Source organism: Phoenix dactylifera, unplaced genomic scaffold (genome assembly GCF_009389715.1).
Source record: "Phoenix dactylifera cultivar Barhee BC4 unplaced genomic scaffold, palm_55x_up_171113_PBpolish2nd_filt_p 000176F, whole genome shotgun sequence".
In the NCBI taxonomy this organism is placed as follows: Eukaryota; Viridiplantae; Streptophyta; class Magnoliopsida; order Arecales; family Arecaceae; genus Phoenix; species Phoenix dactylifera.
The window spans coordinates 607069-679157 of NW_024067710.1; positions in this window are offsets into that span (position 1 = coordinate 607069).

A 72089-nucleotide genomic window follows, 5' to 3' on the forward strand; every position below is an offset into this window, starting at 1 on the left:
CCTGCCACAAGTGCTTCAAACTCTAAGGTTGCCATCTCAATTCTGCCTCTAAGTTGGGCAACTAAGGTGCCCACATTGCCATCTGGCTTTGTCAATTCTTTGAGGCTCTTGGAAATGGCCTTCAAGCTGTCCTTGAGCTCTAATGATCTGCAGGTTTCGGTGGCACCCACCCCAATTATTTGTTGCTCTTGGGCTTCAATTTGAGCTTTAATATCTTTCAGCTCTTGTCTGATGGGGGCCAGCTCCGCAGTCATCATGGATCTCATCTCCTCCCTCATCTGCTGACAAATGACAGATGCTAAGGTGTGCATCTGTTCCTCTGATAGGAAGGAGGTCCCACTGACTGGAGGAGGTGGTGGCATGGATGTGGAAGGTCCAGCTGAGCTGGAGGGAATATCAGGGATGTCCATGTGGCTAGGTGGAGGAGAGTGATGGTCAGACTCATGATGTGGGATTTCAGGCTCTATGGTTTGTGCTTTTCTTTTTGGAACCTTGACCCACGACCCATCTATCTTGTGAAATTCCATTCTTCTCATTGAGCCCTCATTGTAATAGTCGGTGTTTCTTAGGGCCTTTGCAGGTTCATTTGGTGGTATGGGAACCTTGAAGTGTTTAAATATTAAGGTAAAGATCATGCCATAGGGTATACTAAACCTAGAATACCTATGACATTGGGCAATGTAATTTAGCATGAGTCTAGGGAGGTTTAGGGGGATCCCTTGTAGGATATGGTGCATTATAACTAAATCTCGCTCCGAAACAAAATCGAAGCGACCGGTTTTAGGGAATAGGACCCGATTGACAATGCTTAAAAGAAGTCTCATTTCTGCATTTAGGTCCTGGGAGTAGACAACATCAAGAGGGCCGCAGTCCTCTCTTCCTAGAATCAAGTTTAGGGCTATTTCCCTTTGGGGATGTGAGGTCGGTGCCTCACCGTCCTTAGGAATTTGTAGGATAGTGGATAGGACATCCTCATTAATTTCTACCAATGTCCCTCGGACATATGCAGTGTACCCTAAGTCCCCTAAGGCCATATCACTAAACATTTCTCTAACAAGGCCGGGGTAGGTCGAGGTTTTGAGGGTGCAAAGGTGCTCCCACCCTTGGGCTCGGAGTCTCTCTCCAATAGAGAACCCCTCATGATCTAGAAAGGAAAAATCGATGTACCTACCAGTCGTGACTGTGCGATTTGCACAGGAAATCGTCGTGGTTGGCGGAGCAACCGGAGGAGAAGGCGTGGAGGGTTCTTCCCGCCGTTCCTCACCGTCGCCCGCTACTCTAGGTCGCCTCCCACGGGTTGTCCTAGCTTTCTTTGGTGCCATGGATGCTAGGGTTTGCGATTTAGGGCAAATGGAAGCTAGGTTTTGAGGTTGAGAGCAAATGGAGGCTAGGGCTTTCCGTTTTGGTCGGGAATGAGGGAGAAAGCTCGAGTCGGCTCGAGCGATTTCGACCTATTTAAAAAGTCCTCATTCGGTCCCCGAGACGTCTCGGCGACTAAGGCGAGACGTCTCCCCCTGGGGGGACGTCTCGGCGACTTGCCAGAGACGTCTCCGGCACAAAAAAAAATTTCAGACTGCATTTCCAAAATTTTTGTTTAATCACCCTAATCAATCATGATTTCTTTTGATAAACACAGAGTGAATTTGTTTGTGATCCTCCCCCTTAATATTACATCTTATAATGATTTGATAATGATTTTTAACTTATTAATGTTGAAATGAGGAATGTTTGACCAAATTTCGAATACCCATGATATAGGCTCTGAAAATATCTCTATGAAGAGTCCAAGGGAGGGTAACCATCCTCCGGAAAGTCAAGCAGTTCGTCATTTAGCTTAGATGAATTTATGTTTTCACTTATGTTTGCCTTGAGGTGGATTACTAGTTCGAGTAGCAAAGCAATGCAATACAAGTTCAATTCATTTGCTAGGATCATACAAGCTCAAAGCATTCCTTAAGAAATTGAATCTATCTTTACAAAGGGGCTTTGTAAAGATATCAGCTAATTGATTTTCAGTACATACATATTCAATCACCACATCATTTTTCAGCACATGATCCCTAATAAAATGATGCCTAATCTCTATATGCTTTGACTTAGAGTGTTGGACAGGATTTTTTGTTAAGTTGATTGCACTTGTATTATCACACTTAATTGGTATATTGTCCATTTTAATACCGAAGTCTTCAAGTTGTTGCTTAATCCAAAGAACTTGGGCACAACAGCTTCCGGCTGCAATGTACTCAGCTTCAGCTGTGGACAAGGCAACTGAATTTTGTTTCTTGCTAAACCAAGAAACCAAGTTGGCACCCAAGAATTGACATGTGCCACTTGTGCTTTTTCTGTCGAGTTTGCACCCGGCAAAATCAGCATCGGAATATGCAATTAAGTTTATATCAGATTGTTTAGAGTACCATAAGCCTACATTAGATGTCCCTACTAGATATCTAAAAATTCTTTTAACAGCTTGCAAGTGTGATTCCTTAGGACATGCTTGGTATCTAGCACACATACAAACACTGAATAATATATCTGGTCTACTAGCAGTAAGGTAAAGTAAAGAGCCTATCATACCTCTGTACAATTTGCAGTCTATACTTTTACCTTTTTCATCTTTGTCAAGCTTGCAACTTGAGCCCATGGGTGTGCTGATTTCTTTTGCATCCTTTATCTTGAATTTCTCCAACATTTCTTTGATATACTTGGACTGACTGATGAAGTTGCCTTCCTCTGATTGTTTTATTTGCAGCCCAAGGAAGAAGTTGAGCTCACCCATCATGCTCATTTCAAATTCTCCCTGCATAAGCTTGGCAAATTCTTGACAAAGACTATCATTAGTAGCACCAAAAATTATATCATCCACATAAATTTGTACAAGCAATAAGTCATTTCCTTTTCTTTTAATAAAGAGGGTTTTGTCCACATTTCCTCTCTTAAATTTGTTCTCAATTAGAAAATTACTTAATCTTTCATACCATGCCCTAGGAGCTTGCTTAAGTCCATACAATGCTTTATGCAATTTATACACATAATCTGGATGTAAGTGATTTTCAAAACCTGGAGGTTGTCCTACATAAACTTCCTCCATTATATAGCCATTTAAGAATGCACTTTTTACATCCATTTGATAGAGTTTAAAATCCATGAAGCATGCATATGCTAAAAGCAGTCTAATAGCCTCTAATCTAGCAACAGGAGCAAAAGTTTCATCAAAATCTATTCCTTCCTCCTGATTATATCCTTTGGCCACTAGCCTAGCTTTGTTTCTTAATACTATTCCATCTTCATCTAGTTTATTTCTATACACCCACTTGGTGCCTATAATTGAAACATTAGGGGGTCTTTTTATTAGAGTCCAAACTTCATTTCTTTCAAATTGGTTTAATTCCTCTTGCATAGCATTCATCCAATTATCATCTTTTTCAGCTTCTTCTAGTGATTTAGGCTCTATTTGTGAAACGAAAGCAAGATAATTACTAGTGTTTCTTAAAGAGGATCTAGTTCTTATACCTTGTGAAGGATCACCAAGGATTAGATCCTTTGGATGACCATGTGCATACCTCCATTCTTTAGGAAGATCTTGATTTTTTGATGGAGGTTGACCTTCTTCATCTTGCTGATTTGTATCTTCCTTGACCTCATCCTCATGTTGTTTGTCTTGTATGGAGAATTCCTTCATTCGGTCTTCAAGTATACCTGCATCACCATCTTCTTCTTTTCTAGAAGAATCTCCATTAGTTTCATCAAAAACAACGTGAATAGATTCTTCAACAACGAGAGTTCTCTTGTTGAAGACCCTGTATGCTCTACTAGATGAGGAATAACCTAAGAAGATCCCCTCATCTGATTTAGCACTAAATTTACTGAGATTGTCCTTTCCATTGTTTAAAATAAAGCATCGACAACCGAAAACATGAAAATAACTTATATTTGGTTTCTTACTTTTTATCAACTCATAAGGTGTTTTCTTTAAGATGGATCTAACTAAAGCACGATTTAAAATATAACATGAGGTATTTATTGCTTCAGCCCAAAAATACTTTGGTAGATCCGATTCGCACAACATGGTACGAGCCATATCTGCTAGTGTGCGATTCTTCCTTTCTACCACCCCGTTTTGTTGAGGTGTCCTAGGTGCCGAGAAGTTGTGATTGATACCATTTTCTTCACAAAATTTTTCAAAATGCTGATTTTCAAACTCGGTACCATGATCACTCCTAATTGCTTTTAGTTTAAGATTGAGTTCATTCGAAACTCTATTATGAAACTTAATAAAAGCGGGAAAGGACTCATCTTTATGTGCAAGAAATGAAACCCATGTAAAACGTGAAAAATCATCAACAATTACAAGACCAAATTTCTTACCCCCTAGACTAGCAGTTCTAGTGGGTCCAAACAAATCCATGTGAATTAGTTCTAAGGGTTTTGATGTTGAAACTATGTTCTTAGACTTAAAGGAACTTCTTGTTTGTTTCCCTAATTGACATGCAGCACAAATTTTATTCTTTTCAAAGTCCATTTTTGGTAGCCCTTTGACTAGATCCTTTGTAATTAATTTAGAGATTAAATCCATGCTAGCATGCCCTAACCTACGATGCCATAACCAACTAGTCTCATTGACTTTGGGATTCATGGCTACAAGACATTGGCCATCCTTCATGGTGAGATCATCAAGATCTACCATGTAAACATTTCCATGCCTATGTCCTGTGAGTATGATCTCATTATCAATTGGACTACTAATTATGCATAGTGACGATTCAAATGACACTTTAAAGCCCTTGTCACAAAATTGACTTATACTTAATAAATTATGTTTTAGTCCATTAACTAACAATATATTATCAATAAATGAGGAGGGTGATATGGAGATTTTACCAACACCAATAATTCGTCCTTTAGCATTGTCTCCAAATGTGACTAATCCTCCTTCTTTTGATTCCAAGGTGACGAGGAGACTCTTGTCACCGGTCATATGCCTTGAGCAACCGCTATCAAGATACCACATTCTCTTTTTATTTCCGGCTGCAAGGCATACCTGCAAAATGATCATGTGAAGCTCTTAGGTACCCAAGTTTTCTTGGGTCCTTCGTGGTTAGTGTGGTTGGTTCCCTTAGGCACCCATACTTTAGTTATGTTTTTGGCTTTCACAAATGTACTCTTGTTAGTTTGGATTTTTCTTTGAATACAAGAGTAGGCTTTATGTCCATTCTTTCCACAATGAAAACATGTAGGTTTTTCAGTTTTTACATCTTTTGCTTTTACAAAGAAATTCTTTAGATACTTTTGTTGTTTATTAGTTTTATATCCTAATCCGGCTTTATTGAAAACAGCTCTTTGATTTGAAAGAATGAGATTTAATTTTTCAGAGCTTTGTGTGAATTTTTCAACAATTGGTTTGTACTTATGTACCTCATTCTTGAGATTCAAATTTTCTTTAACTAGTTCTTCCTTATCTTTTTTAAGAGATTCAACATTTTGTGCAAGTGAGGTATTATTATCGAATAGGGATTTTACTTGTAGATTTAATTCCTTAATTAGTGTATTTGCCTTTTCATTTTCAATGTTAAGTTTTGAGTTTTTGATTTCTAGGTCAATAGTGTTAGTATTTTTAATGCTCTCCTTTTTATTTAATAGATTTTCAATATCTTCCTTTAGTTTTTGATTAGAGGCTTTTAATTCTTTATTCTTTGCTCCTAACATACCACAATCACCCATAAGTTCTTGAAAAGCCTCATATAATTCTTCTAAAGTAAAATTTATAGTTGGGTTTTGACATACCTCATCGTCTTCAAACGCCATGAAGCACAAATTGGCGGTCTCTTCCTTTTCTTCCTCGGAGGATGATGTGTCACTATCATCCCATGTTGCCTTTAATGCCTTCTTCTTCTCCTTTCCAAAATACTTCTTTTGTTGAGGGCATTTGGAACGAACGTGTCCCGGTCTCTTGCAATCATAGCATATGATTGGGTCTCTTTCTTTTTTCTTTTCTTTTTCCCAATCATTTCTCCCTCCAAATTTCTTTCTTGGGAAAGGTTTCTTTCTTCTCATGAATTTCTTAAATTTTCTTACTATCAAGCCCAAGTCCTCATCTTGGCTTTCTTCTTCACTCTCACTACTCTCTTCTTCACACACACTTGAAGTAGCTTTGAGTGCGATTGTCCTTTTCTTCGGCAACTCTTCTTCATGTTGCTTCATTGTGAGCTCATGCGTCATCAATGAGCCCAGTAGTTGTTCTAATCCCAAAGTGTTGAGGTCTTTGGCTTCTACGATTGCCGTGACCTTTGCTTCCCATGCTTTCGGCAAAGACCTGAGAATTTTACTCACAAGTTCCGGGTTAGTATAAGATTTACCCAAACTCTTTAGACCATTAATTATATCGGTAAAGCGAGTAAACATGCATGTGATGGTTTCATTAGGTTCCATCTTAAACAATTCATATTTGTGAACTAGAATGTTCACTTTGGACTCTTTGACTTGATTTGTACCCTCATGGGTAACTTCAAGCCTATCCCATATTTCCTTGGCGGAACTACATGTAGAGACTCTATTGAACTCATTTACATCTAAAGAACAAAATAGTGAGTTCATGGCTCTAGAATTGAGTTGAGCCATCCTATCATCATTCTCATCCCAATCCTCCTCAGGTTTGGGAACTCGAATGCCATTAACCACATGTGATGGTTCTTGTGGTCCCTTGACTATAATCCTCCACAAGGCATAGTCTTGTGCTTGAATGAAGATTTTCATTCTAGTCTTCCAAAAGGTATAATTTGTCCCATTGAAGAGTGGAGGTCTATTGGTTGCTTGCCCCTCGGCAGGAACATTGTTAAAGGGTGTTCCCATCTAGATCTTTGGCTAAGACGGTTAGGTCTTTCAAGAAATACACAGAGCACCTGCTCTGATACCACTTGTTGCCCAGAGATGGTCACCCAAGAGGGGGGTGAATTGGGTGTTTTAAAACTCTTCGGCTAATTAAAATTAAAACACACAAATATATGAAATAAGGTAATGATAGTGGGATGAGAAGACACAATCACAAACACACGGTTTTATAGTGGTTCGGAGCTTCCACCGCTCCTACATCCACTCCCCAAAGCGCCTTTGGGTATTTCCACTATAATCCAAGATTACAGTACGGTAGTTTTGCGAGTTTACTACCCAACTCGTTGTTTTACACCGGGCTCACAACAAACCCTAAACCCCCAATTTCTCTTAGGCTTGGGACGCCTTTCCCTTGTTCCAAGTCCCTTGACTTGAACAAGCACTACAATCAAAGAGTTTACAAAAGAGAATAAAAGCTCTAAAAAGCAAATATATCAATTATGAACAATTTAACCCGGAAGAATCTTTTTGCCGTTGGAAGCGTGGGAGATGTTGATTCTTCCGATGTGGAGTGCGTAGGATCGAGTGTGAGCTTTGAATCCCGAGCGCACGAGAGCGGTTGAGCTTGAAATCACAAGAGAATCTTGAATGCACTTGATTTCTACACTTTAATGCTCTCACTCTCTTGAACTTTTCTCTCTTGAATAATTTTGCTTTTGGGTTGGTGAAGAGTTGTTGAGAACCACTTAAGAGGTCCCTTTTATAGCCCAAAAAGCAAATATAGCCGTTAGAAACAAAAAGAGAAGGATTTGAAATTCAAACCAAACCTGAAAAGCTGTCAGTCGTGTCCCAGGCGCTCCGGGGACGTCTCTGCTACAGCGAGAGACGTCTCGCCTACAGGATTTTTACTTTTTACTTTATCTGGGGTCGACTCGGCACTTTACGGGGACGTCTCGGCTTGTCTGCACTTTTTGAGTGGGGACGACTCCGCTTGTTTGGGGACGACTCCGCTTCTTTATCTTTGAAAAATATGTCCTCTGGAATTCCCTGAGAGAGTCGACTCCGCTCTTTCAGGGGACGTCTCGGCTTGTCTGCACTTTTATGCATGGGGACGTCTCCGCTATCTCAGGGTCGACTCCGCTTCCTTATCACCGCAGAAACCATTCTCTGGAAAACCCTGAGAGAGCCGTCTCCGTCATCTTGGGGACGACTCGGGAAGTCTCCTTTTTGCTTGCGGGGACGACTCAGCGTACAGCGGGGACGTCTCGCGCATATCCCTTGAAAAACGTCTTTCTGCCGCCACTGAGAGAGTCGACTCCGCTACTGAGAGAGTCGACTCCGCTAACGCGGGGACGACTCGGCAGGTGTCGGGGACGTCTCCAAGTATGCCAGTTCTTCCTGTTTGTGCCAGAGACGTCTCTGAAACTATCAGGAGACGTCTCGGCTGTCCCTGAACTTTTTCTTTAGCTCAAAATATTCTTCAATAAATTCATAAAAATTATGGGAACTTGCCTAGACATTTCTTAATAATATTCTAAGTAAAACACATGAATTTCTCAATTGAATTGTTAAGATATAATAGAATTTTACTCTAGTGTTTTGTATTCATCAAAATCCATTAGGGGGTCAACAAAACAGAACATCTCTAGCAGATATAGAGATCAATCCTGATAAACAGGATCTCCCAGATTGGTCGATTCAACCTCTGGGGTAAAGTTATCCAAAAATAACTTCAAACGTTGGCCATTTACCTTAAAAATATTACCGGTGTTTGGATTCTCTATCTCAACGGTTCCATACGGATAAACAGTTTTAGCTATAAACGGGCCGGTCCACCTAGATCGCAATTTTTCTGGAAATAAATGAAGTCGTGAATTATACAATAAAACTTTCTGGGAAGGCTCAAATGTTTTCCTTATAATATTTCTATCATGAAAGACTTTCATTTTGTTCTTATAAATTCGAGCATTCTCATATGCTTCATTCCGAATTTCCTCTAGTTCATTAAGTTGAAGTTTGCGTGGTGAACTAGCCTTATCCATGTCAAAATTAAATTTCTTAATAGCCCAGTAGGCCCTATGCTCCAATTCCACAGGTAAGTGACACGGTTTACCAAAAATAAGACGGTACGGAGACATACCAATCGGGTCTTTAAAAGCAGTACGATAAGCCCAAAGTGCATCAGTTAAACGCAAAGACCAGTCTTTGCGATTTGGGTTAACCGTTTTTTCCAGAATATTCTTAATTGATCGATTGGATACTTCAACTTGTCCACTTGTTTGTGGATGATAAGGGGTGGCGATTTTATGGGTGATCCCATATTTTCGCATTAAAGCCGCAAAAGGCTTATTACAGAAGTGTGAACCCCCATCACTGATGATGGCTCGAGGCGTTCCAAATCGAGAAAGAATGTTTTCTTTTAAAAATTTTAACACAGTTTTATGGTCATTATGCTTGCAAGGAATTGCCTCAATCCATTTGGAGACATAATCTACAGCTACTAAGATGTATAAATTTTCGAATGAAGGAGGAAATGGACCCATAAAATCTATTCCCCAACAATCAAATATTTCGATAATTAAAATTGGGTTGAGGGGCATCATATTCCTACGAGTTATCCCACCTAACTTTTGACAACGCTCGCAAGCTTTGCAAAAGTTATGGGAATCTTTGAACAAGGTGGGCCAATAAAAACCGCACTGTAAAATTTTTGCAGCCGTTTTCTTAGCAGAGAAATGACCACCGCAAGCTTCAGAATGACAAAAGGAAATGACACTAATAAATTCGTCATTAGGTACACATCTCCAAATAATTTGGTCTGGGCAGTATTTGAAAAGATAAGGGTCATCCCAGAAGAAATTTTTTATTTCGGTCAGAAATTTTCTTTTATCCTGTTTATTCCAATGAATCGGGAGTTCACCCGTGACAAGAAAATTTGCAATGTCTGCAAACCAGGGTGACGACGTGATCTCAAACAGTTGCTCATCAGGAAAAGTGTCTCTTATGGGTGAATTGTCTATGGAATCTAGAAGAGTGAGACGGGACAAGTGATCAGCTACTACGTTCTCTACCCCCTTTTTATCTCTTATTTCCAGAAAAAATTCTTGGAGCAGAAGGATCCACCTAAGCAAACGTGCCTTAGCATCCTTTTTTGAAAGAAGGTACTTAAGGGCAGCGTGGTCAGTGTAGATAATAATTTTGGATCCAATCAAGTAAGACCTAAATTTGTCTAGTGCAAATACTATGGCAAGTAGTTCCTTTTCCGTAGTGGTGTAATTCTTTTGTGCACTATTTAAAGTCTTACTTGCATAGTAGATAACATAAGGCTTCCTTTCTTTTCTTTGCCCTAGAACTACCCCAACTGCATATTCACTAGCATCACACATAATTTCAAAAGAAAGTGACCAGTCGGGTGGTTGCATGATGGGAGCAGAGGTCAGCAAGCTTTTAAGTTTATCAAAAGCTTTTTGACATTCTTCAGACCACACAAATTGGGTTTCCTTTTGCAGGAGATTACATAAGGGTTTAGATATGGAGCTAAAATCTTTAATGAATCTCCTATAAAATCCTGCATGACCCAAAAATGAGCGTATATCTTTGATAGTTTTTGGGTTGGGTAAATTAGCAATTAAGTCAATTTTAGCCTTGTCTACTTCAATTCCTTCAGATGAAATGACATGCCCGAGAACAATTCCCCTAGTTACCATGAAATGGCACTTTTTCCAGTTTAAGATTAGATTCTTCTCCTCACACCGAATTAAGACTAGTCTTAAATGGTCCACACAGTTTTCAAAAGAGGAGCCAAAAACCGAAAAATCATCCATGAAAACTTCCAAAAAGCGCTCAACCATGTCAGAGAAAATACTGAGCATGCATCTTTGGAAGGTTGCAGGAGCATTACATAATCCAAAAGGCATTCTCTTGTAAGCAAATGTGCCAAAAGGACATGTGAAAGTGGTCTTTTTCTGATCTTCAGGATCAATTGCAATTTGGTTGTAACCTGAATAGCCATCTAGAAAGCAATAAAATTTATGACCTGCCAACCTTTCTAAGATTTGATCAATAAAAGGTAAAGAAAAATGATCCTTCCTAGTGACAGAATTAAGTTTTCTATAGTCAATGCATACACGCCAACTAGTGGGGACCTTATTTGGAACTAATTCATTGTTGGCATTTTTGACTACAGTAACACCAGATTTTTTCGGGACCACCTGGGTTGGACTTACCCATTTACTCTCTGAAATTGGGTAGATCATACCCGCATCCAGAAGTTTCAGAACTTCTGCCCTAACCACATCCTTCATGTTTGGGTTTAATCGACGTTGAGGTTGACGAGAAGGTTTGGCATTAGCTTCTAGGTGGATTCTATGAGTGCAAATTGAGGGACTAATTCCCTTGATATCAGCAATTGTCCACCCTATTGCTCCCTTATGCTCTTTGAGAATTTCTAATAATTTTAGTTCTTGACTTTGTTCAAGTTGGGATGATATGATCACTGAAAAAGTCTCTTCTTGACCAAGGTATGCATATTTGAGCTCAGATGGCAAAGGCTTTAGCTCAAGTTTAGGTGCTTGAACACTAAATGGTAGAGGACTATTGTTGTATGGAGGTAATTCTTCAAAACGAGATTTCCACCTATCTGTATCTAACAAAGGAGCTGAATCTAATATAGCACTGATTTCTCTAAAGTTTTGGTTTATCTCTGTATGTCCAAAATGAGTTAGGCATGTTTCTAAAGGATCAGAAGAAAGAGATGGAACAAGAGCATCTTCTACAATGGAGTCGATCAGATTAACTCCATGAATTTCATCATTTTCATTGTCGTTATCGGGTTATTTGCATATGTTAAATATATTAAAATCTATAGTCATATTCCCGAATGACATTTTCATTATTCCATTTCGACAGTTGATCAAAGCATTAGAAGTAGCTAGAAATGGGCGGCCTAGAATGACAGGTATTGGAGTGGTACAGTTCATGACAGGCTGGGTATCTAATACTATGAAATCGACTGGAAAGTAGAATTTATCAATTTGGACAAGTACATCCTCGACTACTCCTCTTGGTATCTTTATAGATCGATCGGCAAGTTGGAGAGTAACCTTGGTGGGTTTTAGTTCACCAAGTCCTAATTGTTCATAAACTGAATAGGACAGTAAGTTAACACTAGCACCTAAATCCAGAAGGGCTCGTTGTATCTTGAAATTTCCTATGATGCAAGATATGGTAGGACAACCAGGATCTTTATATTTAGGTGGGGTGTTGAAGGGTTTTAGCATGTTATAATGCGCAGCGGAAGCTAGGGATTTTAAAAATTTCTTAATAAAGTCCCTATGCATGAAACCCTTTTAAGCCTAGATCACCTTAATGATTACAATCAAATGATATAAAATAAATGCAGAATTAGTAGAATACCTCAAACGCTAATCCAAAGTGTACAATCTCCACGAGGCGTCCAAGTGTCCGCTCTCCAATGGTGATCCACACGAAAACTTAATCAATACTTTAGCTCCAAAGACTTTTGATCCTTAATGCAGAATTCTTCTAAAGAACTCTAATGGCTTGCTTTCCTTCCTTTCTATTTTCCTTTAGCCTTCTAAAATCACTTCTAATCCTTTTTGTCCTAAAGAAGACCACCTTGTCTTGGCTTAGGACACACTAGAAGCAATGCTAGAAAGAAAGAAACTAATGTAAGAAAGAAAGAAGAGAGGAGTGGGGTGGAATTGGAATGATGAAACCCATGGAGTGCTAACCTATTTATAATAGGTGTAGGGATGCATCTCCAAGGGATGCATCCCATCCACACATCCTCTCATGAAAGTGCATCATCTAAAGGGCCATATCAAATAAGAGGAGGTGCAGATCAAGTGAGGAGGTGTATCAAATGATATGTCCTTTCATGTGGTGCCATATTTTGACCAAGTCAACATCACATGCTAATCACATGTCCATCACGCCTCACCTCTTGATCTTTCATGATGATGATCCAAGGGCTCCAATGCAAGGCGCCATTCACTTGACCCATTATGTCTTCATCCAATGGTGGGATTAAGATCCAATGGTCAATTATGGTAGCCATCCTCTAACCCAATCCAATTGGGTTAAACCAACTCTCCATTATGTCTTCATCCAACGGTAGATCAAGATCTAACGATCTAGATTGAATGATTTATTAAATCTAATCCAATTAGACTCAAACCAAGCCAATTAGGTGCCAACTCTTGGCTAACCCATATTAGAATATGATCTAATCAAATTAGATCAATTAAGAATCAGATTCGAATCCAATTCGAATCAGATTCGAATCCAATTCGAATCAGGAGCTAAGGTTTGCAACACCTGCTAGGATGTTTATCTTGCAAACATGATCTAATCCAATTAGACCCTTGATAAGTTTTCTTGTGTGCGACCCATTGGGTTCCATACTTAGCCAGCAATAGGTGTGAGTGCGAGTTGACCCAACTTGATTAGAACTCTTCTAATCGATTTAAGTCCAAACTACGCGAACCCGAACTTAACAATTAGAATCCTTTCTAATTGGTGATCGAATTAAACTCTTTAATTTGATCAAACCTATAAAACAAGATTGACGTCTAGCAACGTGTCATGTCTACCCGAAAAATATGGAATTTGGTGGAAATACCAAAAATACCCTTCAGTGGCAAGTTACCATGCAATTCAATCCTTTAATCAAACTGCATCCCAAATATGTATATGAGTATGAATATATGTCAAACTCAATTTCATATTCATATTTTTCTCAATCTTTTAATGATAATTCAAATAATGAAATATTAGAAACTCTTTCTAATTTTCATTCTGCTTTGATCAAAGGCTTCCTGAATTATCATATGATTAGAATAAATAGGATGCTATCTTCTCTTACTAGAAGTGATTAATTCCTTGTTGACCTACTCATAATCTTCGTACACAATTCACCATATCCAGAAGACCTCGTACATAACTTATTGTCATGAATGAGTGTAAACCAAAATATGGGTTCATGTGCACAAGATACCATGGTGATCTCAGGTCATAGGATCAGTTGCACAACTCCCACTAAGAGAATCATCTTTTGACATGTAAGTAAGACTTCATAAGATTTCTCTTTGTAGGTCAATTCAGTGAACTCATTCCTCTAATGAGCACCCACATCTTTGTATTAGTGTCTCCACACAAATGATTGTGAGATCAATCATCCTCTGCATCGAGCATACATAAGACATGCCAGTCTTTCCGATAATCATTGATCCCCGACTCAATGTACCAATGACTGGGAATATTTAAGATTAGGATTTTAGGATTTTAAGTCTCACTAGTATGATCTCATCATAGTCTTAAAACCATTGCCCTAATCTAAGGAGTTTATCATAAATATAATCAACAGCATATGATAAAACATAACGCCTTTATTCATATTTAAATGTCATGTACATGATTTGGACAAATCAAAAGAAAAAAAACTTTTCGCAATACATATTGCGATTAGCTTGTAGGGCATCTACTCTTTCAATCTCCCACTTGCACTAAAGCCAATCGCTCTTATATTTTATCCCCATACAATCGAGGTGGCGATCGAACTGCTGTTGTGGTAGAGCTTTAGTGAACGGGTCTGCTAAGTTGTTCTTTGTGTCTACTCGTTCAATGACTATGTCTTGTCTCTCGACGATCTCTCGAACGAGGTGGAAGCGTCTTAGAATGTGCTTGGATTTGTGATGAGATCTTGGTTCCTTTGCTTGAGCAACAGCTCCAGTGTTGTCACAATAAACTGAAACTGGTCCAGCAATCTCAGGAACTACTCCCAACTCAGCGATGAACTTCTTCATCCAGACAGCTTCCTTAGCGGCTTCACTTACAGCGATGTATTCTGCCTCAGTAGTTGAGTCAGCTACAGTTTGCTGCTTGGAACTCTTCCAGCTCACTGCACCACCATTTAGGGTAAAGACATACCCTGAAGTGGACTTGCTATCATCTGGATCTGATTGAAAATTAGAATCAGAAAATCCTTCTAGTTTCAACTCAGATCCTCCATAAACTAGAAAAATATCTTTAATCCTTCTTAAGTACTTAAGAATATTTTTCACAGCTATCCAATGATTTTCTCCTGGATCAACCTGGAATCTGCTTGTTATGCCTAAGGCATAAGCAACATCAGGCCTAGTACATAGCATAGCATACATAATTGATCCTACTGCCGAAGCATAGGGAATAGAATTCATTCTATTCCTCTTTTCAGATGTCTTAGGAGACATCTTCTTAGAGAGACGTATGCCATGACTCATAGGTAAGTAGCCTCTTTTACTTCCTTCCATGCTGAATCTTTTCAGCACACGATCTATGTACTTAGACTGGGACAAGCCTAGCATCCTTTTAGATCTATCCCTATAGATCTTTATACCAAGTATATAGGATGCTTCTCCCAAGTCTTTCATGGAAAAGCTTTTTGATAGCCAAGTCTTGACCGATTGTAACATTGGAATATCATTTCCAATGATTAGTATGTCATCTACATACAATATTAAGAAGACAACGGCACTCCCACTAGTCTTCTTGTACACACATGGTTCATCCACATTTTTGATAAAACCAAACTCTTTGACTGTTGTATCAAAACGGATGTTCCAACTCCTCGATGCTTGCTTTAATCCATAAATGGATCTCTTAAGCTTGCATACTTGATTTGCTCTCCCACTTGAGACAAATCCTTCTGGCTGTGTCATGTAAACCTCTTCCTCAAGATAACCATTAAGGAAGGCGGTTTTGACATCCATCTGCTAAATTTCATAATCATAGTATGCAGCTATTGCAAGCAAAATCCGAATAGATTTAAGCATGGCAACTGGTGAAAAAGTTTCATCATAGTCAATTCCTTGCTTTTGCCTGAAACCTTTTGCCACCAATCTAGCCTTGTAGGTTTCTACTTGGCCATCTGCTCCAATCTTCTTATTATAGACCCATTTGCAACCTATAGGGTTTACACCTTCTGGTGCATCAACCAAAGTCCATACTTGGTTGGTATACATAGAGTCTATTTCGAATTTCATAGCTTCTAACCATTTGTTAGAGTCATTACTCATGATAGCTTCCGAATAGGTCAGAGGATCATCATTTTCGACGATGTGGGCTTCATCATTCTCAATGATAAACCCATACCTCTTAGGTGCATTTCGCACTCTATTTGACCTTTGGAGAGGAGATGTGTGTTGTGGTTGTACTTCATCAATGGGTACATCTGGTTGAAGAATTTCTTGTGTTTCTATTTGTAGGTCTTGAACTTCATTAAGTTCAATTCTTCTTTCACTGCCCTTTTCTAAGATAAACTCTTTTTCTAAGAAAGTGGCATGCCTACTAACAAATACCTTTTGTTCAGTAGGATGATAGAAGAGATATCCAATACTTTCTTTGGAATAACCTATAAATGTACATTTATCTGATCTAGCACTTAGCTTATGTCCAAAATTTCTTTTGACATATGCTTGGCAGCCCCATATTTTAAAATATTTAAGATTGGGCTTTCTACCTCTCCATATCTCATATGGAGTACTAGATACAGATTTTGAAGGTATCCTGTTTAGCACATATATAGCAGTTTCTAATGCATAACCCCAGAAGAAAATAGGAAGATCTGTAAAGCACATCATGGACCTTACCATATCTAATAGAGTACGATTTCTCCGTTCAGCTACACCATTTAGTTGTGGCGTATACGGAGGTGTCCATTCAGAGAGAATGCCCTTTTCTTTAAGATGATTTAAAAATTCACTAGAAAGGTATTCACCTCCTCGATCAGATCGAAGGATTTTAATACACTTTCCGGTTTGTTTTTCAACCATACTTTGATACTCTTTAAACTTATCAAAGGCTTCGTATTTATGTTTCATAAGATACACAAATCCGAACCTTGATAAATCATCAGTGAATGTGATGAAATAAGAGTATCCACCTCTAGCTGGAGTTGTCATAGGACCACATACATCTGTATGTATAAGTCCTAATAACTCACTTGCCCTTTCTCCATGTCCAGTGAATGGAGACTTGGTCATTTTTCCCATAAGACAAGATTCACAAGTTCCTAATGATTCATAATCATAAGGATCAAAGAACTCTTCTTTGTATAACTTGTTGATTCTTGATTCACTTATGTGACCAAGTCAGCAATGCCAAAGGAGGGTATTATTCACTTCCTCTCTCTTTCTTTTATTGCTTTTATTAATATGAAAGACATTGTCATTAAGTAATAAAACTAGAAGACCATTTTCCATAATGCCATTGCAAAGATGCTTATTAGAAAAATAAATAGAGCAACCATTGCCCTTTCCATTAATTTCAAAACCTTTCTTTAACAACAAAGGAATGGAAATTACATTTCTAATAATTTTGGGCATATAATAACAATCTTCTAATTGTAGGAGCTTTCCCGAAGGCAATTCCAAGTTGTAGGTTCCAACAGCTTCAGCCTGGATGGACTCTCCTCCAGCGCCATACAGCTCGAAGTCACCTTTCTTCAAAATTTTAATTTTCTGTAGTCCATGCAAAGATTTGCAAATGTGAAAACCACAGCCGGTATCCAATACCCATGAATTTGAATTTGAAGAACTTAATGACAAGTTGGCATGTAACATAAACATACCTTTTGATGCAACTCTTGCATCGGTCTTCATACTTGCAAGAAAACTTTTGCAATTCCTTTTCCAGTGGCCAGCTTTGCCGCAATGAAAACAGGTACTTGATCCGGAGTTTTTCTTTCCTTTTTTCTTTTTGATGCTACTCTTGGGGTTCAATCGTTTCTTAGAACCCTTATTTCCCGATTTCCTCATAGAGGTGCTATTTATAAGAAGGAGTGGACCTTTATCCTTCTTAATATGCCCTTCAGCTGTTTTGAGCATATTTAACAGCTCGGGCAGGGAGGTGTTCAGCTTGTTCATGTGAAAGTTCACAACAAACTGAGAGAATGAATCAGGCAGTGATTGCAGGATCAAATCCTGACTGAGCTCACTATCCATAGCAAAACCTAATTGACTTAATCTGGTGATCAAGTCTATAACCATAAGAACATGGTTTTGCACTGGAGTTCCTTCATTCATTCTAGCACGGAACAACTGCTTAGATATCTCATACCTAGCAGTCCTGCTTTGTTCTCCATACAACTCTTTTAAACTGAGAAGTATAGATTGAGTGTCCATGCCTTCATGTTGCCTCTGTAATTCATTGTTCATGGAGGCAAGTATGATACATTTGACAGTCACACTGTCATTTTTCCACATCTTATGTGTGGCAACCTCCTCTTCTGTAGCATCATCCCCTAGATCTCCAAGATCAGGGGTTTCAAGTATATAGAAAATTTTCTCCTGAGTGAGTACTATCTTTAAATTCCTCAACCAGTCCACATAGTTTGGTCCGGTCAACTTGTTGGCATCTAAGATGCCTCTTAGTGAAAGTGAAGAAGCCATTTAATAATTCTACATATGCAAGAACAAAACTAATATAAGCAGACCAATCATGATGACATGTTTACAACTAGATAAGGACTTTAATCTAATTTGTCTCCTACTATTTTTATCGAATATCATAGCCCTCTCCTATGATAAACGTGAAAATATAATTTTTCTTAGTAGGGTTGAGATCCTAATTCATCATAAAAAGCCTTGTGTTTACTCAACAAACTCTTATAAGTTCAAAGGTAGGAAACTCTTTCCAATTGCATCTCATGCAATTCTCAACTTTATCTTGTCCTCTTAAAATACTTATTGCCTTGTGTTAGCACAACAAACAATAATATTTTAGTTAAGTCAAACCCTTCATTTCCATATAGTCATATTCGAATAATATTGCCCTTGTGGTTGCACAACAAGGCAATATATTAAAATATGCCATAAGCATCTTAATGCACCAAGACAGTATAACATCAGTTTCCATTGCAAGTCTTGTGTTAGTGTTAGATGTATGCCCTAGAAGCCAATTTGGCTGACACATTGTTGATTCTAGGGACATAATTTTGTACTTGACTATTTATTATTGAATAAATAAAAGGCATCTTTTCATTCATATTATTTATGTGTCTATGAATCGTCCAAGAAATTAATAAGATGATGATACATATTCTCAAGAGTTGAGAATTTGAGCCATGTATCATTGGTGATTAATTTCTAAATGCTCCTGATCAATGGATCATCACGAGGACGGTGATCGATCCGATCAGTGCACAGATCACTTTCCTTCTGGATGGACGAGACTTGAGTCCACAGTGTAGGGACACTGAAGTGATAGTGCAGGTGCTTGTTAGAGAACAAGGGTACTGAGCGTGACCAAGACAAGAAGTCACTTGGATGTCTATCCACTCGTCAGTGACTTACTTGATGTTGCAGTAGTGTGACTGGTCCTTTGACCTGCGGTGCTTCGGCTACTCACAGTGAGGTTATTGTAGTTTGACTGCACACATACATGGTCTCTAGCCATATGGGTCCATGCAGTGTAGATTGGCTGCAGTAGGTTCACTGTAGGAGTAGGGTATGCACCTATAAGGAATCTATCGACCTTGATAGAAGAGGAGTGATCCTATGTGATTTGTTAGACTGAGTTCTAAGACCTTGGCCAGGGCAGTAAAATGGAGAAAGAGTTTTCCACTATCGAACTCAAGTCGAATAAATCTTGACATATGACAGACGATGGGGTTTGACGAGTTGTCCATGACCTCCGTCCTGTAGGGATCCACGATAGTAGGACTGTATCACATGTTAACTGCACCTAGAGGTTCATCATTCCATTCTGCTGGGTAGCCACTACATGCTGCTAGGTGTCACTGGTGGATGGTGGGACTCATAGGGATTATCTTGATGATCGATAAACCCTAATGAGTTGAGTTGGAATCGTTCCAACCCATTGAAAGGAGTTTTCAATGATATAGTGATAGAGATCACAATATATCTCACTACCAGTCAGAATAGAACCTATGGGGTCACACACACTAGAAGTATTGACCGATCCGATGGTTGAAATCGTGATTAGGAATCACAATAAATCAATTTGATTGATAAGAAGTTGAAGAAGGAACAAAGGAAATTAATTAATTAGACTTAAACACAAATCCTACTTCGGGTAGGATTCTTAGAGTCCTAATTGGATTAGGGCTGGGAATCCTAGTTGGAGTAGGACTGGAATTCCTACTTGGAATAGAATTCCTAAAATCCTAATGAGATTAGGAGTTTTGAATTAAAATTGGATTCCTACTTGGAGTAGGATTCCTAGAAATCCTAATTGGATTAGGACTTCGAATTCAAATAGAGTCCTAATTGGATTAGGACTAAAATTAAACAAATCCTAATTGGATTAGGATTCCTTAAGTCTAAATTAATTATTAATCTAATAAATCAACATGACTCCTAATTGGATTAGGATTGAAGAGTTCAATTGAGTCATGGTTCATTCAAGTCCTAATTAGATTGGGACTAGCATAGATTAAACCCAATTTGGCCAATCCTAATTAGATTAGGATTAAACCATGAAAAAGGGACCTAATCCTCTTTGGAAGAGGATTAGGCTAACCAAGTAAGAGGGGCATCAGCCCCTCTCCACTTGATTAGGTGCGACATGAAGAGAGAGGGGGCCGGCGCCCCCTCTTGGAAAGTTGTCAAGGCTCCTAACTTGTAGGAGCCCTTCATCCTTATTAAAGGAGGACTAGGGCCGGCGCCCTAGATGACTCTTTCTCCTCTTCATCACGTGGCCACCCCCTCTCCATCTCTCCTTGGTTCAGCCGCCATCAGCAAGGGGAAAAGAAGAGGAGGCGTCTCCCTCCTCTTGGTCTTCTTCCTTGGCTTCAGCGCGTGTGAAGAGAAGAAAGCTGCGAAGGGATTTGATCTTCTTCCTCTTCTTCATCCTTCTTCTTCCTCCTCTCAAGTGCAATCAAGAGTTGATTGAAAGAGAGGACATCAACCATCAAAGCTATCTCTGCAAGGGAGCTAGCACCCCGGTGAGATAGAGAGCTTGGATCGGATCCTGCTTCGTGTGGATACCCGTAGAGGCCGGACGTTTGAACGGCTTCAAGCGAACCCTCTTCCAAAACCACGAATTCAGATTTGCGGTGATCATCTACCCGCGCAAGGTGAAGATTTGATCTTCCTAATAATTTTAAAAGTTTTAATTCCTACCTAATTACGAAAGGTCTCGAAACAAGCGTTCATGCGATGAACGTCGAACTCGCGCATGCCGATTCCGCTGCTATCTGAAATTTTTTTTGAAATATCAGCGGCATGGGCGGGTTCCCAACAGTGGTATCAGAGCCTAGGCTTCGTAGATTAAGGTAAGAATTAAATATCTAAAGGCATATTAGATCTGAAAATTAAATGATCATGCATGCTGAAAAATTCTGCATGCAGATTTTTCAGGGGTGCTGATTTTTACATGCTGATTTTTATGTGATAAAAAGATGATTCTAATTGCATTGTTAATGGGATTACAAAGTTTAGAATCATGATTAGCATGATCAGCGACCTATGTCATGATATAATCAGTTAGTTTTCAGATCTGAAAATTATAATTGTTGCATACGGTGATGATCATAGGATTCAAACCCTTTTGGTATCAAATGTAATGACCTGCGATGTGATCTGCGATGTCATGTAATTTTTCAGATGCTTGCATGCATCTTATTTGATGTTTTGAGAGGCCTGCGTGCCTCCTAAAAGGAGATGTAATTTATTTTTATTTTTATTTTACATCTGGTTGTATTTCTGTGATGTGATGTACATCAACGATCAAGTTGAAGCAAAGGCATGAGATGAAAGGCGATCTAAGCGGTTGATGGCGATGGGATCAAGAGTTGATCAAGGATCGAATCAAGAAAGCTTGGAACCAATTCAAGAGTTGAAGACCACTTGATCGATTGATGTGCATGTGCTTGTAATACGACCTAATAAGAATCCATGATCATCACCTAGTTAAAGTTTAGCTTTAATTATTGCCGCGATTATAACTGCCTGCAATGCGCCGTTTACATGTGATGTGAATGAGAGTCGGGTAGATAGGTTTACATGTGATGTAGCAAACCCAATTGAGACCTAAATCAAAACCTCCTCAATCAAGTCGAGAGTGAACCGACATGAGCAAGTCATATTAGATTAATTGATCTAATTGGTGTCTAGGAAAGCATGAAAGGTGGTTACTTAATTAGGACCTTACTCTCTGAGTAAGGGGAGCCTCCCACCTGCTTACCTGGCCAATTGTTCGATTACCTCTTATGAAAGGCTCAAGTTGCAAACACTAAGACCTGATTAACCAATATTAAGTCAATAGGTCTTCCACTGTAGTAGAGCTGCTAAGGCCTTTCTGATGTTGACTTGTCTCGGCTGGATACAGTGGTCAAGTTGCATTGGGGGGCTGGACCTCTCTATAGACATGAGATGTTGTAGGGTAAAGGTGGGGTTGGGCACCAATAACTGTTAGGTGAGGACCCAATGACGACTTTATTCCTACGGTTATACGGTGGGTCTGACTTAACTAAGAAATGGGACCAATAACTGTTAGGTGAGGTCTTCATGGCTTAGAGACCAAGTTGCACTGCAACATGCTTGAGAAGCATTGTACAAGAGTTGTACACTCATCCATCTATGTGTCACCAATAACTGTTAGGTGAGGTGGCATGTAAATTGGTGGGACCGCAGTACCCACTAGAAACCCTAGTCGTGTGGGATTTCCGTTTTCCTACCAGGGGAGTGTGAGGAATTCGAGAAAATAGTGGGAGTCACAATTTGTTCTAAAAGACCTTAGGACAGATTAGGATCAAGTACAAAAGTCTAACTAGAATCTTTACTCTCTGCAGATACAATGTCGGCTTCAAACCCTTTGACCCATATTCTTGAGACCAACCGACTGACCGGAACCAATTACAAGGACTGGCTTAGAAATCTCAAAATAGTTTTGGACTGTGAGAAGATAGGCTATATACTCGATTCAGATATCCCCACATTACCAGCACGTCCCACTGATGTTCAGCGTGAGATTCATAAAAAGTGGTTGGACGATGACATTAGAGTAAAATGCTATATGATGGCATCTATGTCTAATGAACTCCAATGCCAGCATGAAAATATAAAGACTGCTAGGGACATACTGGCACACCTACAAGAGTTGTATGGTGAGCAGAGTCGCACAGCTCGTTTTGAAGTGTCCAAGAGGCTTTTCAAAGCGAAGATGCGCGAAGGGCAGTCTGTCCATGATCACGGTCTGACCATGATCAAGGACCTAGAGGAGCTTGAGAAGCTCGGTATGGACATGCACAAGGAATTGCAAGTGGATTTGATCCTACAGTCACTTCCTGATTCATTTGGTCAGTTTATAGTAAACTACCACATGAATAAGATTGAATGCACTAAGACTGAACTAATCAACATGTTGGTAACTGCTGAGGGAGCCTTGAAAGGTTCAAGGGGCAATGTCCTCGCTGCTGAGTTGACTTCTGGTTCCAAGAGAAAGTCTACTTGGAAGAAAAAGAAGCCTGCAAAGAAGCAGAAGAAAGACAAGAAGCCAAAGAAGGAAGTTCAAAAGAAAAAGGCTAACGACAAAGGAAAATGTTTCCACTGCAATGTCGAAGGCCACTGGAAGAGAAACTGTCCTTCATACCTCGAGAGCCTGAAGAACAAGAAAGGTGACACACCTTCAGAAGGTATAGACTTGCTCATTATTGAAACTAATCTAACGGTTTCTTCTACTTCTAGTTGGGTTATAGATTCTGGTTCTAGTGCTCATTTGTGCACTACCATGCAGGGTCTAAAGGAAAGTAGAAGGCTGGCGGAAGGTGCGGTAACCCTTCGGGTTGGCAACGGGGCAAAAGTTGCTGCTGTGGCTGTGGGCACCTACCATCTGCGACTACCGTCTGGATTTAGTTTAATACTTAGAGACTGTTATTATGTACCTGTTGCTAGCAGAAATTTGATTTCTGTTTCATGTCTAGCACAGGAAGGTCATGTTTTTACATTTGACAAAGACTGCTGTTCTATTTATTTAAGAAATAAAATAGTCGCACGTGGTTTCATGATTGACAGTCTCTATCATTTACATATGGATGTATCTGTGAATGTTACCGAGCAAGATGTGAGTGCCAAAGGATCCAAAAGATCCAGAGATGAGATAAACCAAAGATATTTGTGGCACCTCAGACTTGGCCATATTGGAGAAGATAGGATGAACAAAATGGATAAAGATGGGCTCTTAGGCTCATTGACTTCCGAGTCATATCCAGTTTGCGAGTCCTGTCTTCAAGGAAAAATGGCTAGACTGCCCTTTGTAGGACATGGGGAGAGGACCATTGAAATACTTACCCTAGTACATACAGATGTATGTGGCCCATTCGATGTGCTAGCCAGGGGACGTTATTCTTACTTCATTACCTTTACCGATGATTATTCACGGTATGGGTATGTGTATCTTATGAGACACAAGTCTGAGTCTTTTGAAAAGTTCAAAGAGTTCAAGAATGAAGTAGAAAAACAAACTGGAAAACCTCTTAAGGCTCTTCGATCAGATCGAGGAGGAGAATACCTTAGTGGAGAATTTCGGGACTATCTCAAAGAAAACGGCATAGTCTCACAATGGACACCTCCGGGTACACCTCAACTCAACGGGGTGTCAGAGAGGAGAAATCGGACCCTATTGGATATGGTCAGGTCCATGATGAGCTTCACTGATTTACCTATGTTCCTTTGGGGAGATGCCTTACTCACAGCGATTTATTTATTGAATAGAGTTCCCTCTAAATCCGTTCCTACCACACCGTATGAGATATGGCATGGTAAGAAACCAAGTCTGGGTCATCTCAAGATTTGGGGGTGTCCGGCCCACGTCAAGCGACTACAGGCGGACAAGTTAGAGGCTAGGACCATAAGTGCTCGTTTTATAGGATATCCTAAAGAGTCATTAGGATACAATTTTTACGTCTCAGAGGATCACAATGTGTTTGTGAGCCGTCATGCCATCTTCTTGGAAAATCAGTTTATCCTTGATAGAGGCAGTGGGAGGAAAATTGAGCTTGAAGAGAAAGTCTCTGAAAAGCAACGAGTCATGGATCCTATAGAACCTATTCATAAGGAGCCAGTACACGATGTCCCTCAACCACCTCGTAGATCTAGTAGGGTCTCCCATCCTCCCGATAGATACTTAGGTATACTAGAAGAGGATACCGAGGAAATGTTCCTAGTGGGAGATAGGGATCACATACAGGATCCCAAAACCTACAACGAGGCGATATCTGATATCGATTCCGAGAAATGGCTGAAAGCCATGAAGTCAGAGATAGACTCCATGCATTCCAACAAAGTCTGGACCTTAGTAGATCCACCAGAAGGTATTGTACCTATTGGATGCAAATGGATCTACAAAAGGAAAATAGGTTCGGATGGAGAGGTAGAGACCTATAAGGCAAGGCTTGTGGCGAAAGGGTATAGTCAGCGCGAAGGTATTGACTATCAGGAGACCTTTTCACCTGTAGCCATGCTAAAATCCATCCGGACATTGCTTGCCATTGCAGCATTTCATGACTATGAAATCTGGCAGATGGATGTGAAAACTGCTTTCCTGAATGGATATCTTGATGAAGATATCTATATGGAACAGCCTTTGGGTTTCACTTCCAGTGATGGAGATCACAAGGTCTGCAAGCTGCAAAGGTCCATCTATGGACTAAAGCAAGCCTCTCGGAGTTGGAACACTCGTTTCGATGATGCAATCAAAACGTTTGATTTCATCAAAAACGAAGAGGAACCATGTGTTTATAAAAAGGTTAGTGGGAGTGCTGTCATTTTTCTCGTACTGTACGTAGATGACATTCTCCTGATTGGGAATGATATTCCCATGCTAACCTCGGTCAAGGTCTGGTTGTCAAAAGAATTCTCCATGAAAGACCTTGGGGAAGCATCCTATATTTTGGGAATAAAGGTCTATAAAGATAGATCTAAAAGGATGCTTGGCCTTTCACAGAAGATGTACATAGAGGAGGTGCTGAAGAGGTTCAGCATGGAAAACTCCAAGAGGGGTCTCTTACCCCTAAGGCATGGAATTCATCTCTCCAAGAAGATGTGCCCCAACACATCTGAGGAGATTCAACGCATGAGCAAGATTCCTTATGCATCGGCAATAGGAAGCCTCATGTATGCCATGCTATGTACACGACCTGATATAGCTCTTGCTGTGAGTGTCACAAGCAGATATCAGTCGAATCCAGGTGAAGAACACTGGACAGCTGTGAAGAATATTCTTAAGTACTTGAGAAGAACTAAAGATTTATTCTTGGTTTTTGGAGGATCATCAGAGTTAAAGGTAGAAGGGTACACAGATTCAGACTTCATGACTGATGTCGATGACAGGAAGTCAACATTTGGATACGTGTTCTTGTGCAATGGTGGTACGGTGAATTGGAAGAGTTCTAAACAACCGATCATTGCTGATTCTACTATGGAAGCCGAATACATCGCCGCCTCTGAAGCTGCTAAGGAAGGCTTCTGGTTCAAGAAATTCATTGCAGAGCTGGATGTGATGACATCAGATGCCATAACACTCTACTGCGATAACAATGGCGCCATAGCCCTTGCTAAGGAGCCAAGGTCTCATCAGAAGTCTAAGCATATTAGAGCGGCGCTTTCACCTCATACGCGACTATGTGGAGAAGAAATATGTAGAGGTGCAGAGAGTAGACTCCGCGGATAACGTGGCAGACCCTTTCACTAAGCAGCTGAGTCAGCAAAAGACTGAAGCCCACCTTGAGAAGATGGGCCTAAGATATATGACCAATTGGCTTTAGTGCAAGTGGGAGATTGTTAGATGTATGCCCTAGAAGCCAATTTGGCTGACACATTGTTGATTCTAGGGACATAATTTTGTACTTGACTATTTATTATTGAATAAATAAAAGGCATCTTTTCATTCATATTATTTATGTGTCTATGAATCGTCCAAGAAATTAATAAGATGATGATACATATTCTCAAGAGTTGAGAATTTGAGCCATGTATCATTGGTGATTAATTTCTAAATGCTCCTGATCAATGGATCATCACGAGGACGGTGATCGATCCGATCAGTGCACAGATCACTTTCCTTCTGGATGGACGAGACTTGAGTCCACAGTGTAGGGACACTGAAGTGATAGTGCAGGTGCTTGTTAGAGAACAAGGGTACTGAGCGTGACCAAGACAAGAAGTCACTTGGATGTCTATCCACTCGTCAGTGACTTACTTGATGTTGCAGTAGTGTGACTGGTCCTTTGACCTGCGGTGCTTCGGCTACTCACAGTGAGGTTATTGTAGTTTGACTGCACACATACATGGTCTCTAGCCATATGGGTCCATGCAGTGTAGATTGGCTGCAGTAGGTTCACTGTAGGAGTAGGGTATGCACCTATAAGGAATCTATCGACCTTGATAGAAGAGGAGTGATCCTATGTGATTTGTTAGACTGAGTTCTAAGACCTTGGCCAGGGCAGTAAAATGGAGAAAGAGTTTTCCACTATCGAACTCAAGTCGAATAAATCTTGACATATGACAGACGATGGGGTTTGACGAGTTGTCCATGACCTCCGTCCTGTAGGGATCCACGATAGTAGGACTGTATCACATGTTAACTGCACCTAGAGGTTCATCATTCCATTCTGCTGGGTAGCCACTACATGCTGCTAGGTGTCACTGGTGGATGGTGGGACTCATAGGGATTATCTTGATGATCGATAAACCCTAATGAGTTGAGTTGGAATCGTTCCAACCCATTGAAAGGAGTTTTCAATGATATAGTGATAGAGATCACAATATATCTCACTACCAGTCAGAATAGAACCTATGGGGTCACACACACTAGAAGTATTGACCGATCCGATGGTTGAAATCGTGATTAGGAATCACAAGAAATCAATTTGATTGATAAGAAGTTGAAGAAGGAACAAAGGAAATTAATTAATTAGACTTAAACACAAATCCTACTTCGGGTAGGATTCCTAGAGTCCTAATTGGATTAGGGCTGGGAATCCTAGTTGGAGTAGGACTGGAATTCCTACTTGGAATAGAATTCCTAAAATCCTAATGAGATTAGGAGTTTTGAATTAAAATTGGATTCCTACTTGGAGTAGGATTCCTAGAAATCCTAATTGGATTAGGACTTCGAATTCAAATAGAGTCCTAATTGGATTAGGACTAAAATTAAACAAATCCTAATTGGATTAGGATTCCTTAAGTCTAAATTAATTATTAATCTAATAAATCAACATGACTCCTAATTGGATTAGGATTGAAGAGTTCAATTGAGTCATGGTTCATTCAAGTCCTAATTAGATTGGGACTAGCATAGATTAAACCCAATTTGGCCAATCCTAATTAGATTAGGATTAAACCATGAAAAAGGGACCTAATCCTCTTTGGAAGAGGATTAGGCTAACCAAGTAAGAGGGGCATCAGCCCCTCTCCACTTGATTAGGTGCGACATGAAGAGAGAGGGGGCCGGCGCCCCCTCTTGGAAAGTTGTCAAGGCTCCTAACTTGTAGGAGCCCTTCATCCTTATTAAAGGAGGACTAGGGCCGGCGCCCTAGATGACTCTTTCTCCTCTTCATCATGTGGCCACCCCCTCTCCATCTCTCCTTGGTTCAGCCGCCATCAGCAAGGGGAAAAGAAGAGGAGGCGTCTCCCTCCTCTTGGTCTTCTTCCTTGGCTTCAGCGCGTGTGAAGAGAAGAAAGCTGCGAAGGGATTTGATCTTCTTCCTCTTCTTCATCCTTCTTCTTCCTCCTCTCAAGTGCAATCAAGAGTTGGTTGAAAGAGAGGACATCAACCATCAAAGCTATCTCTGCAAGGGAGCTAGCACCCCGGTGAGATAGAGAGCTTGGATCGGATCCTGCTTCGTGTGGATACCCGTAGAGGCCGGACGTTTGAACGGCTTCAAGCGAACCCTCTTCCAAAACCACGAATTCAGATTTGCGGTGATCATCTACCCGCGCAAGGTGAAGATTTGATCTTCCTAATAATTTTAAAAGTTTTAATTCCTACCTAATTACGAAAGGTCTCGAAACAAGCGTTCATGCGATGAACGTCGAACTCGCGCATGCCGATTCCGCTGCTATCTGAAATTTTTTTTGAAATATCAGCGGCATGGGCGGGTTCCCAACAGTTAGCACAACAAACTAGCATGGATCTTGACATAATAATATCGAGGCATGAAGGAAGGCTATCAATAGTGTTATATCAATATTAAGCTTATCCATAATAGGCAATCAAACAATTGGCCAGGTAAGCAGGTGGGAGGCTCCCCTTACTCAGAGAGTAAGGTCCTAATTAAGTAACCACCTTTAGTGCTTTCCTTAGACACCAATTAGATTAATTGTTCTAGAATGGGTTAGCTCAAAGTTTTTTAACACTATGACTTAATATAATTTTTATTGAGGGCTTACTAGTCTCTAGCACATTCTTTAATTGTAACATACATTTAACATGTCTAAAATAAACTATTATGCATCATGGCTATCTCATAGCATGTATAAATCATAAGCAATTAATTAACATGCTTCAACATATTTTCATATGGAAAATTTTATATCATGATATTTTATTACATAACATATCATATATTAATCATACATTTCAGCATTTCTCTAAGCATATGACATTACTATCTCATAGTAAATTAATAATCATACATCATACATAATTATTTGATTGAATCAATTAAGGATGGCTCTGATACCACTGAAGGGTTTTAGCATGTTATAATGCGCAGCGGAAGCTAGGGATTTTAAAAATTTCTTAATAAAGTCCCTATGCATGAAACCCTTTTAAGCCTAAATCACCTTAATGATTACAATCAAATGATATAAAATAAATGCAGAATTAGTAGAATACCTCAAACGCTAATCCAAAGTGTACAATCTCCACGAGGCGTCCAAGTGTCCGCTCTCCAATGGTGATCCACACGAAAACTTAATCAAGACTTTAGCTCCAAAGACTTTTGATCCTTAATGCAGAATTCTTCTAAAGAACTCTAATGGCTTGCTTTCCTTCCTTTCTATTTTCCTTTAGCCTTCTAAAATCACTTCTAATCCTTTTTGTCCTAAAGAAGACCACCTTGTCTTGGCTTAGGACACACTAGAAGCAATGCTAGAAAGAAAGAAACTAATGTAAGAAAGAAAGAAGAGAGGAGTGGGGTGGAATTGGAATGATGAAACCCATGGAGTGCTAACCTATTTATAATAGGTGTAGGGATGCATCTCCAAGGGATGCATCTCATCCACACATCCTCTCATGAAAGGGCATCATCTAAAGGGCCATATCAAATAAGAGGAGGTGCAGATCAAGTGAGGAGGTGTATCAAATGATATGTCCTTTCATGTGGTGCCATATTTTGACCAAGTCAACATCACATGCTAATCACATGTCCATCACGCCTCACCTCTTGATCTTTCATGATGATGATCCAAGGGCTCCAATGCAAGGCGCCATTCACTTGACCCATTATGTCTTCATCCAATGGTGGGATTAAGATCCAATGGTCAATTATGGTAGCCATCCTCTAACCCAATCCAATTGGGTTAAACCAACTCTCCATTATGTCTTCATCCAACGGTAGATCAAGATCTAACGATCTAGATTGAATGATTTATTAAATCTAATCCAATTAGACTCAAACCAAGCCAATTAGGTGCCAACTCTTGGCTAACCCATATTAGAATATGATCTAATCAAATTAGATCAATTAAGAATCAGATTCGAATCCAATTCGAATCAGATTCGAATCCAATTCGAATCAGATTCGAATCCAATTCGAATCAGGAGCTAAGGTTTGCAACACCTGCTAGGATGTTTATCTTGCAAACATGATCTAATCCAATTAGACCCTTGATAAGTTTTCTTGTGTGTGACCCATTGGGTTCCATACTTAGCCAGCAATAGGTGTGAGTGCGAGTTGACCCAACTTGATTAGAACTCTTCTAATCGATTTAAGTCCAAACTACGCGAACCCGAACTTAACAATTAGAATCCTTTCTAATTGGTGATCGATTTAAACTCTTTAATTTGATCAAACCTATAAAACAAGATTGACGTCTAGCAACGTGTCATGTCTACCCGGAAAATATGGAATTTGGTGGAAATACCAAAAATACCCTTCAGTGGCAAGTTATCATGCAATTCAATCCTTTAATCAAACTGCATCCCAAATATGTATATGAGTATGAATATATGTCAAACTCAATTTCATATTCATATTTTTCTCAATCTTTTAATGATAATTCAAATAATGAAATATTAGAAACTCTTTCTAATTTTCATTCTGCTTTGATCAAAGGCTTCCTGAATTATCATATGATTAGAATAAATAGGATGCTATCTTCTCTTACTAGAAGTGATTAATTCCTTGTTGACCTACTCATAATCTTCGTACACAATTCACCATATCCAGAAGACCTCGTACATAACTTATTGTCATGAATGAGTGTAAACCAAAATATGGGTTCATGTGCACAAGATACCATGGTGATCTCAGGTCATAGGATCAGTTGCACAACTCCCACTAAGAGAATCATCTTTTGATATGTAAGTAAGACTTCATAAGATTTCTCTTTGTAGGTCAATTCAGTGAACTCATTCCTCTAATGAGCACCCACATCTTTGTATTAGTGTCTCCACACAAATGATTGTGAGATCAATCATCCTTTGCATCGAGCATACATAAGACATGCCAGTCTTTCTGGTAATCATTGATCCCCAACTCAATGTACCAATGACTGGGAATATTTAAGATTAGGATTTTAGGATTTTAAGTCTCACTAGTATGATCTCATCATAGTCTTAAAACCATTGCCCTAATCTAAGGAGTTTATCATAAATATAATCAACAGCATATGATAAAACATAACGCCTTTATTCATATTTAAATGTCATGTACATGATTTGGACAAATCAAAAGAAAAAAAACTTTTCGCAATACATATTGCGATTGGCTTGTAGGGCATCTACTCTTTCAGGTGTTGTATTTGAGAATAGTACTCACCTGTTCAGTTAGAAAAGCTTTCTTTTGTACGTAAAGCTTTCGCTTTATGGTACAAAGATCTTTTAAAAATTTGGCATAAGATGGGATCTGCTTAATGGCATCTAATAGAGGAATGTTAATCTTTACTTGTTTAAAGATATCCAAAATTTCTTGATCAGGTACTCCTTTTTTAGCTGCAAGCAAGCGCTGAGGGAATGGAGCAACTATTTTATGATGAGGTATTGGATCATCTTGTTCAATATTATTTTCATCCCTTTTCTCAATGGATTTTTCAGGTCTGTCATCCTTCATTGGAATTTCTTTGTTAATTATTTTTCTGCTACGGAGGGTCGTAACAGACTTAACTTGTTCAAATTTAGGTTGGGATGAACTTGCTTCATGGACCTCATGTTGACTCTTTGGGTTAGATTGAGGTTGGGCTGGAAATGTCCCTTTTTCCCTAACATTGAGTTGAGCCTCAATTCTACCTACAGAATTTTTAAGTTCTTGAAGTGACTGCATTGTATTCTAATTTATTTGAGTCTGCCCTTGCATGAAGGTTTGCAAAGTATCTTCAAGGGATTTCCTATGTGGTGGCACATAAGGAGTAGGAACAGAATTTCCTTGAGATTCATTGGCAGTGGGTCCATGTCTCCAGCTAAAGTTAGGATGGTTTCGCCAATTAGGATTATATGTTTCTGGAAATGGTCTTTTATAAGTATTGGTGAAATTCGCTTGATCATGCAACACTTCTTGAAAAGCAAGGATTGTAGGACAATCCTTGGTCACATGTGCATTACTCTCGCAAATTCCACATATACTTTCAACAATAGTTTGTGCTTTTCCTATATTGGCTTTGCTTAATTCCATGGCTTCAACCTTCCTAGTTAGATTAGCAATTTTTACATTGACATCATTATCATCTTTAATAAGATATATTCCTCCTTCTGCATTAGGTGCTATTTTAGATTTTTCATTTTTATCTGTTGTATCCCAAGCTTGTGCATTTTCTGCTAAAAGGTCAAAATAATCCCAGGCTTCCTCTGGTTCCTTATTCATAAATTCACCATTACACATCATTTCCACGAATTGTCTCATATTGGAGGACAAACCATCATAAAAGAAACTAATGACCCTCCAAATTTCATATCCATGATGTGGGCAAGCAAGCAGAAGGTCCTTAAATCTTTCCCAACACTGAAAAATTGTTTTTTCATCTTTTTGTGCGAAGTTCATGATATTTCTTCTAAGTGTATTCGTTTTATGTGTTGGGAAGAATTTCTTTAAAAATTCTCTTGTCATTTCTTGCCAGGTAGCTATGGTCCTAGGCCTTAAGGAGTGTAACCATGACTTAGCTTTTTCCTTTAAAGAAAAAGGAAATAACTTAAGCTTAACTACTTCTTCAGTGACATCATTGAAATGAAGTGTTGAACACACTTCATCAAATTCTTTTAGGTGCAAATAGGGACTTTCAGAATCAAGTCCGTAAAACTTTGGAAGTAATTGGATTATTCCTGGTTTCATGTCAAAAGCTCCCGCAGCAGTAGGAATAACCATACAAGATGGGGTATTGGTCCTAGTGGGTTGTAGATAATCACGAAGCGTTCTAATAGGTAAGTCATCTTGGTATTCATTATCTCCATGATTACTCTGACCATCCTCCATTTGATTAATTGAACTTTTATCCCTTGATTCAACTCGAAATAATCTTTTCGTTTTATCCCTTTGCCACAACCGCATATACTGACCAATTAACCAGTCGACTTTTTTTTTAATTATTATTATTATTAATTATTTATTTATTTTGTATATATATATTTTTTTTAGAGTTTTGGATGAGTATGAATATTACCTAAAGCTATGAATATTGACACCCTGCCACTAAAATTATTCACAATCAAACAATATCAAAGCATAGCACCCTTATTTCTAATGTTTTCCTAAAAATTTCTAGACAGCTCCTAATTGGTTTGAAGAGTACACTTAAGCCTCCAATCCGGTCTAATAACCTAGTCGACCAGGTAAGCTCCCAGGTAAGTGGAGGGGTCACGATGCGTATAGCAAAGGTCCCACTTAAAACCCACTTTCCTCGAACAGAAACTGTCTCCCTTCAATCACTTAGAGGGACAAAGCTTGCCTAGACATCGACCGGGGTCATAGAGCGAAATTGGTGCAACTTTCAGTGGTCTTCGTCCTATTGAGCTCGAATATCCTTAGGGGCCAACATCTAGTTGATTTTAATTAGGCTTAGGATATTTATACACTGGGATGATTTTTGGGCTAAGGACGAGTGATGAAATTCCGACCTTATCTTTTTAATGGGTTCAGCCCTTAGATTATTTTATGCAAATGCTTTATACTATATGCAACAATCAACAAGATTTTTAACATTTTATGTCATGACATTAAATTGCATTTGAATAGTTGATCAAGCAAACTAGCTAAATTTTTTATTTATTTATTTATTTTTTTATTATTTTATTATTTTAATTAATAATTTTTTAAATAATTTTTTTTTAAACAAGAGTAAAATTCTAATCTAGGAAAAATAGAACTAGTATGAACAAAACAGGAAAATTAATTTAAATACTCACGGCCGGAGTTCGTTCACTCCGGAAATCCAAAAATGTGATCTTGATCTTCCTCGTTACTGATCCCGCTTTTTGTCGTCCTTGAATCTGTAAAGATTTGAAATTTCAGCCGTGTTAAAAATAAAGAAAAATTGAAGAACTAGAAATTAAAAATTGAAATTTGCAGCCTTGTTCTCGTTCGCACGTTGCAAATCCCCGGCAACGGCGCCAAAAACTTGCTACAATTTTAATCTTGCTCTTTTAAAAAGAAAAATTAAATGTAGAATACCCCAAGTATAGGGTGTAGCAAAATAATATTCTCGGTGAGTCCGAGATCGAATCCACAGGGATTTGACAGTGAACAAAAAAACTTAAGGCTAAATAATATTCAGATTTAAAAATATAACTAAGGCATTAGGATTCAGCCCAGCACTTAATCATGCTTTTCTTAAAATCATCTATTAATCATAATAAAATAGATTTAGTTTTATGGGCAGCATTACAATAATTCTATTTTAAACTATAGGGATTTCTGAGCATCTGTTAGACCCGGAGGAAATAACAAATCAAAGAAAATATTTAAGTTTGAAATAATTTCTATAAATTTACTGCACCATAAATTAAATCAAAAACATTAAAATCCCATTGATGATTAAATGAAATACATGAAGAAAATGCTAGGCTTTTTTTTAGCCTTAGCTAAAAGATATTTAGCTATCCATATGAGATGCAAGCAATTTTATAAAAGGGATTAGCATAGAGTAAATAAAATAAACATAAATCCCCTTTTTTTTTTCTTTCTCCTCTTAAGAAAACAGGGTGCTCTGTTTTCTTTCTTTGGCTTTTCTCCTCCCGTTGCTTCTCCTCCTTCTCTTGTTCGGCTGAGAAGATAGATCGGAAGAGGGAGCTTCCTGGTTCCCTTGGCCTCTTCCTCTCTCCCTCTCTCGCCCGAACTTGGATGGATCCGGCCTTCTCCCTTACTGTTTTATTCCGTCCGGCTGGGAAAAATGCCGATAGATCCTCCCCTTCTTCTCCCGTCGGCTGGTTCTACCTCCACCGGATGGCTCCTGCTGGCCGCCCGTCCTCTTCCGTCGGCTGCTTCTCGCCTCCACCCGATGGTTCTCCTCCTCCTCCCTCCTCCCAAGCCCGGCTGGTAAGATCCTCTCTCTTCTTCCTCCTCCCGATGGATCTTTTGCTCCCCCTCCTCGGTTCCTTTTATAGACACCTTTAGCGGTGTGGCTGGGAAGACCGAAGGATGCTGGAAACGTTGAACGTGGAAGCGACATGGGCTGATAGCTTGAATGCGGACGGTTTGGTCTTCGGAATTCCCTTGATGCCGTTGGGAATTTGTTTTGATGGGAAGGGAATTCGAAGATGAAACGATCGGATGCCGCTTGGAGAGCCACACGGACGGTTTTGAAGATGCTGGGAAGCTCCTCACGGATTGATGCTGCTGGGAACGGCTGGAATTGGATTTAAAGAAGATTTGGGTTGACTCGGATGGAGATGAATGCTAGGGAGGTTGCAGAAGTTTGGGAAGCTCCAGATGTTGAGAAGGAGATCATGAACGTTGCTGATATGCTTGGGAGTTGCGCACGTCGCTACAAATGCTGGGAAACTCCTCACGGACGCGATGCTGTTGTTCTTCGGTGAAGAGGGAAATCGAGAGTTGCTGATTTGGGCTTAAACCCAATATTATTGGGTCTCTTGGATTACTTGCACTCAAACACAAATAAAACACTAATTAATCAAATTTATCAATAATTATTAGCTATAATATTAATTAAGCTGGTATGAAAATTGTACTTTTGTGCTCTCATCATATGCAAGCTTAAGAGATCCATTTATGGATTAAAGCAAGCATCGAGGAGTTGGAACATCCGTTTTGATACAACAATCAAAGAGTTTGGTTTTATCAAAAATGTGGATGAACCATGTGTGTACAAGAAGACTAGTGGGAGTGCTGTTGTCTTCTTAATATTGTATGTAGATGACATACTAATCATTGGAAATGATATTTCAATGTTACAATCGGTCAAGACTTGCTATCAAAAAGCTTTTCCATGAAAGACTTGGGAGAAGCATCCTATATACTTGGTATAAAGATCTATAGGGATAGATCTAAAAGGGTGCTAGGCTTGTCCCAGTCTAAGTACATAGATCGTGTGCTGAAAAGATTCAGCATGGAAGGAAGTAAAAGAGGTTACTTACCTATGAGTCATGGCATACGTCTCTCTAAGAAGATGTCTCCTAAGACATCTGAAGAGAGGAATAGAATGAATTCTATTCCCTATGCTTCGGCAGTAGGATCAATTATGTATGCTATGCTATGTACTAGGCCTGATGTTGCTTATTCCTTAGGCATAACAAGCAGATTCCAGGCTGATCCAGGAGAGAATCATTGGATAGCTGTGAAAAATATTCTTAAGTACTTAAGAAGGACTAAAGATATTTTTCTAGTTTATGAAGAATCTGAGTTGAAACTAGAAGGATTTTCTGATTCTAGTTTTCAATCAGACCCAGATAATAGCAAGTCCACTTCAGGGTATATCTTTTTCCTAAATGGTGGTGCAGTGAGCTGGAAGAGTTCCAAGCAGCAAACTGTAGCTGACTCAACTACTGAGGCAGAATACATCGCTGTAAGTGAAGCCGCTAAGGAAGCTGTCAGGATGAAGAAGTTCATCTCTGAGTTGGGAGTAGTTCCTGAGATTGCTGGACCAGTGCCAGTTTATTGTGACAACACTGGAGCTGTTGCTCAAGCAAAGGAACCAAGGTCTCATCACAAATCCAAGCACATTCTAAGACGCTTCCACCTCGTTCAAGAGATCGTCGAGAGACAAGACATAGTCATTGAACGAGTAGACACAAAGAACAACTTAGCAGACCCGTTCACTAAAGCTCTACCACAACAGCAGTTCGATCGCCACCTCGATTGTATGGGGATGAAATATAAGGGCGATTGGCTTTAGTGCAAGTGGGAGATTGAAAGAGTAGATGCCCTACAAGCCAATCGCAATATGTATTGTGAAGGATTTTCTTTTGATTTTCCAATTCATGTACATGACATTCAATATAAATAAAGGCATTGTGTTTCATCATATGCTGTTGATTATATTTGTGATGAACCCCTTAGATTAAGGCAATGATTTTGAGGCTATGATGAGATCATACTAGTGAGACCTAAAATCCTAAAATCCTAATCTTAAATATTCCCAGTCATTGGTACATTGAGTCGGGGATCAATGTTTACCGAAAAGACTAACACATCTTATGTATGCTTGATGCAGAGGGTGATTGATCTCACAATCACTTGTGTGGAGACACTAATATAAAGATATGGGTGCTCATTAGAGAAATGAGTTCACTGAATTGACCTACAAAGAGAAATCTTATGAAGTCTTACTTACATGTCAAAAGATGATTCTCTTAGTGGGAGTTGTGCAACTGATCCTTTGACCTGAGATCACCATAGTATCTTGTGCACATAAATCCATATTTTGGTTTCCACTCATTCATGACAATAAGTTATGTACGAGGTCTTCTGGATATGGTGGAATGTGTACGAAGGTTATGAGTAGGTCAACAAGGAATTAATTACTTCTAGTAAGAGAAGATCGCATCCTATTTATTCTAATCATATGATAATTCAGGAAGCCTTTGATCAAAGCACAATGAAAATTAGAAAGAGTTTCTAATATTTCATTATTCGAATTATCGTTAGAAGATAGAGAAATATATGAATATGAAATTGAGTTTGACATATATTCATACTCATATGCATATTCGGGATGCAGTTTGTTTAAAGGATTGAATTGCACGGTAACTTGCCACTGAAGGGTATTTTTGGTATTTCCACCAAATTCCATATTTTTCGGATAGACATGACACGTTGCTAGACGTCAATCTTGTCTTATAGGTTTGATCGAATTAAAGAGTTTAATTCGATCACCAATTAGAAAGGATTCTAATTGTTAAGTTCGGTTCGCACAGTTTGGACTTAAATCGATTAGAAGAGTTCTAATCAAGTTGGGTCAACTCGCACTCACACCTATTGCTGGCTAAGTATGGAACCCAATGGGTCACACACAAGAAAACTTATTAAGGGTCTAATTAGATTAGATCATGTTTGCAAGATAGACATCCTAGCAGGTGTTGCAAACCCTTAGCTCTTGATTCGAATTGGATTCGAATCTGATTCTTAATTGATCTAATTTGATTAGATCATGTTCTAATATGGGTTAGCCAAGAGTTGGCACCTAATTGGCTTGGTTTGAGTCTAATTGGATTAGATTTAATAAATCATTCAATCTAGACCGTTAGATCTTGATCTACCGTTGGATGAAGACATAATGGAGAGTTGGTTTAACCCAATTGGATTGGATTAGAGGATGGCTATCATAATTGACCATTGGATCTTAATCCCACCATTGGATGAAGACATAATGGGTCAAGTGAATGGCGCCTTGCATTGGAGCCCGTGGATCATTATCATGAAAGATCAAGAGGTGAGGCGTGATGGACATGTGATTAGCATGTGATGTTGACTTGGTCAAAATATAGCACCACATGAAAGGACATATCATTTGATACACCTCCTCACTTGATTTGCACCTCCTCTTATTTGATATGTCCCTTTAGATGATGCCCTTTCATGAGAGGATGTATGGATGGGATGCATCCCTTGGAGATGCATCCCTACACCTATTATAAATAGGCTAGCACTCCATGGGTTTCATTATTCCAACTCCACCCCACTCCTCTCTTCTTTCTTTCTTACATTAGTTTCTTTCTTTCTAGCATTGATTCTAGTGTGTCCTAAGCCAAGACAAGGTGGTCTTCTTTAGGACAAAAGGATTAGAAGTGATTTTAGAAGGTTAAAGAAAAATAGAAAGAAAGGAAAGCAAGCCATTAGAGTTCTTTAGAAGAATTCTGCATTAAGGATCAAAGTCTTTGGAGCTTAAGACTTAAATCAAGTTTTCGTGTGGATCAACATTGGAGGGTGAACACTTAGGCACCTAGTGAAAATTCTGCATATTGGATTAGCATTAGAGGTATTCTTCTATTTCTGCATTTATATTATATTATTTGATTGCTTCCATTAAGGTGATCTTGGCTTATAAGGGTTTTATGTTAAGAAACTTTATCAAGAAATTTTTAAAATTCCTAGCTTCCGCTGCCCGTTATAGCATGCTAGAACCCTCTCAGTCTATTGGTGGATTGCCCTTCGGCAACAGAGGATTTCATAGTGGCTGCCATGATCTTTAACTCTTAATTGTTAGATCAAAAAGTTTCTGGAGTACCAGGCTCTGATACCACTTGTTGCCCAGAGGTGCAACCTAAGAGGGGGGGTGAATTGGGTCTCTTAAAAAAAATTATTAACGTTGAAACGTATAGAGAGTATGAGTTACTAATATCTTATAGATTTAGTAGCGAAAATGAGATTGCACAAATATGACAGTAAATAAAAGTTAGTAATGCAGTAAGGAATATGCAGAGGAAAGAAAGAGAAGAACCGCAATCACAAACACCAAGGTTTATAGTGGTTCGGTGCACTCCCAGCACCTACGTCCACTCCTCAAGCCTAGCTTAAGATTTTCACTATAACCCAGCAGATTACAGCCTGATTGTTTTTCTGGCTCACAATCAAAAATCCAGTTGGTTTTCCCAGGCAACCAACCGAAAACTTTTTGTTTTCCGGGATCACAAACAACCCTGTTGGTTTTCAGACAAACCAACCAAAAATTTTACACTGTTTATTTTTCCGGGCTCACAAACAACCCAGTTGGTTTTCAGATAAACCAACCAAAACTATCACCCTTGCTGAATACATCTGATTCAGCAACTTCCAATCAAGGCTTGGAAGAGCCTTTACAAGTTTCAAATCAATGAAACTGTTACAGCAGCAATTAATCCAACTAAAAGAATGCTGTAACTTGAAAACGTAAAGCTTCAGAGCATATAAAAATAAATCAATGAAAGCAAAAAGCTGAAGCCGATGAAGTAGTTTGCTGTGGAAGGATGTTCCAATGTCTGAACAGCAGCTCTACACGATGCAGTGAGAAACTTCGACTGATCTCCTCATAAGAGAAAGTTTCTGATTACAGTACTGGTGAGGAAGATGAACTGCTAAGCTTTTCTTCTCTTTTTTTCAGTGGAAACTTTTTGTTTTCAATGGAATCTTTTTTCTTTTCTTGTTGCTTCCATTCTGAGGTTCTTTCGTATTTATAGACAAATTCTTCGGCAGGATTTGAATTCCTTTCTTTCCGTTCTGATGAGAATCTTTTTCTGTTACAAAAGAAGACAAAAATCGTTCACAGCTTTCCGTTGTGGTCCCAGCAGTACTAGGATCGACTCATATATCTCAGGGGTCGACTCATGTTCTTTCTAGATCGGCACTTCAAATCGTGGAGAGCGCTTTTGCTGTGTCAACTTCAAAGGGTCGACTCTTAATTCTTAAAGGTCGGCTCATCTTCATCAGGAGTCGCCTCTTTAAACACAAGGGTCGGCTCACGCTCTAGTTTTTCGGCCGGCACTGAGACTGAGCAGGAGTCGACTCTTCAATTTCGGGGGTCGACTCATTTTGAACAAGGGTCGACTCTTCAAGCTTTTCTCAGGCGATAAAAAACTTTCTGTTTACTACCCAAAGGTCGACTCATGTTTTGCGGGGGTCGACTCTTTGACTGTGTTCCTTGAATAAAACTTATTAGAATCAACTTAAACTTGTTCTTTTTGCTTAGAAGTTGACTCAAGTCTTTAAACAGAAAACTTTAGACTTCTTCTCTGATCTCCATGGACTAGATTAAGATCAATTCCTATTAGAACATGTCCAACGAGATATTTACGAAGAACTTAAGATTTTGCAGTGCTTCAATTCTTTTGATTTTTCTTGACTTATAAAACTTCACAATTAAGCCAATGTCATTAGTACACAACATGATCTCAAGTGTTTTGTAATCATCAAAATTCATCCTTTAGGGTTGACATTCACTGATTTACCTATGTTTCTTTAGAGAGATGTCTTACTTTCCACGATTTACTTATTAAATAAAGTTTCCTCTAAATCCGTTCCTACCACACCATATGAGATATGGCATGGTAAGAAGCCAAGTCTTGATCATCTCAAGATTTGAGGATATCCGGCCCATGTCAAGCGACTGCAGGCGAACAAGTTAGAGGCTAGGACCATATGTACTCGTTTTATAGGATATCCTAAAGAGTCATTAGGATATAATTTTTACGTCTCAGAGGATCACAATGTGTTTATGAGCCGACATGCCATCTTCTTGAAAAAACAGTTTATCCTTGATAGAGACAGTGGGAGAAAAATTGAGCTCGAAGAGAAAGTCTCTGAAAAGCAACGAGTTATGGATCCTATAGAACCTATTCATATAGAACCAGTACACGTAGTACCTCCTCCACCTCGTAGATCTAGTAGGGTCTCCCATCCTCCTGATAGATATTTAGGTATACTTATAGAGGATACCGAGGAAATGTTTCTCATAGGAGATAGGAAACATATACAGGATCCCAATACTTACAACGAGGCGATATTATATATCGATTCCGAGAAATGGCTGGAAGCTATGAAGTCAAAGATAGACTCTTGTTGTTCGATTCCTGTTTACCTAAAAATATGCTAAACAGATCGTTATTAGAACCGACAAACAAAATTTAAATTAATTTTACTCTTACCTATTCTACTCGAAGAATAGTGGTCGTAAGAGGTTGATCCACAGAGAGGCGATTAAAGTTGCATAAAAATTAAAACGTTCACTCAGTTTCGAAATCGATTCTTGAATAACAAAGAAAAACATTACTTCGAGGATGTTTGAATGATTCTCTGGGCAACCAGAGAATGTTTTCTACTTGAAATTGACAAAAAGACAAGTATTTAAATTCTAAAAGCATTTATATATTTAACTAATCAAAGAAAAGTTTTGGCATAAATTAAAATGGATGAAAATAGTGCTAAGAAGATTGAAACCTGGAACATAAATTGCATAAAAGAAAATTTCATATATTGCATGAAAAAGAAGAAAGATTACAGAATTTGAAGAACAGAAATTAAAAACAACAGAAATTACAACTTTAGCATAAATAAAACTCTCTATTAAAATAAAACTAAAAACCTCAAAACACATGCTCTCAAAATAAAATTCTTAATAAAACTAAAAACTAAAAAAAAATCATATTAGAACATGCTCTGTTTTCAAAAGAGAAAATAGAGCATTTCCTTCTTTTTTTTTTCTTTTCTCTCTTCTCTCCCAAACCAAACCCTCTCCCATGTTCCTTCTTGAACCAGCCGACCTCCCCTGTTACTTGGCCCCAATCCCAACTGACGACCCCCCAGCCTCCTTCTCCTCCACTCATCCTCCCCTTCTTATAGATTGCCTGAGCCTTGAAGCCGGCGATGGATCAAAACGGTCGCGGGATCGATGGGTGCTGATCACGGACGGATGAGACGGAGGGCGTCAATCCGTGGGAGATGGCTTGAACACAAGCTGCTGGGATTCCGGGGCATGATGCAGGAGAATCAGATTGCGGAAGGACATGAATCCGTGGGAATGGCTGGAAATTTCGAATCGGAAGAGAGCTGGGATCACGGGCGGAAGCTTGGTAGGTGGATCCGAATGATGGCCGCTGGGAATTCGGAAGAGACTTGCCGACGGAAGGAGCTGGATTACTGGCTGCTGGGAGGAGCCGATCACGGCTGAGCTGGGGTGCTGGAGTTCCGGGATGGAAGAAGAAGGCAGAATCATGCGCTGCTGCATCATGGAAGAGGGACGCTGATGCTGGGATGGATCGCGAAAGGAAGCGGTTTGATCACAGACGCGGTGGATCTGGATTCACGGGAAATTGCATGCGCTGGTGAGGAGGACGTGGCCTTGCTTCTTCGGGCGCTAGGATCGATCGCGGAAGAAAGGAGATGCGGGCTGAGGTGGAGGAGGCTACTGTGAATCCGATCACGACTTGGATGGGGCGTTGCGGGATGAGCTGGGGAGGATGGACGGCCGTGATGCATTGCGGGAGGAATCAGATCACGGAAGGATTTGGTTGCAGCTGAAATGCGGGATGAGCTCCATCACATGAAGATGCTGGCTTGACTTGAGCTCGGACATGTGTTTGTTTGAATCGGCTGGAAGGAACGGAGACGAGTTGGACATGGGGACTGCATGGCTTCGATTGGGACCTTTATCGCGTGAAGCTTGGAATGGGCTGATACGCTGAGGCATGGCATGACATGGGCCGTTGCTAGCTGGCACGGTGGGATGAGCTGAGCTCAAACCTAATATTATTGGGTCTCTTGGATTACTTGCACTCAAACACAAATACAACGCTAATTAGTTAATTTTATCATTAATGATTAGCTATAATACTAATTAAGATGGTATGACGATTGCACTTTTGTGCTCTCATCAACTCCATGCATTCCAACCAAGTCTGGACCTTAGTGGATCCACCAGAAGGTATTGTACCTATTGGATGTAATAAAAGAATAGATGCCCTACAAGCCAATCACAATATATATTGCGAAGGATTTTCTTTTGATTTTTCAAATCATGTACATGACATTTAAATATGAATAAAGGCATTGTGTTTTATCATACGCTGTTGATTATATTTGAGATAAACCCCTTAGATTAGGGCAATGGTTTTGAGGCTATGATGAGATCATACTAGTGAGACCTAAAATCCTAAAACTCTAATCTTAAGTATTTCCAGTCATTGGTACATTGAGTCGGGGATCAATGTTTACCGGAAAGACTGGCACATCTTATGTATGCTCGATGCAGAGGGTGATTGATCTCACAATCACTTGTGTGGAGACACTAATACAAAGATGTGGGTGCTCATTAGAGGAATGAGTTCACTGAATTGTCCTACAAAGAGAAATCTTATGAAGTCTTACTTACATGTCAAAAGATGATTCTCTTAGTAGGAGTTGTGCAACTGATCCTTTGACCTGAGGTCACCATAGTATCTTATGCACATAAATCCATATTTTGGTTTCCACTCATTCATGACAATAAGTTATGTACGAGGTCTTCTGGATATGGTGGATTGTGTACGAAGGTTATGAGTAGGTCAACAAGAAATTAATCACTTCTAGTAAGAGAAGATCGCATCCTATTTATTCTAATCATATGATAATTTAGGAAGCCTTTGATCAAAGCAGAATGAAAATTAGAAAGAGTTTCTAATGTTTCATTATTCGAATTATCATTAGAAGATTGAGAAATATATGAATATGAAATTGAGTTTGACATATATTCATACTCACATACATATTCGGGATGCAGTTTGATTAAAGGATTGAATTGCACGGTAACTTGCTACTGAAAGGGTATTTTTGGTATTTCCGCCAAATTTCATATTTTTCGGATAGACATGATACGTTGCTAGACGTCAATCTTATCTTATATGTTTGATCGAATTAAAGAGTTTAATTCGATCACCAATTATAAAGGATTCTAATTGTTAAGTTTGGGTTCGCGCAGTTTGGACTTAAATCAATTAGAAGAGTTCTAATCAAGTTGGGTCAACTCGCACTTACACCTATTGCTAGCTAAGTATGGAACCCAATGGGTGACACACAAGAAAATTTATCAAGGGTCTAATTGGATTAGATTATGTTTGCAAGATGTTGCCCAGAGATGGTCACCCAAGAGGGGGGTGAATTGGGTGTTTTAAGATTTTTTGTCTAATTAAAAATAAAACACACAAGTGTATGTGCTAAAGTAAAGATAGAGGTATAAGAATAGTCAATCGCAAACACAAGATTTTATAGTGGTTCGGAGCTTCCACTGCTCCTACATCCACTCCCCAAACACCTTTGGGAATTTCCACTATAATCAACGATTGCAGTACGGTAGTTTTGCGAGTGCACTACCCAACTCGTTGTTTTACACTGGGCTAACAACGAACCCTACAATCCCCCAATTTAACCTAGGCTTGGGACGCCTATCCCTTGTTCCAAGTCCCTTGACTGGAACAAGCACAATAATCAATGTTTTACAAAAGATTTGAAAGCTCTTAAGAAGCAAATATAACAATGAGAAATAATAAAACCCGGAAGAACCCTTTTAGCCGTTGGAAGCGTGGGAAATGGTGGTTCTTCCGATGTGGATCGCGTTGGCTTGAATGTGAGCTTTGAATGCCGAGTGGGAGAGAGTAGTTGAGCACGAAATCAGATGGGAAAGCTTGGATGCACTTTATTTCTTCTCTTGAAAGCTCTAACTCCCTTGAACCTCTTTCTCTTTCTTCTCTCTTGAATGATCTTGTGTTGGGTTGGTGAGAAGTTGTTGGAAGGCATTTAAGAGCTCCCTTTTATAGCCCAAAAAGCAAATAGATCCGTTAGACACAAAGATATGGAAGTTTGAAATTCAAACAAACCTGCAAAAGTGTGTCAGTCGCATCCCAGGCGCTCCGGAGACGTCTCTGCTTCAACGCGAGACGTCTCGGCTGTATGAATTTACTTTTGACGATGTTGGGAGTCGACTCGGTGCTTTACGGGGGCGACTCTGAGGATGAACAGTTTGAATGCTTGTTTTTCTGTTTTTCTGAAAGAGTCGCCTCGGCCCTTTACGGGGACGTCTCGGGATGTTTGTGCTTTTTGCATGGGGACGACTCCGCTGCCTCGGAGACGACTCCGCTGCTTTATCTCCGAAAAACAAGTCCTCTGGAATTCTCTGAGAGAGTCGACTCCGCTACCTAGGGGACGACTCCGCTGTTTTATCACCGAAAAACACATCCTCTGGAATCCCCTGAGAGAGTCGACTCCGCGCTCTCTGGGGACGACTCGGGAAGTCTGCTTTTTACTCGTAGGGACGACTCCGCGTCCTTTGGAGACGACTCGCGCGCATCCCTTGAAATCGGCCTTTCTGCCGCCTCTGAGAGAGTCGACTCCGCAGAGTCGAGAGTCGACTCCGACCCTGCGAGACGCCTCGCCAGGTGCCGGGGACGTCTCCAAGCGTGCCAATTCTTCCTGTTCGTGCCAGAGACATCTCTGGGACAAACCGGAGACGTCTCGGCTGTCCCTGATCTGTTTTCTTCATCTCAAAAATTCTTCAATAAATCCTTGAAAAATATGGAAACATGCCTAGACATTTCTTAACAATATTCTTAATTAAACACATGAAATCCTCAATTAAATTGTTAAGATAAAGGGAATTATACTCTAGTATTTTGTATTCATCAAAATCCATTAGGGGGTCAACAATCTCCCCTTTTTGATGATGACAAAACACTGAGTATATGCAAAATTCGAAATTTAAACATATACACAGTATTTGATCAGATGTAGCTAAATAAATACAAAAGTATTGATTTTAATAGCTCTTGAGCAATTTTAGCATATCAACTGAATTTGAATCAAGTTAAAATGTGAATTAATAAAATATTGATGCTAAAGACAATTGAAGGCTAAATACTTTTTGACTCCCCCTTTCTTTTCCAGAAGGGCAATTATCTTAATGCTTAAAGCCAATATTCTTCAATTTTATCTTTTCTAATTCAATTTTCTATTCCATATATAGGTTCTACTCCATATACTCCATATATTGGTTCTACTCCATACACTCCATATATAGGTTCTACTTCCCCTTTTTGTCATCAACAATGAAGGGGACAAATTATCCTTGGGTACTTAAGACACAATTCCTAGTGGAATTCAGCATATTACCATGAATCACTCAAAGATATTCAAGTTATGCTCCCTCTGTCCAAGTTTTTGTTTATTAATGAATTCAGCATTCATTTCACTCCCCCTTTGTTTTGGAATTCATTTCAGACCTTTTAAAAGTAGTTGTGCTCCCCCTGTTTCATATGCATTGATAAGTTGTGTCAAATTTGAACACTTAAGGTATATTATGAGAATTTTATGGCACATCACAGATTTACATACACAAGATTTGATTCCACAGGATTAGAAACATACACAAAATTTCAAAGAAATTGTATGACATTCATATATCATTGCAATCATTTGAAGTCATTACAAGGTTAAAAGGAAAGGAAATCATTACAAGTATTGATTCCTAATACAAAAGAAGTTTCAAAATTAGCCTAGGGCTTTACAAAAAGATGAACCCTAGATGTTTACAAACTGTCCTTCAACGGCGACGTTGCTCAATAGCCCTAGCCGCAGCCTCTATAAATGCATTTATAGAATCCAGTAGAGTTCTAAACTGATCTCCCTGAGATTGATGAAAGGCTGCCACTAATGCTTCGAACTCTAGACTTGCCCTTTCAATTTTTCCTCTAAGTTGGGCAGCCACGGTGCCCACATTGCCTCCAAGGCTCGTCAACTCTTGAAGACCATCTGATATGATCTTCAATTTCTCCTGTAGCTCAATTGATCTTATAGTTTAGATGGTACCCACATGAACCAATTCTGATGCTGTAGCTTCTACCTGAGCTTTTATTTCCTTCAATTCTTGTAGGAGAGCTTCATGTGAGGTACGGATGGAGGCCAGCTCAGCAGAGACTATGGATCTCATCTCTTCCCTCATCTGCTGGCATATCACAGATGCTAGAGTGTGCATCTATTCATCTGATAGGGAGAAGGATCCACTGACTGAAGGAGGAGGAGGCATAGATGTGGATGGTCCAGCCGAGCTGGAAGGTACATCAGGGAAGGCCATATGGCTATGTGGAGGAGAGTGGTGGTCAGGCTCCTGATGTGGGATCTCAGGCTCTAGGGTTTGAGATTTTCTTTTAGGTACCTTAACCCATGATCCATCTACCTTGTGAAACTCCATTCTACGCATTGTGCTTTCATTGTAGTAGTCGGTGTTTCTTAAAGGTTTTGCCGGCTCATTTTCTAGGATTGGAACCTTGAAATGTTTGAACAGTAGGGTAAAGATCATCCCATATGGTATGCTAAACCTAGAATACCTATGACATATGGAAATATAGTTCAACATAAGTCTAGGGAGGTTTAGGGGAATCCCTAGTAAGATGTGGTGCATGATGACTAAATCTCGCTCCGAAACGAAATCGAAGCGACCGGTTTTTGGAAACAAGACCCGGTTAACAATGCTCAAAAGCAGTCTCATCTCGGCATTGAGGTCTTGGGAGTTAACTACGTCAAGAGGGCCGCAGTCCTCTCGTCCTAAAACTAGGTTTAGGGCAATCTCCCTTTGGGGATGTGAGGTCGGAGCCTCACCTTATTTAGGAATTTGTAATATACTTGATAGAATATCTTCATTGATTTCTATCAATGTCCCTCGGACATATCCAGTGTACCCCGAGTCCCCTAAGGCCATATTGTTAAACATTTCTCTAACTAGGCCGGGATAGGTTGATGTATTTAGGGTACAAAGGTATTCCCAACCTTGGGCACGGAGTCTCTCCCCAATAGAGAACCCCTCACTATCTAGAAATTGGAAGTCAATGTACCTACCCGTGGTTACTGTGCGATTTGCACAAGAAAGGGTCGTGGTTGGCGGAGCAACCGGAGGAGACGGCGCGGAAGGCTCTTCCCTCCGTTCCTCGTCGTCGGTCGCTACCCTAGGACGCCTCCCACCCGTTCGTCTAGCTCTCTTAGGTGCCATGGTTTGGAATGGAGGCTAGGGTTTGTGGTGGAGAGCAAATGGAGGCTAGGGTTTGTGGTGGAGAGCAAATGGAGGCTAGGGTTTTTTGTTTTTGTCGGGGACGAAAGAAGATAGCTCGGATCGGCTCGAGCTGTTTCACCTAATTTAAAAACCTTCGTTCGGTCCCCGAGATGTCTCCACGACTAACGCGAGACGTCTCGCCGGGGGGACATCTCTGCGATTTGCCAGAGACGTCTCCGGCACTAAAAAATTTCAGAATGATTTCTATCTTTTCCCAATTTATTTTATTCAACCACAATAATCAACGTGATTTCTTTTGGTGAATATAGAGTGAGTTTGCTTGTGATCCTTTCCTTCAATAATACATCCTACAAAAGTTTTTATAATGATTTTTTTTTTTAAAAAAAAAAAATTATCAATATTGAAATGAGGAATGTTTGACCAAGTTTCGAATACCTATGAAATAGGCTCTGAAAATATCTCCATGAAGAGTCCAAGGGAGGGTAACCATCCTCCGGAAAGTCAAACAATTCGTCATTTAACTTAGATAGATTCATGCTTTCACTTAATAGATACTAGGTTTGCTATTTGTGACCTTGAGGTGGATTACTAGTTTGAGTAGCAAACCATTGCAATACAAGTTCAATTTATTTGCTAGGATCATACAAGCTCAAAGCATTCCTTAAGAAGTTGAACCTATCTTTACAAAGGGGCTTTGTAAAGATATCGGCCAATTGATTTTCAGCACATACATATTCAATCATCACATCATTTTTCAGCACATGATCCCTTATAAAGTGATGCCTAATCTCTATGTATTTTGATTTAGAGTGTTGGACAGGATTTTTTGTTAAATTAATTGCACTTGTATTATCACATCTAATTGGTATGTTGTCCATTTTGATACCGAAGTCTTCAAGTTGTTGCTTAATCCAAAGAACTTGGGCACAACAGCTTCCAGCTGCAATGTACTCAGCCTCAGCTGTGGATAAGGCAACTGAATTCTGTTTCTTGCTAAACCAAGAAACCAAATTAGCACCCAAGAATTGACATGTGCCACTAGTGCTTTTTCTGTCGCGTTTGCACCCGGCAAAATCAGCATCGGAATAAGCAATTAAATTTATGTCAGATTGTTTAGAATACCATAATCCTACATTAGATGTCCCTACTAGATATCTGAATATTCTTTTAACAGCTTGCAAGTGTGATTCCTTAGGACATGCTTGGTATCTAGCACACATGCAAACACTGAATAATATGTCTGGCCTACTAGCAGTAAGGTAAAGTAAAGAACCTATCATACCTCTGTATAATTTGCAGTCTATACTTTTACCTTTTTCATCTTTGTCAAGCTTGCAACTTGAGCCCATGGGTGTGCTGATTTCCTTTGCATCCTTCATCTTGAATTTTTCCAACATTTCCTTGATGTATTTGGACTGACTGATGAAGATGCCTTCCTCTGATTGTTTTATTTGTAGCCCAAGAAAGAAGTTGAGCTCACCCATCATGCTCATTTCAAATTCTCCCTGCATAAGCTTAGCAAACTCTTGACAAAGACTATCATTAATAGCACCAAAAATTATATCATCCACATAAATTTGCACAAGCAATAAGTCATTCCCTTTTCTTTTAATGAAGAGGGTTTTGTCTACATTTCCTCTCTTAAACTTATTTTCAATTAGGAAATTACTTAATCTTTCATACCATGCCCTAGGGGTTTGCTTAAGTCCATATAATGCTTTATGCAATTTAAAAACATAATCTGGATGTAAGTGGTTCTCAAAACCTGGAGGTTGTCCTACATAAACTTCCTCCATTATATAACCATTTAAAAAGGCACTTTTTACATCCATTTGATAGAGTTTGAAATCCATAAAGCATGCATATGCCAAAAGAAGTCTAATAGCCTCTAACCTAGCAACAGGAGCAAAAGTTTCATCAAAATCTATCCTTTCCTCCTGATTATATCCTTTGGCTACTAGCCTAGCTTTGTTTCTTATTACTATTCCATCTTCATCTAGTTTATTTCTATATACCCATTTGGTGCCTATAATTGAAACATTAGGGGATCTTTTCATTAGAGTCCAAACTTGATTTCTTTCAAATTGGTTTAATTCTTCTTGCATGGCATTTATCCAATTTTCATCTTTTTCGGCTTCTTCTAGTGATTTAGGTTCTATCTGTGAAACAAATGCAAGATAATTACTAGTGTTTCTTAAAGAGGATCTTGTCCTTATCCCTTGTGAAGGATCACCAAGGATTAGATCCCTTGGATGACCATGTGCATACCTCCATTCCTTAGGAAGATCTTGATTTCTTGTTGGAGGTTGATCTTCTTCACCTTGCTGAATTGAATCTTCTTTGATCTCATCCTCATGTTGTTTGTCTTGTATGGAGAATTCCTTCATTCTGTCTTCAAGTATACCTGCATCACCATCTTTTTCTTTTCTAGAAGAATCTCCATTAGCTTCATCAAAAACAACATGAATGGATTCTTCAACAACGAGAGTTCTCTTGTTGAAAACCCTGTATGCTCTACTAGATGAGGAATAACCTAAGAAGATCCCCTCATCTGATTTAGCACTAAATTTACTTAGATTGTCCTTTCCATTGTTTAAAATAAAGCAGCGACAACCGAAAACATGAAAATAGCTTATATTTGGTTTCTTACTTTTCATCAACTCATAAGGTGTTTTCTTTAAGATAGATCTAACTAAAGCACGGTTTAAAATATGACATGAAGTATTTAATGCTTCAGCCCAAAAGTACTTTGGTAGATCCGATTCGCACAACATGGTACGAGCCATATCTGCTAGTGTGCGATTCTTCCTTTCTACCACCCCATTTTGTTGGGGTGTCCTAGGTACCGAGAAATTGTGATTGATACCAATTTCTTCACAAAATTTTTCAAAATGCTGATTTTCAAACTCGGTACCATGATCACTCCTAATTGTTTTTAGTTTAAGATTGAGTTCATTCGAAATCCTATTATGAAACTTGATAAAAGCGGAAAAGGACTCATCTTTGTGTGCAAGAAATGAAACCCATGTAAAACGTGAAAAATCATCAACAATTACAAGACCAAATTTCTTACCCCCTAGACTAGCAGTTCTAGTGGGTCCAAACAAATCCATGTGAATTAGTTCTAGGGGTTTTGATGTTGATACTATGTTCTTAGACTTGAAAGAGCTTCTCGTTTGTTTCCCTAATTGACATGTAGCACAAATTTTGTTCTTTTCAAAGTCTATTTTTGGTAGTCCTTTGACTAGATCTTTTGTAATCAATTTAGAGATTAAATCCATGCTAGCATGCCCTAACCTACGATGCCATAACCAACTAGTCTCATTGACTTTGGGATCCATGGCTACAAGACATTGGCCATCCTTCATGGTGAGATCATCAAGATCTACCATGTAAACATTTCCATGCCTATGTCCTGTAAGTATGATCTCATTGTCAACTGGACTACTAATTATGCATAGTGAAGATTCAAATGACACTTTAAAGCCCTTGTCACAAAATTGACTTATACTTAATAAATTATGTTTTAGTCCATTAACTAACAATACATTGTCAATAAATGAGGAGGGTGATATGGAGATTTTACCAACACCAATGATTTGACCTTTAGCATTGTCTCCAAATGTGACTACTCCTCCTTCTTTTGATTTCAAGGTGACGAAGAGACTCTTGTCACCGGTCATATGCCTTGAGCAACCACTATCAAGATACCACATTCTCTTTTTACTCCCGGCTGCAAGGCATACCTGCAAAATAATCATGTGAAGCTCTTAGGTACCCAAGTTTTCTTGGGTCCTTCTTGGTTAGTGTAGTTGGTTCCCTTAGGCACCCATACTTTAGTTGTGTTTTTACCCTTTACAAATGTATTCTTGTTAGTTTGAATCTTTCTTTGAATGCAAGAATAGGCTTTATGTCCACTTTTTCCACAATGAAAGCATGTAGGTTTTTCAGTTTTGACATCTTTTGCTTTCACAAAGAAATTCTTTAGATACTTTTGTTGTTTGCTAGTTTTATATCCTAATCCGGCTTTATTAAAAACAGCTTTTTGATTGGATAGAATAAGATTTAATTTTTCAGAGCTTTGTGTAAATTTCTCCACAATTGGTTTGTACTTATGTACCTCATTTTTAAGAACCAAATTTTCTTTAGCCAATTCTTCCTTATCATTTTTAAGGGATTCAACATTTTGTGCAAGTGAGGTATTACCATTGAGTAGGGATTTAACTTTTAGATTTAATTCCTTAATTAGTGTTTTTGCCGTTTCATTTTCAATGCTAAGTTTTGAATTTTTATTTTCTAGGTCAATGGTGTTAACATTTTTAACGCTCTCCTTCTCAATCAATAGGTTTTTAATATCATCCTTTAGTTTTTGATTGGAGGCCTTTAATTCTTTATTCTTTGCTCCTAACATACTACAATCACTCATGAGTTCTTGAAAAGCTTCATATAATTCTTCTAAAGTAAAATTTGTAGTTGAGCTTTGACATACCTCATCGTCTTCGAATGCCATGAAGCACAAGTTGGCGGTCTCTTCCTTCTCTTCCTCGGAGGAGGATGTGTCACTATCATCCCACGTTGCTTTCAATGCCTTCTTCTTCTTCTTTCCAAAGTGCTTCTTCTGTTGAGGGCATTCGGAATGGATGTGTCCCGGTCTCTTGCAATCATAACATATGATTGGGTCTCTTTTCTTTTCTTTTTCCTTTTCCCAATCATTTCTCCCTCCAAACTTCTTTCTTGGGAAGGGTTTCCTTCTTCTCATGAATTTCTTAAACTTCCTTACTATTAAACCCAAGTCCTCATCTTCGCTTTCTTCTTCACTCTCACTACTTTCTTCTTCACACACACTCGAAGTAGCCTTGAGTGCGATTGTCTTCTTCTTTGGCAAATCTTCTTCATGTTGCTTCATTGTGAGCTCATGCGTCATCAATGAGCCCAATAGTTGTTCAAGTCCCAATGTGTTGAGGTCTTTGGCTTCTACGATCGCCGTGACCTTCGCTTCCCATGCTTTCGGCAAAGACCTGAGAATTTTACTCACAAGTTCTGGATTAGTGTAAGATTTACCCAAACTCTTTAGACCATTTATTATATCGGTGAAGCGTGTGAACATGCATGAGATGGTTTCATTGGGTTCCATCTTAAATAACTCATATTTGTGAACTAGAATGTTCACTTTAGACTCTTTGACTTGATTTGTACCCTCGTGGGTAACTTCAAGCCTATCCCATATTTTCTTGGCGGAACTACAGGTGGAAACTCTATTGAACTCATTCACATCTAGAGCACAGAATAATGAGTTCATGGCTCTAGCATTGAGTTGAACCATCCTATTATCATTCTCATCCCAATCCTCCTCAGGTTTGGGAACTTGAATGCCATTAACCATGTAAGATGGTTCGTGTGGTCCCTTGATTATAACCCTCCACAAGGCATAATCTTGTGCTTGAATAGAAATCCTCATTCTAGTCTTCCAATAGGTATAATTTGTCCCATTGAAGAGTGGAGGTCTATTGGTTGCCTGCCCCTCAGCAGGAACATTGTTGAAGGGTGTTGCCATCTAGATCTTTGGCTAAGACGGTTAGGTCTTCAAGAAATACACAGAGCACCCGCTCTGATACCACTTGTTGCCCAGAGATGGTCACCCAAGAGGGGGGTGAATTGGGTGTTTTAAGATTTTTTGTCTAATTAAAAATAAAACACACAAGTGTATGTGCTAAAGTAAAGATAGAGGTATAAGAATAGTCAATCGCAAACACAAGGTTTTATAGTGGTTCGGAGCTTCCACTGCTCCTACATCCACTCCCCAAACACCTTTGGGAATTTCTACTATAATCAACGATTGCAGTACGGTAGTTTTGCGAGTGCACTACCCAACTCGTTGTTTTACACCGGGCTAACAACGAACCCTATAATCCCCCAATTTAACCTAGGCTTGGGACGCCTATCCCTTGTTCCAAGTTTCTTGACTGGAACAAGCACAATAATCAATGTTTTACAAAAGATTTGAAAGCTCTTAAGAAGAAATATAACAATGAGAAATAATAAAACCCGGAAGAACCCTTTTAGCCGTTGGAAGCATGGGAAATGGTGGTTCTTCCGATGTGGATCGCGTTGGCTTGAATGTGAGCTTTGAATGCCGAGTGGGAGAGAGTAGTTGAGCACGAAATCAGATGGGAAAGCTTGGATGCACTTGATTTCTTCTCTTGAAAGCTCTAACTCCCTTGAACCTCTTTCTTCTCTCTTGAATGATCTTGTGTTGGGTTGGTGAGAAGTTGTTGGAAGGCACTTAAGAGCTCCCTTTTATAGCCCAAAAAGCAAATAGATCTGTTAGACACAAAGATATGGAAGTTTGAAATTCAAACAAACCTGCAAAAGTGTGTCAGTCGCGTCCCAGGCGCTCCGGAGACGTCTCCGCTTCAACGCGAGATGTCTCGACTGTATGAATTTACTTTTGACGATGTTGGGAGTCGACTCGGTGCTTTACGGGGGCGACTCTGAGGATGAACAGTTTGAATGCTTGTTTTTTTGTTTTTCTGAGAGAGTCGCCTCGGCCCTTTACGGGGACGTCTCGAGATGTTTGTGCTTTTTGCATGGGGACGACTCCGCTGCCTCGGGGACGACTCCGCTGCTTTATCTCCAAAAAACAAGTCCTCTGGAATTCTCTGAGAGAGTCGACTCCGCTACCTAGGGGACGACTCCGCTGTTTTATCACCGAAAAACACATCCTCTGGAATCCCCTGAGAGAGTCGACTCCGCGCTCTCTGGGGACGACTCGGGAAGTCTGCTTTTTACTCGCGGGGACGACTCCGCGTCCTTTGGAGATGACTCGCGCGCATCCCTTGAAAAAATCGACCTTTCTGCCGCCTCTGAGAGAGTCGACTCCGCAGAGTCGGGAGTCGACTCCGACCCTGCGAGACGCCTCGCCAGGTGCCGGGGACGTCTCCAAGCGTGCCAATTCTTCCTGTTCGTGCCAGAGACGTCTCTGGGACAAACCGGAGACGTCTCGGCTGTCCCTGATCTGTTTTCTTCATCTCAAAAATTCTTCAATAAATCCTTAAAAAATATGGGAACATGCCTAGACATTTCTTAACAATATTCTTAATTAAACACATGAAATCCTCAATTAAATTGTTAAGATAAAGAGAATTATACTCTAGTGTTTTGTATTCATCAAAATCTATTAGGGGGTCAACACAAGATAAACATCCTAGCAGGTGTTGCAAACCCTAGCTCTTGATTCAAATTAAATTCGAATCTGATTCTTAGATTAGGTTGATCTAATATGATTAGATCATGACCTAATATAGGTTAGCCAAGAGTTGGAACCCATTTGGCTTTAATTAGACCTAATTTGATTAGGTTTAATATTTTCTTTAAGTTGGTTAAACCCAATTGGATTGAGTTTGATAGGGCCTTCACTTCTGGACCATTGATCGCTCCCTGGATGAAGGATCTGGTCCACTGGTTGGCGCCTTCATCTGGACCATTGGATGGCTTCCTGGATGAAGGATCTGGTCCACTGGTTGGCACCTTATTCTGGGCCATTGGATGGCTTCCTAGATGAATAATCTGGACCATTGGTCAGCGCCTGAATTTGGACCACTGGATGGCTCCCTGGATGAAAGATCTGGACCATTGCTCAGCGCCTGAATCTGGACCACTGGATGGCTCCCTGGATGAAAGATCTGGACCATTGCTCAGCGCCTGAATCTGGACCATTGGTGATGGCATCTTGCTTCTGGACCATTGGATGACACCCTGGATGATGATGCCTTGATCTGGACTATTAGATGGCGCCTAGATCTGGGCCATTGGCTTTGATTCTCTGCATTTGGGCCCTTGGATCATCAGTATTTAAGAGGGAGACGTGAGAAAGAAGCGTATCATTAGATACGGCTTTTTCTGAAGCTTGATACGCCTCCCTCTCTCTCTTGTTGGCACCCTCTTATCACACCCTTTGATGCATGAAGGGATGGCTAGGATGCATCCCTTCACATCTATAAATAGGGAGCCATTCCACCGTATTCTTCATTCCAACTCCACCGCATTCTCTCTCCCTTATCCCTTCTTTCTTACAAGTCTTTGTCTCTTTCTATCATTGCTTCTCGAGTGTCCTAAGCCAAGACAAGGAGGTCTTCTTTAGGACAAAAAGATTAGAAGTGATTTAGAAAGGTGAAAGAAAAATAAGAGAGGAGAGAAAACAAGCCAATTTAAATCCTTTAGAAGGATTTAGCATTAAGGATCAAAAATCTTTAGAGCTAAAGTCTTGATCGAGTTTTCGTGTGGATCACCGTTGGAGGACGGACACTTGGACACCTTGTAGAGATTCTACAAACTTGGATTTAGCATTACAGGGATTCTTCTGTTTCAGCATTTATATTTATATTGTTTGATTGTTACCATTAAGGTGATCTAGGCTAATAAGGGTTTCATGTTAAGGAACTTTATTAAGAAATTTTTAAAATCCCTAGCTTCCGCTGGCCATCATGACATGATCGGAACCCTTCAGTGGTATCAGAGCAAAGGTCCAAGAGTTGTGACCGATCTCCGGAAACTCTCACGCGTGATCGTGTGACGAAGCGTGGTTCTCCGTCCGGAGGCATATAGAGATGCGTGCTTTGATAGGTATACATGGGTGTCACCCTATTTTTAATGAGACCGAACCCATGTAGGAGTGGAGACTCCCTCAGTGGAAGAAATTAGACTAACCGGACCCTCTTATCTATCCCAATTATGAAATTCTCTAAAATTATTAGGTCCTTAAAATGAAATGGTTATGAGGATAACTAGGTCATAGCCTCCCATTAAGTTGGGTGATAATGGGTCCAATGTTTTGATAATTATTGGAGGTGCCACCCACCTGGTACTTATCAAGCATTGAAATTGTCATTCAATATATGATGAGTTAAATGTACCTTCAATAGACGGTCAGGTAAGCCGAGCCACACTCGGGCTTGGTCGTCTATTAGTTATTAGACTTAATCCTATCATTTAATGGTTGGACCTGACTAGGGTATTCGGTGGAGGCGCCACACGCCTGCCGAAGAACCTAGGGCAAAATCATCACTAGAAGTTGCTTGGTGAAGTAATTGGTTAAGAACCTACCAATAGATGCATATGGGTTAGCCGAGCCACACTCGGGCCTATATGCGATCTATTAGGTTCTAATGCTCACTAAAGAATTAAGAGTAATTTTTTGAATTGAAGGTAGAGGCTACCAATTTGTATAAAATAGTGGAAGTACTTTTAGACTAAAGTTCAAGTCTATTGAGTTTAGTCAATTTATATACTAATAGCCAAATTTTTTTTTTATGCAGAAATGGCCACTAATTTGTCAATTCGCTCATTGTTGGACAATAACAAGTTGACTGGTCCAAATTTCAATAATTGGCATAGGAAACTGAAAATAGTGCTAGAGCATGAAAAGATCCTTTATGTGATAATGGATCCAGCACCTGAGCAGCCTGCTGCTAATACATCAAGATCGGCCAGAGACACTTATCAGAAGTGGCTTAGTGACTGGATCACTGTTCGATGCATCATGTTGGCAGCAATGAGTGATGAGTTTAGTAGGCATTTTGAGAATACGCAGCCAGAAGATATCATTCAAGTGTTGAATGAATCATTCGATGTTCCTGACAACGTTGAGAGGCACAAAACTAGTTGTGCCATCTTCAGCGTCCGAATGAAAGATGGAACCTCGGTAACTGATCATGTACTGTACATGATTGAGTTGATCGAGCGTCTAAGCTCTCTTGGCTTTCCCCTTCATGATCAATTGGGGAAGGATGCCATACTAAACTCATTGCCTAGATCATACCGTCCTTTTCTCATTCATTTTTGTATGACGAAACCTGTGGTAAATTATCACCAATTGTTGGGGTTACTACAGACGTTTGAGAATGATCACCAACTTCTTAAGAAGATGGTGAACTTTGTGGGAGGTTCATCCAAGGGTCGCCCCTTTAAGAAAGGAAAAAAGAAAAATAAAATCCAAAAGAAACAGATGCACCATGCTCAGCCTCGTCAGAAAAAGAATAAAAAGTCTAATCAGAGCAAGGCGGAGTGCTTCTTCTGCAAGAAGCAAGGACATTGGAAGAGGAACTGTCCTCTTTACGTTGCATCCCTCGATCCGAACCGGCTTAAAAAAAGTGGGCAATCAGTTGCCAATCAAGGTACTTATATGATAACACCTTGCAATTTTTCTATTTGTGATAATTCGACTTGGGTATTAGATACCGGTAGTCCTTTTAATATTTGCAATTCGTTGCAGGGGCTATAAGTCAGTGAGAGGTTTGAAGAAGGAGAAAGGTTTCTGAATGTTGGAGATGGAAGATCAGTTCTAGTTCTAGCTTTAGGAATTCTTAAACTTGAATTCAGCTCTCATGTAAATGTCCTTAGTGATTGTTACTATTGTCCAAGTTTTTTTATTGAATGCCATTTCTGTAGGCCTTTTGGCCAAAAATGGTTATGAAATATCAATAAAAAAGGATTATTGCAATATCATTTGGAATGGTGCTGCTGTAATGAATGGAACTCTGAGTAATGGCATTTACATTTTGTCACAGCCTGTTCATGTAATGTACAAGTCCAATAAGCGCCCTAGAATAGATAATGTCACGGATGTCTACCTTTGGCATTATAGGTTAGGACATATTAATAAGAACAGGATGAACATGTTAAGTAAAGAGGGAATCCTCGATGTTAATGATTGTGAATCATTGACAACCTGTGAATCATACCTTCTTGGTAAAATGACCAAATCACCTTTTACCGGAAAAGATGAACGAGCCAGTAACTTATTGATGTGGGCCAATGAGCACAAATGCTAGAGGTGGGTATTCATATTTCATTACATTTACAGACGACCTTTCTAGGTATGGTTATGTCTATTTAATGAGACATAAATCTGAATCATTTGAAATGTTCAAATTATATCGTAATGAAGTAGAAAAATAAACTAGAAAGAGTAGTAAAACTCTTTGATCAGATCGAGGAGGTGAATACCTCACTAGTGAGTTTTTGACATATCTAGGAGAAAATGGGATTCTCTCTCAATGGACTCCTCCTGGTACACCATAGTATAACGGTATATCAGAAAGGAGAAGTCGAACTCTATTAGACATGGTTCGATCCATGATGGGGTTTGCTGATCTGCCCATATTCTTTTGGGGATATGCTCTTGAGTCAGCCTGCTACATTCTAAATAAGGTTCCAAGTAAGTCTGTAAATAAAACACCACATGAGATGTGGACTGGACGTAAGCCGATGCTCTCTTACCTTAGGATTTGGAGGTGTCCAGCGTACGTTAAACATTTGAAGACAGACAAACTTGAACCCAAGTCTGACAAATGTTTCTTTGTTGGTTATCCTAAAGAAACTAAAAGATATTACTTCTACTTTGCTGAAGAACAAAAGTTGTTTGTAAGCAATAGAGCTGTTTTCCTAGAGAAAGAATTCCTTAATGAAGGAACTAAAAGCTCTAATGTTGAGCTTAGGAAAGTTCAACATGTAGAAGATCCGATACAATCCACTGAACCAATTGAGTCAGATTTGATTAGATCAGATCCAGAATCCATCTTAGATGCACCATTAAGGCGATCAGGTAGAGTACCAGGTCAGCCGGACAGATACTACGGTTTCTTGGTTCGGGATGGGGATCCTATCGAACTTGATGAAAACGATGAGGATCCGATCACATATATGGATGCAATGCAGAGGTATGACTATGATAAATGGCTTGGATCCATGCAATCCGAAATGGAATCCATGAAGGCCAATGATGTATGGACATTAGTTGACCCACCCGAAGGGATTAAACCCATAGGGTGTAAGTGGATATTCAAAAGGAAACGGGGCACAGACGGAAAGGTAGAGACCTATAAAGCCCATCTGGTTGCCAAGGGATATCATCAATGTTATGGTATTGACTATGACGAGATATTTTCTCCTGTGGCAATGCTCAAGTCCATTCGGATTGTGCTTGCGATAGCAGCATATTTAGACTATAAAATCTGGCAAATAGATGTAAAGACCGTATTTCTAAATGGAGATTTAGAAGAGGAGGTATATATGATACAACCTGAAGGTTTTACATCTACAGATGAGTCTAAGGTGTGCAAGCTACAAAGGTCTATTTATGGATTAAAGCAAGCTTCATGGAGTTGGAATATACGTTTTGATAAGGTAATCAAAACATATGGCTTCATTAAGAATGAAGACGAACCTTGCATTTATAAATGGGCAAATGGTTCAGTTATTATATTTCTTATTTTGTTTGTGGATGACATTCTTTTAATCGGGAATGACATTCCTGCATTACAAGAAATAAAGATATAGCTATCATCTCAATTTGCCATGAAGGATTTGGGAGAAGCATCTTACATCCTAGGGATGAAGATCTATAGAGATAGATCTAGAAGATTGCTTGGATTATCCCGGTCCACATACATTGATACTATACTGAAAAGGTTCAGTATGATTAATTCCAAGAAAGGCTATCTTCCAATGGGCCATGGAATTAACCTCTCTAAAAGGGATTGTTCGACAATCTCTCAAGAAAGAGAGAGTATGAAAGAATTCCATATGCTTCGGTAGTGGGATCTATAATATATACCATGACATGTACTAGACCAGACGTGGCATACTCATTAGGAGTAGTGAGCAGATACCAGTCTGATCCAGGTAGCAACCACTGGAAGGTTGTAAAAATCATCCTTAAGTATTTGAGAAATACTAAAGATCAGTGGCTTGTCTATGGTGATTCTGACTTAAAATTTGAGGGATATACCGATTTAAATTTTCAGTCAGATCAAGATGATAGCAAGAGCGTGTCAGGATATATTTTCACTCTTAAGGGTGGGGCCATCTGCTGGAAGAGTTCCAAGCAGCATACAGTGGCAGATTCTACATGTGAAGCATAATACATCGCAGCATCTGATGCAGCCAAGGAAGCCGTATGGTTGCGCAAGTTCATCACCGAGCTGGAAGTGGCACCTTCCATTTATGGTCTAGTTTCTATATTTTGTGATAATACTGGAGCCATAGCTCAGGCAAAGGAACCTAAAGCACATCAGCGGACCAAGCATATTCTGCGACGCTATCACCTGGTTCGAGAGATTATAGAACGAGGTGATATTGATCTTCAGAAGATTGACACACAAAAAAAATCTGGCTGATCCATTTACCAAAGTCCTCGGCATCAAAGAGTTCAGCGAACACAAGTCAAAGATGGGTATTAGATACTGTGCCGATTGGCTTTAGGCTAAGTGGGAGTTGTTGGGAATTGTATCCAAATGTCAATCGTCAGCATATTGATGATTGAATTTTGTAAATGAATTGATAAATTAATAAAGTATTATTTGGCATTATTCATCATTTCATTTTCAAATGAACTCTTATATGATGAAGTCCTTAGGACTTATGTTATGATAAAGGAGGATTTGTCTTTAAGTCCTTAAACTTGTTCGCGACCAAATGATATGTTGTTACTAAAACGACAACATTATCGAGATTAGATCGTTGTGTGACATATACGTTGGTTATCCTCTTAACCAAGGAGTGTGGAGTACATTTCACTGAACGTGACCAATTCCGGAACGCTCTACTGTCAAAAGATGTTCCGAGTGGATATGGGTATAAGTTTGGCCCTCTGACCTGAGATCGCAACTTGTGACTAGCAAGCAACTCACTGTACTTTGGTACCGGACTACCTAAATTTCTAATTCAGTGACGGAAGGTCACTGGGTGCAGTCAAGTACTTGCGTAGTCAGTTGTGAGTCGAGATGGAATTGACGCCTCCTGAAAATAGAAGATAATATCTTGTGATTAATTTAGCAAAACCTTGGCCAGGGTAATCCCAGTGAGGAGTCACGGGATATCTAAAGTTAATCATATAATGGATGTACTAATTATTGGGTTGACAGTGAGCTCTAAGTCATCCTAGCATTAGGAGTCAAAGAGATTGAATTATACAGTAACTATAGTCCAGGGTTTTAGAATATTTGCTTCGCATATATTCTGCCTATTCGGACGTCGGGTACCATTGCTAGATGGTCACATCAATTAGTATAGGAAGACGTTCCTATACTACCGACTTAGGTTCGAACCTATGAGGTCACACGCATAAAAGTTTCTAGGTTGATCAAATGGCTGATTGATGATTAAGAATCATTCAGGGGTAATTTGGTCAATTCGATTGACAAATTATCTAAAGCAAAAATTGCATTAAAATAATTATTGAATTATTGAAGGATTAATTAGCAATTAGATTGCTAATGAACTCAATTTGATTGAGTAATTAGGCTTAGGTTGAGCTAAATGGAATAGGATTCAATTTGGGCTGCATCACGGTTTGACCTAATTGGATTGGGTTCAACCCAAGTAGATTGAGCTTGACCCAATTGATGGAACTTGACCCAATTGGATTGGGCTTGATCCAAATCAATTAGAAGACTTTATTTGATGAGGATTATGAGTCCAAATAATCAGAATTGGATAAGAAGAAGAATCCCTAAATTTTAGGAACCCATCTTTATCTTCTTGGAGAAGAATGACACCTTAATTTGTCCCCAATATTTTCTATGCCTATCCTCTTTATTTTTGGCCAAAAATTGGCATGTGAAGAGGGGAGGCATGGGGCTATATTTTCTATAAAAATGGCACCTTGATGAATTTCCTAATTTGTAGGGATTGCATGGTGCATGAAATAGGGTGGTCTGCGGCTGAACTTTGGATGCATGAATTCCTATCTTTTAGGGATCCAAAATGCACAAAATTTGGATACGTTTATCTCCTCTTAGCTGCCAAACCACCAGAATTTTTTGGAAATTTTATCAGCCAAATTAGTTGGCTAAATTAGGTGTGAGGCGTGGGATGGTCTTTTGGCTATAAAAGACCCCCATGCCTTGGGTTCAACATATACCATATTTAGAGGTTTCAAAAAATTCTGAAAAAATCAGCATGCTTAATATCGAAGAATCTAGGACACACTTTCATCAGCATGGAAGGAAGTAAAAGAGGTTACTTACCTATGAGTCATGGCATACGTCTCTCTAAGAAGATGTCTCTTAAGACATTTGAAGAGAGGAATAGAATGAATTCTATTTCCTATGCTTCGGCAGTAGGATCAATAATATATGCTATGCTATGTACCAGACCTGATGTTGCTTATGCCTTAGGCATAACAAGCAGATTCCAGGCTGATCTAGGAGAGGATCATTGGATAGCTGTGAAAAATATTCTTAAGTACTTGAGAAGGACTAAAGATATTTTTCTAGTTTATGGAGGATCTGAGTTGAAACTAGAAGAATTTTCTGATTCTAGTTTTCAGTCAAACCTAGATGATAGCAAGTCCACTTCAGGATATGTCTTTATCCTAAATGGTGGTGCAGTGAGCTGAAAGAGTTCCAAGCAGCAAACTGTAGTTGACTCAACTACTGAGGCAGAATACATTGCTGTAAGTGAAGCCGCTAAGGAAGTTATCTGGATGAAGAAGTTTATCTTTGAATTGGGAGTAGTTCCTGAGATTGCTGAACCAGTCCCAGTTTATTGTGATAACACTGGAGCTGTTGCTCAAGCAAAGGAACTAAGGTCTTATCACAAATCCAAGCACATTCTAAGACGCTTCCACCTCGTTTGAGAGATTGCCGAGAGACAAGACATAGTCATTGAATCAGTAAACACAAAGAACAACCTAGCAGACGCGTTCACTAAAGCTCTACCACAACAGCAATTCGATTGCCACCTCGATTGTATGGGGATGAAATATAAGGACGATTGGCTTTAGTGCAAGTGGAAGATTGAAAGAATAGATGCCCTACAAGCTAATCGCAATATGTATTGTGAAGGGTTTTCTTTTGATTTTTCAAATCATGTACATGATATTTAAATATGAATAAAGGCATTGTGTTTTATCGTATGCTGTTGATTATATTTGTGATAAACCTCTTAGATTAGGGCAATAGTTTTGAGGCTATGATGAGATCATACTAGTGAGACCTAAAATCCTAAAATCCTAATCTTAAATATTCTCAGTCATTGGTACATTGAGTCAGGGATCAATGTTTACCGGAAAGACTGGCACATCTTATGTATGCTCGATGGAGAGGGTGATTGAGCTCACAATTACTTGTGTGGAGACACTAATACAAAGATGTGGGTGCTCATTAGAGGAATGAGTTCACTGAATTGACCTACAAAGAGAAATCTTATGAAGTCTTACTTACATGTCAAAAGATGATTTTCTTAGTGGAAGTTGTGCAAATGATCCTTTGATCTGAGATCACCATAGTATCTTGTGCACATAAATTCATATTTTGGTTTCCACTCATTCCTGACAATAAGTTATGTACGAGGTCTTCTGGATATGGTGCATTGTGTACGAAGGTTATGAGTAGGTCAACAAGAAATTAATCACTTCTAGTAAGAGAATATCACATCCTATTTATTCTAATCATATGATAATTCAGGAACCTTTGATCAAAACACAATGAAAATTAGAAAAAGTTTCTAATGTTTCATTATTCGAATTATCATTAGAAGATTGAGAAATATATGAATATGAAATTGAGTTTGACATATATTCATACTCATATACATATTCAGGATGCAGTTTGATTAAAGGACTGAATTGCACGGTAACTTGTCATTGAAGGGTATTTTTTGTATTTCTATCAAATTCCATATTTTTTGGATAGACATGACACGTTGCTAGACGTCAATCTTGTCTTATAGGTTTGATCGAATTAAAGAGTTTAATTCGATCACCAATTAGAAAGGATTCTAATTGTTAAGTTCGGATTCGCGCAGTTTGGACTTAAATCAATTAGAAGAGTTCTAATCAAGTTGGGTCAACTCGCACTCACACCTATTGCTGGCTAAGTATGGAACCCAATGGGTCACACACAAGAAAACTTATTAAGGGTCTAATTGGATTAGATTATGTTTGCAAGATAAACATCCTAGCAGATGTTGCAAACCTTAGCTCCTGATTCAAATTAAATTCGAATCTGATTCTTAGATTAGGTTGATCTAATATGATTAGATCATAACCTAATATGGGTTAGCCAAGAGTTGAAACCCATTTGGCTTTAATTAGACCTGATTTGATTAGGTTTAATATTTTCTTTAAGTTGGTTAAACCCAATTGGATTGGGTTTGATAGGGCCTTCACTTCTAGACCATTGATCGCTCCCTAGATGAAGGATCTGGTCCACTGGTTGGCGCCTTCATCTGGACCATTGGATGGCTTTCTGGATGAAGGATCTGGTCCACTGGTTGGCGCCTTATTCTGGACCATTGGATGGCTACCTGGATGAATAATCTAGACCATTGGTCAGCGCCTGAATCTGGACCACTAGATGACTTCCTGGATGAAAGATCTGGACCATTGCTCAGCGCCTGAATCTGGACTATTGGTGATAGCATCTTGCTTCTGGACCATTGGATGGCACCCTGGATGATGATGCCTTGATCTGGACCATTAGATGGCGCTTAGATCTGGACCATTGGCTTTGGTTCCCTGCATTTGGGCCCTTGGATCATCAGGATTTAAGAGGGAGACATGAGAAAGAAGCATATCATTAGATACGGCTTTTTCTAAAGCTTGATAAGCCTCCCTCTCTCTCTTGTTGGCACCCTCTTATCACACCCTTTGATGCATGAAGGGATGGCTAGGATGCATCCCTTCACATCTATAAATAGGGAGCCATTCCACCGTATTCTTCATTCCAACTCCACCGCATTCTCTCTCCCTTATCCCTTCTTTCTTACAAGTCTTTGTCTCTTTCTAGCATTACTTCTAGAGTGTCCTTAGCCAAGACAAGGAGGTCTTCTTTAGGACAAAAAGATTAGAAGTGATTTAAAAAGGTGAAAGAAAAATAAGAGAAAAGAGAAAGCAAGCCAATTTAAATTCTTTGGAAGGATTCAGCATTAAGGATCAAAAAGCTTTAGAGCTAAAGTCTTGATCGAGTTTCCGTATGGATCACCGTTGGAGGGCGGACACTTGGACGCCTTGTGGAGATTCTACAAACTTGGATTTAGCGTTACAGGTATTCTTCTATTTCAGCATTTATATTTATATTGTTTGATTGTTACCATTAAGGTAATCTAGGTTTATAAGGGTTTCATGTTAAGGAACTTTATTAAGAAATTTTTAAAATCTCTAGCTTCCGCTTCCCATCATGATATGATCGGAACCCTTCATGTAAATGGATCTATAAAAGAAAGATAGGTTCGGACGGAAAGGTAGAAACCTATAAGGCAAGGCTAGTGGCGAAAGGATATAGTCAGCACGAAGGCATTGACTATCAGGAGACCTTATCACCTGTAGCTATACTGAAATCCATTCGAACTTTGCTTGCCATTGCAGCATTTCATGATTATGAAATATGGCAGATGGATGTGAAAACTGCTTTCCTGAATGGATATCTTGATGAAGATATCTATATGGAGCAGCCTTTGAATTTCACTGCCAGTGATGGAGATCACAAGGTCTGCAAGCTGCAAAGGTCCATTTATAGACTGAAGTAAGCATCTCGGAGTTGGAACACTCGTTTCGATGACGCAATCAGAACGTTTGATTTCATCAAAAATGAAGAGAAACCGTGTGTTTACAAAAAGGTTAGTGGGAGTGCTGTCGTATTTCTCGTACTGTACGTGGATGACATCCTCTTAATTGGGAATGATATTCCCATGCTAACCTCAGTCAAGGTCTGGCTATCAAAAGAGTTCTCCATGAAAGACCTTGAGGAAGCATCCTATATTTTGGGGATAAAGGTCTATAGAGATAGATCTAAGAGGATGCTTGTCCTATCACAGAAGATATACATAGAGGAGGTGCTGAAGAGGTTCAGCATGGAAAACTCCAAAAGGGATCTTTTACCCCTTAGGCATGGGATTCATCTCTCCAAGAAGATGTGCACCAACACATCTGAAGAGATTCAACGCATGAGCAAGATCCCTTATGCTTCGGCAATAGGGACCTCATGTATCGCCGCCTCTAAAGTTGCTAAGGAAGCCTTCTGGTTCAAGAAATTTATTGCAGAGCTAGATGTAATGCCATCGGATGCCATAACACTCTATTGCGATAATAATGGCGCCATAGCTCTTACTAAGAAGCCAAGGTCTCATCAGAAGTTCAAGCATATAGAGCGGCATTTTCACCTCATACACGACTACCTCGAAAAGAAATATATCGAGATGCAGAGAGTAAACTCCGCAGACAATGTGGCGGACTCGTTCACTAAGCAGCTAAGTCAGCAGAAGACTGAAGCCCACCTTGAGAAGATGGGACATAGATATATGACTGATTGGCTTTAGTGCAAGTGGGAGATTGTTAGATATATGCCCTAAAAGCCAATATGGCTGACACATTATTAATTGTGGGACATAGTTTTGTACTTAACTTTATTATTATTGAATAATAAATGGGCATCATTTTCATTTATATTGTTTATGTGTCTATGAATCGTCCAAGAAATTAATAAGATGATGATGCATATTCTCAAGAGTTGAGAATTTGAGCCATGTGTCATTGGTGATTAATTCTTAAATATTCCTGATCGATGGATCATCACGAGGACGGTGATCGATCAAATAAGATCAGTGCACACATCACTTTTCTTATGAATGAACGAATCTCGAGTCCACAGTATAGCAACACTGAAATGATAGTGCGGGTGCTTGTTAGAGAACAAGGATACTAAGCGTGACCAGGACAAGAAGTCACTTGGATGTCTATCCACTCGTCAGTGACTTGCTTGATGTTGCAGTAGTGTGACTGGTCCTTTGACCTGCAGTGCTTCGGCTACTTACAGTGAGGTTATTGTTGTTTGACTGTACGTATACATGGTCTCTAGACATATGGGTCCTTGTAGTATAGATTGGCTGCAGTAGGTTCACTATAGGAGTAGGATATGCACCTACATGGAATCTATCGACCTTGATAGATGAGGAGTGATCCTATGTGATTTATAAGACTTAGTTCGTAAGACCTCGATCGGGGCAGTACGTACAGTGGAGAAAGAGTTTTCCACTCCCGAACTTAAGTCGAATAAATCTAGACATATGACAGATGACGGGGTTTGACGAGTTATCCATGACCTCCGTTCTGTAGGGATCCAAAATAGAAGGACTGTATCATACCATAACTATACCTAGAGATTCATCATTCCATTCTGCTGGGTAGCCACTACATGCTGCTGGTGTCACTGAAAGTGATCCTATGATGCCAGTAGTGATAGCATATTGAAATTTAAAACTTTTCAAAATCAATAGCTGTACCTGTTCGGGTTGCCTACGTACCCCTTCACAAGGAAGATCAAGCCATACGTAGTTCTTTTAATTTTGAAATTTACAGTGGAAAATCGAATTAAACATTTTAATTCTAGCATGCATAAGAAATCAAATTACAAAGTACCACTACAAGTATTCATGATCAATATGCCGGGATCGTTTAAATGATTATGTTAAATTTATTACACGATTAATTTCTGTTGCTGGGGGTCCAAACCGAGAACGATTGGCACAGCGGTGTGAACGGGGTTCCCTTTGAATTGCTTTGGTTGCGCTCCACCTTCCGCCGGAAAACCTGCAAGCAAGCCTCGCACCACCACTGGGGTAGTGGGGGCCCTCCGACGATCAAGTTAGAGGGAATCGAAGGAGAGGTAGCAGGTAAGATGATGCTATGGAGAATCTTGCTTACCCTCCCCCTTCCCCCCCAGCCCCATATATATCAGGCTGGGGGGTTTTTCTGGGGATTGGTCATCGTGTGGCACGATGGGGTTGCCACTGACGTGGCCGTTACAGGGCGTCGTGGGGCAGCGCCGGGTACGGCCATGGCAGGGCGTAGTGGAGCTCCGCTTTGTACGGTTGTTACAGGGGATCGTGGGGCAGCGCCGGATTCGGCCGTTGCAGGGAGTAGTGAGCAAGGGGCCGCGGCGTGCCTCAGGAGAACAGTCTGTTGTTGTCAAGAGATTGCCGACCCGAGGTCGGATTGCTGGATCAAGGGGCAACCGACTCGGGGTCGGACTGCTGGATCAAGGGGCAGCCGACTCGGGGTCGGGCTGCGGAGCCGAAGATATCCGACCCGAGGTCGGATTGCTGGATCAAGGGGCAGCCGACTCGGGGTCGGGCTGCGGAGCCGAAGATATCCGACCCGAGGTCGGATTGCTGGATCAAGGGGCAGCCGTAGTCTTCCTGGGCGCGCGTGCCGGTCACGTGGGGCATGGTGGCTAAGTTCCCCCGTAACAGTAGCCCCCCACTTCCGAGCCTGGAACCAGGAGGGGAACGGGTGAAGGGAGTGATGCTTCGAGATTGCCGCCATCCCTCGGAAAGGCGCGCGCGCTCCGAGCTCCCCGCTCTTTTTTTATGGCGTATGGCGGTTGTCGCTGATCTGGCGGTCTGCGGATTTCGGCGGACATCCTTCCTTAATAGCGTCGATTCGCCTTTGGGGCGAGAACGATCCTTCGGTAGCCAGGCATCCTCTGGCGTCACCGAGGCGTCACCCGCCTTTCTGCCTATTTAACCGGGGGCCCTCCCCCGTCCGCCTTTCTCTTCACAGGCATCCTCGAGTTTCTCCCTTGTGCTGTTGCCGTTGCCGTCGGACTGTTCGTTCGCTCCTCCTTTGACGCTCTCGGAGCCGTTCTTCCTTCCCTTCCGGTGAGTTGCCCCACTCTTCAATTTAGGGCTCTCCGTACTTTCTCCTTTCGTATTAGTGTACCCCAGTCGTTCCGGTCCCTTCTCCCCTCTTGACCCCGTCCTGACCGTAGATTCTCTGGCCGTTAGGGATGGACGAAGTAAGAGCGGACCGCATTTAGTCGGAGCTGGTCCCCAAAGACCTAGATAGGTTCGTGGCCCGGTACCACCTTCCCGAAGCCTGCAACGTTACGCTCCCGGGGCCTGAGGAGAGGATGTCCCATCCTCCTCCAGGGAAGGTCGCCATTAATGAGGACATCCTTCGGGCTGGGTTCCGCTTTCCCCCCTCGGACTTAGTCGTGCAGGTGCTTCGAGGTTTAAGAGTGGCGCCGACGCAACTGGTGCCGAACTCATGGCGTACCCTGACGGCCTTCCAGGTTCTCTGCCGCATGCACGAGGTTCCCGCCACCCTGAATGTCTTTTGGGAATGCTACGGCCTGAACGGCCACCCCCGGGACAGAGGGTGGTGGTGCTTTGCGCGCGGCGAGGGTGCGGCCTCGTCAAGGAGGCTCCTTCCTCCATTCATGGCTGGAAGGAGCGTTTCTTTTTCATCGACGTAGATCCCTCTTGGGGAATCGGGACAACCTGGGAGACGCCGATGAAGTCCCCGATCGGCCTATCGAGGTTGTCAAGGGAGGAGTCCGATGGCGTCGCCGTTTTGAGGGGGTTGGTTGCCGAGGGCCGGCTCCCCCCGGTGGCTCGCCTTATTTCCGAGGATGCCTTGGTGAACGTCGGTCTGAGCTCGGTCCCCGCCGACCGTGAGCCCGCCATCACTTCTTCTTTTTTAGCTCTTTTCTCCTCTTTCGTTTCTTCTTTCCATCAGCTTCTCAGTTTCTAACCATCTCGTTCTTTTTGCAGAAATCGACGACGTCATGCAGTCGGACAGGGCAATGGCTGTTAGTAGGGCGTCCCTACTGGAAGCGGTCCGGAGGAAGAAACGGACTCCTCCGAGCGGGGTCCCACCGGCGAAGAAGCCCCGCCAGCAGGCGACTCCGACGCCGAAGATGGGTCCGGGCCCACCGATCAGGGGGACGCCGCGGGCTCGGACCGACAGTTGACGCCGTATCAGCCCTCCGGTGATGAGACTACCGCTTTTCCGGAGGTGTCATCCGGGCGCGCCCGAGACGGCCGGGTCGGACGCGGTCGGTCCCCAGCCCGGCCTTCAACTCGGTCGGCCTCGGATGATACGAGGGGGGCGCGCCGAGGCCTCGGCCGAGCGGGACCCTGTCGATTTCTGGCGCGGCCCCCGCCCCGAGCACGGTCGGCATGACTCTCCCTCAAGCAATGGGTAAGGGTAAGGCCACAGAACCACCGTCCGGCTCCGAGGCGAAGTCGGGGTCGGCCTTCACTTTCGCCGGCGCCCGAAACCTCATCGAGACGGTGCTGCTGGAGGGTGACCGTAGGCAGGTCCGGCAGATGAGGATCCCTGAAGTCGGAGCT